This window comes from Papaver somniferum, chromosome 2, assembly GCF_003573695.1.
Source record: "Papaver somniferum cultivar HN1 chromosome 2, ASM357369v1, whole genome shotgun sequence".
Classification (NCBI taxonomy): domain Eukaryota; kingdom Viridiplantae; phylum Streptophyta; class Magnoliopsida; order Ranunculales; family Papaveraceae; genus Papaver; species Papaver somniferum.
Genome location: NC_039359.1, coordinates 50589607 through 50656053, shown reverse-complemented (window position 1 = coordinate 50656053; position 66447 = coordinate 50589607). Strand labels below are relative to the sequence as shown.

Sequence of the window (66447 nt, the reverse complement as noted above, 5' to 3'; positions counted from 1 at the left end):
TTTGTTCCAGCCAGGAATTCGTTTCCCCATAGAAAAGTAGAAAAGTCTTGATTTGGTTTTTCTTACGTTATTGACGAGAACGAGATTAACAGAAACACGGTGACCCTTTAATTATTCAATAAAAATAATGCCAAAGGGCTTATTTTCTATTTATTATTTTTTTGATAAGCAGACTTCTAACAACTACTAAGAAGAGCTACAGCCTACAAGACCATGTAGTAACGCGAAACTCATTTTGGAAAGTAAAAAATGATTAAATTTGGAAATTCACTAAATTTTTTACAATAGAATTTTTTTTTTCCTTAGAACTTGGATTAATGTTCCCAATCCAGATTTCTTCACCATCTTTTGCGAGTTTATTAGCAGCATTATTACCAAAACCGTACTTTTCTTACCGTTTCCTGTGGATGTGTTTTTCCATTTCTTATCCTTCTCGTTTTGGAATGAAAAACTTCAATTATAATTTTGCATTTGTTCTATATGCCACTTTGAATGGCCCAAATTCAATTCACAGGTGAAGTTCTTTTTCAGTTTGCTTCGGAAAAAGCTTTGTTTGTGTCTACATTGTCATAGTATAGAAATGATGCTTTGGTTTGCATCTTTTTGCTAGTTGTTGAGTCATAATCGAGCCTAAGAGCAACTGCAGTGGTGCGATCAAAACCAAAGATCAAAGATCAAAAAGAAGACCAAAATTTGGGTTTAGTCCGTGTTGTGACGCAACGGTACATGATTAAAATTTCGTCAGGCGGACTTTAAAAGTCCGCCCCATTTTTTTTTTGTAAAATTTCATCAGGCGGACTTTAAAAGTCCGCCCCATTTTTTGTAAATTTCATCAGGAGGACTTTAAAAGTCCGCCCCATTAAAATTTCATCAGGCGGACTTTAAAAGTCCGCCCCATTCTTTGTAAATTTTAACAGGCGGACTTAAAAGTCCGCCTCATTCTTTTTTTTTTTATTTAATTAAAATTTCATCGGGCGTAATTTAAATCTCCGCCCGTTAACAAGCGTACTTTAAATTTACGCCCAGCAACAAGCGTACTTTAAATTTACGCCCGACTATATTAGAATTTCGGATTTGGTCGCGACCATATTTGGTCTGGAATTTGATCTTTGGTTGGGATTTGATCTTTACTCCGTCCCACTGTGTTACGATCTCATCCCAAATTTTTGGTTATACTCGCCCACTGTGGATGCTCTAAAAGGATAGTACAACGCTACAGCAGTCTCCACCCATGACAGATATTTTTTCTTTCTTTTTGATACTAGTTCTCACTTACCATTACTAGTTTTGTAAAAATCAATCACATTTGAGGGTCATTGATATGCAACATGTCTTCTCGTACACCCTGCTTGCCATTCACGCAAAGACTTATTATTTTTGGATCAAAGGCCAAGAAAAATGATCAAACATGAATGTGACCTTAAAACGAGACAATAGATAATCCAATATCAAACGACTAAAACTTGTTTTTTAGGTACTAAGATTTCTATGCAAATCTGCAAGTATGATTTTCCGACCGATCCTTTGCAATGACCAATTAAGATGGGTACCTGCAAGTATTTTTTTTTTTTTTTCTTTTTCAATTTGAATGGCTAACAGCAGCACCATTCAGTAGCCAGATATTTTCAGCTAGCACCACATAGCAGGTACGCAATAGTTTTATCATTATAGTTTTTGTAATTTATTTTTAAACAATAATGATTTAAACCAAAACAGCGGAAGCTAGCTAGTTAGATTACCAAACTTTCTTCTGACGGTATAAACTACGTCGAGAGTTATCTCCACCATCAGGTATGTTGGGTCAATAATCAAAAACAAGAAAAAATCAAATAAGCAAAAGTTATTGATACTTAGCTCCTTTATAATGGAAGTGATCGATTTGATGAAACGGACGAGCTTCCCGTATCTCCGCAACAGCAACAAGGCAAAACTTTGGAGTGAGTCACATTAGCGCCCGGCTACACTCAAGAGTGATGCTATATCCCTTACAGGACGGATATCTTCAGGATAAAACACCCTACTACACCTACTACTAGCATATAGCTTGGCAACTCCGGAAAAAAAAAACCATAAAGGAAAATCTCGAACACTTGAGAAAACAATATAAAATATTTTTTCCCTTAGGGATCCCTCTAAATATAGAGCAACCCCTTTACCATAGATTTTACAAAAGTAGAGAATTTGTTTATATAATTAACAAATACAACTTAAGAAGAAAAACTCCCCGATGTGGGACTAAAAGGTTTATATAGTTTCTTAAACAATTAAAAATTGGAAACTCGATGATGTGGGACTAATAAGTTTCATTCACAAAAGAAAACAATAAATTATAATTTTTATTAAAATTTTAAAAAATTATTTTTTATTAATCGTTTTCCAACAAGGTATACCTAACTTCATGAGGGGTTACCCCTCTAGTGGTAAAAACTGATTTGTTTTTTATTTTTCTTTGGTAACTTCGTATTTCTGTAGGTTGTTTTTTTGGATTCCTAGCGTTTGCATGGTAATGATAGATTTAACGGGAAAAAAAACATAGTAATTTGCTTTTTGGATGCCTAGCGTATGCATGGAAATGATGGATTTAACGATTCATGCCACATACGTCGTTTGTCATGGAAACATGAACTATTCCGGATTACAATTTACCCAAAATAGCTGTGCAGATCATCATACGTACCTTGTGACAATAGTAATATTATTGCTCCTGAAATTTGTGGTTACAATGTTTTGCGGTCGGTCAACCTCATCACTTTACCACCAAACGTAACATCGAATAACAGTCTCTCACTAGAAGAGAAGATTTGGGACTAATTAAGTTTGATGAGCTTATCGTAGATGTCAATTTTTATGTCATAGATCGTAATTTGTTTGATAAAATGATCTGATCTCTTCTACAAAAATCCAAATGAATTAGTCATCTCTTACTTAGTACAAAACCAAACAGATCAGTTAAGAAGTACGAGCCAAGATCAGTTGGTTGGTCCCCAATAATATATGGTCGACCAGAACATTAAAACATGAGAACCTAAAGCTTTCAAGCAAAACCCATACATATCATGGGAAAAGTATCACCAACTTCTCATTTATCAAGATTTCTGGAGAGTATTCTATGACCAAGGTCGATACTAAGTGGCTCTCTCCAGGGCCGTTGTCGTTGCTAGACAAGCGAATTTGTTGCCGCTATGACCATTTTGTGAAATTGTTTTTGACCAAACTACTGGTTAAATTTCCGTATAAAAAAGTAAAAATATACTCGAAATAAAAAAATTCAAGCCTTCTTTGACGCCAGCAACTACTGTATTTCAAAGTATACATGATAAGCATCAGGGCTGGCAAAAATTGAGATCGACAGTTGTGGATGTTTATTGGACGGTACCAAGGTTGATCTCGTCACTGCTTACGCAATTTCTTTTATACTTATTATTTTCTTTTGTTGCTTAATCCATTGAGTAGCGTCTGCTAGTTTGGAGCTTTCTTCACCGTAGCACAGAGTTCCGCGTTATTCTCGGACGAAGACCTACCCGCGCAATACTATACCAAGTCTGGCTGATTCGCAGAAAATGTGAATCAAGTCTGTCAAACTATTTAACTTTTGTTTTTGATTGCTGCGGCTCTGATGGGATGTTTCGATTAGTACGTACAAATGCCAAAAAATGCAAACTAAGTGATTGGAAATTAATTAATTAAGTATTGATTTGTTTATACGAGGGAAATAACCGCCGCTGGTTATCCGTGTGCTCACTGCAGACCACATGATGCAACTTAACTAGTGACAGATAGAGATAACCACAACTGATTATCACCATTGATTATTTTGTGTAATACAATGAGAAGGCATCCCTTTAATTCTCCTTTTTTTTTTTTAGCTTAATATTTGTGCAGATCATCGTACGTATCTTGTGATAATAGTATTAATAAAATTTGTGATTGTAGTTGCAGGAAATCCTACAACTAACACCCAAATAAATCTATCAAATGAATCTGAGACATCGTAAGAAAAACTCTAAATCATTTCATTAGAAGGTAGAACAAGTACAAAATGGATGAAGGAATACCCTAACTTGAAGAACAAAATATATTTTGTTTCCTAAAATTCTTATCTCAGCTCTCAAAAAGAGCTTTCTCTTTACAATGGCTTATGGTCCCTTTTATAGGAGTTACATAGTGGAAGACAACTAATAAAGTCCTTATTTTCGGATCTGAGGAGGTTATAATCGCCCTACATTATATTTTCCGCACTCACATTTTAACTGCCGCGTTGATCTTCACGTTTTTGGTGTGACTTGGTGACGTCATCTCATTCGTCAGTAGAAATATAATGAGCGCGTCATATTTGCCTTATATCAAAATGTATATCTTCCCCTTACTAATAAGTGTGCCGTATTTTGCGCCCACGGTGATTACAATGATTTGGGGTCAACTTCATTACTCAGTACTCACTACACCAGACGTAACACTACCTAATAGTCTCTTACTAAAGGGAAGATTTGGGACTACGTTTGTTGAGCTTATCGTAGATAACTATAATTATTTCATAGATTGCATTTGATTGACAATAATATCCGATCTCTTCTATAAAAACCAAAATGTGTTGGTTCTCTACGACTTGGTACAAAACTAATCGAATCAGCTTCTTATACAGAAGAAGTAGGAGCTAAGATCGATTGGCTTTATGAACCTTAAAATTAAAATATGAAAACCTCAAGCTTCCAAGCAAAACCCATACATGTCAAGGGCAAACTATCAGTCTATCAACCAGCTTCTCATTTCTTATATAGTATTCTAGGACCAAGGTCGATTCTAAGCGCCTCTATCCAGGGAAGTTGCTTGATATAGGCGAATTAAGAAAGAGCCATTATTTACTATCGTGTTTATGTTATATCGGTCGATATGATCGTTTCCTGACATTGTTCTGATATTGTTTGCTAGAATATATTTTACTACACAACTACTGTTTTTCCATTTAAAAAACAAACACAAAAACAAAAAACAAAAACACGTCTTTTGACGTATACGGTGATAAGCACCAAGGACTGCAAAAATTGAGATGGACTGTTTTGGATGTTTGTTGGGCAGTAGCGAAAGTTGCTGTCGTCACTGCTTACGCGATTAAAAAAATTGACTTATTTTATTGCTCAATCCACATGACAAACGTCTGCTAGTCTGGACGGTTTAGTCTTCATCGTACATAAACAATTCCGCCTTATTCCCGCCTTCCCGGCCACCTACCTGCCGTACAGGTACTAGACCAAGTCTGGCAGTGAGTTGTTAATACTTTCTCTCTGATTGCGAATTGAGAAATTGAAAATATTATCTCCATAGTTGAAATTTTGTATCTTTAATAAAAATTAAAAAAAGTAATGTAATTTCTATTTTCAAACACGATGATCATCAAAACAGAGACTTCGGTCAACTAAAACTATTAATACTCTTTTCCTTTGCTCGTTTTAATACTCTATTAATCTTCTCGGACTTGAGTTTCGGGCCGGAAAATTGAGGAGTTCTCTTGTGAATTATGCTACTGATGTTTACTCATTCTGACAGTCAAAGACTGAAGTTTGATCAGCTGTATTGTAAATGACATTTTTTTATGTCATAGATTGTAATTTGATTGATAAAATGATCCGATCACTTCTACCAAATTCCAAACGTACTGGTCATTGTATCTTACTACTAGAAGTAAGGAACCAAACAAGCATAAGATGAAAGACAGTACTGTTAGTAACCTAAATTCTTTTGACTTACCGCAAAAACTGTACAACAAAGGATGCCGTAGCACTAAGCCACTAACTGATTAGTAATGGACGGGCAATAGTTCAATGGCATGAACCTGTGGAGTACCGAGGTAATAGCACCAGCCAAGATCTACTTGTCCTAAAAGACTAGCAATGGACATGGACATATAAATATCAGAACCTGGATCTTCCGAGCAAAATCCATGCATATCAAGAGGGAAAGTTATCATCAGCTTTTCCATTTTCTGACCATACCCATGTTTTTGGTTTTGGAGAACACAGTCTTTCGGGCGGATGATAAGTGTCTTTATTAGTTTTATGGGGAAATTAGGGGGAGACCCAAAAAAAAAATATTCTCATTCTCAGGCCCACAATTAATTTTGTATACCGTGACACCCATAATTATTTCTCTGACACCCAAAATTATCCAAAATTATTAAGAATTAATACATAACTCGTTATGCATACTAATTTTTCAGGCATAACTCGTTATGCAGCCTAATTTTTCAGGGGTATAATTGGCAACGCAACTTGGATATAACATATCTAAAAATCCGCGCCTTGGAATTTTACAAATTTTATATCGTTGGAAATATTTTTAAGAGATCTACGCAACGAGTACAAACAACAATATTAAATTATTTTTTTTCACGAAAAAATCGGAGGTGATCATCATTTTAGGCAAAAATTCGAAAACTGACTACATAACCATTATGCAGCCACCAAAAACGATGCATAACACATTCTGCAGACGCATAACGAATTATGCAACCATTTTCTCGACTGCATAACAAGTTATGCATCTGCATAACAAAGTTATGTATCCATTGTTTTGGTTGATTTTAGTGCGTACATAAAAAATTGATGCATAATGCATTATGCAAACATATTTTCGGATGCATAACTGGTTATGCATCTATTTTCTCGATGCATAAAAGATTTTGCAACAAATTTCTCGATGCATAATGCATTATGCATCCATATTTTCGGATGCATAACAGGTTATGCATCAATTTTCACGACTGCATAACATGTTATGCAGATATTATTGTAGGTGCATGACAAGTTGTGCAGTCTTTGTTTTTGTTGGTTTCAATAGTGATGAAAAAGTTGATGCATAACGTGTTATGCAACCGTTTTCTGGACTGCATAACAAGTTATGCAACAAATTTTGTAGATGCATAACAGGTTATGCATCCATTTTCATAGCTGCATAACAACTTAAAACAACACCCAACAGACTAAAAACCAAATCTGATCTTGACATGTTATGCAGTCATAACAAACTCTATCCGATGCTGAAACAAATTGGTACCCAAGTTAGCTCACCCTACTGGTTTCTAATTAATGCCACATCCGTTGCAAACAAACCTTGTACTCATCCCACAAACGCATAACAAACTAGCAAGGAAACGGTGCGGTCAAGCAGCTGCAGCTGGTTATGTTCTTGTTGTTTAGCCTTGACCAAATCTTCCACAACACTAACCAAATCTCCTAACGGATTATGCAACGCGGCTAAGTGCACCTTCTATCGGCTATTGCACATCACCAAAACCTTCACATCTCGAGCCTGTATTTAACCATGATCTGCAGACACTAAACAGACCAACACCAACAACGGACCCTAGTATTTGTCTCTCAATTTCTAGTAAACATCATCCAACACCAGAAAAAACATTCATTTGTGAACACACAATCTGTTTTCCTAACCCTGCGCAAGAGTATTTAACCTTCAAAAGCTCTTGAACTCGAGCAACATCTAGTTGGAAATGAAATTCTTCAAGTTCTTCAACCACGCAGTGTATTCCTTATGCTCTTTCTTAACCATGTAGTCATGTAAGAAATTGGCAATGCTTGGTTTAATCCCTCTGACTTCCAAATATGTGTGGAAAGCTTCCTGCAGTTCCGCATCCAAACTCCTTCAAAACAAAACGCAACGAAAGACCAACATCAATAGATAACTCCAAAAACCAATAGCAAGAAATATAATAACCAAAACTCAAAATGAATTCAACTTACGAGAACTCAGGTCCTTCGTAAGCAATATCCCCATCCGAAATATTTGGATTCTTGACAGCCAAATTGTTGATTGTAATTTCATCTGCCTCAACCATAACATCGAATTCCAAAGTTGGACCGGTTTTTTTCGTAACAGTTACAACCATATCAACAGGATGAGAACCAGCTTCTTCTTCCACCTCCTCACCACCTTGATTTGCTTCCTGGTCGTCTTGGTCTTCCTCATCACCCTTTTCATAATCATCAGAGAGATCATGCTTGAACACTGTGACTTTGATCTCCTCACCTTGATAGTTCCTAGTCAGTGTAATAGTTTCAGCTCCATCATTATCCACAATCTTGAATGGAAACTCACTTGCTGCCTCACCAACCTATTGAGAACACACATACAGACAATAATCTTGTTCAATTGATGAAGACAAGGGCAACCAAATTAATCTCTTACTATGAAATCACAATTAAAGTAACTAATTGCAAAATTAACACAAACCCATTACAGAAATTCATAAAACAAACTTTTTAAATTTAGAAAAAAAAAAAAAACTCAAAATCTCCAGCTTCCTCCTCAGCATCAACGATTTCAGAATCAACAACTCTGAGAAGAGTGTCATCGAAATCTGGTTTCTTCTTAGCTAGAGCAGAGAACTGACGATGAGTTGGAATTGAAGTTGTTCTAAATAAATTACTATTGCCGGTGACAGTTTTAATGGCGGTGCTGGTCTTCGATGGGGTAGTGAAGATGGCAGAGGTGTAGTTTCTACAAGGAGTTCTGGTTGCTAGCGGGATTACTGAAGATACGGCTTTATTCATCATTCTACTCAAAGTCGCCATTTTTGCCGAGGGTTTCTCAGAAATCTCGATGTTTTTAGGGTTTTAGAAGGAGGAGAAGTAGTTTTATTGAATTGGAAATCTCGGGGAAACATGATTTTTATATATTTTGGGTTTGAGAATAATTTTCTTCCAGATTTGGATGCGCGCCTGTCGTTTTGGGAGCGTGGGTTTCACAGTAGAAACATCAGGGAGAATGGATCTCCTTGTAGTTTTCACTTTTTATTATTATTATTTTCCCCTCTAAAAGTTCACAAGGAGATTTTCGTAGTAAACATTGGATATTCGAGACTGTGTTCTCCAAGTGCTGGAGAATAAAAAAGGATGGGTCGTTCCGCCATTGTGATCCTTTAGAAGTACTTTGCTAATAAATCAGCTACACCATTACCCTCTCCATAATATACGAGAGAATCTGAACCGAGTCGAACAAAGGAAACTCAAACAATTTTCCCAATGAACTAACAACCTCCAAGGAACTAGAGAAGAGTCGGAAAGAGCTAATATGACATTCAAACCAGACTCTAGTCAACCCTCTAGCTTGTGCTAACCTAAATGCATGTATTGCGCCCAAAGATTATGCAGAAACGGAAGTGTCTAAACCAATAGATTGAGCTAGGCAGTCTAACGTCCGACCATTTCCATCTCTAAACACTACTCCAGAACCCGCGAGCCACGGCAGTTGTCATCCAATATCATTAGCATTATGTTTAGAATTCCGTGTGCCTGACTCACCCGACGTTTTCGAGATTTCACCTCTTAGAGGTCTTACACACCACAAATTGGAAGCTTTTCTAACGTACATGCATGGATAGCCATATTATAATAATCGTCTAACCAAATATTAAGGTTCTCTACTTACAGTGTATCATATGTATATTTCATAAGCACAACTCACGTCAAGAAATATATTGGAATCTTTGGACAATTTAATGATGCGTTTGGATCTGGCGGCAAAATCAGCCGGCACCTACCAGAAAAGGCAGATCACAAAATTAAAAGAGAACAAAACTTATCTTCAAGCTTTATTTTATTTGGATTGCTTAGAGCGCAACTGCAAAATCGCCGAGTGAAGTTCAAAGGGAAACAAATCCCTTGGTCCAGGATTTATAACACCCATTCATCACCTCTAATGGCAACTGAAAGATGAAACTTAGCTTATATAAAGACAACTCTCTTTATTGATGTTTAGAAAATCTCTCAAAACTAAACACAAGCTCTAATCTTGCTCATATGATCAACCACAACTTTAGTGATCATATATATATATAGAACTATGAATTCCTTTTCCTAGTCCTATTACCTTATTACATGTCTTTCCTTTTCTTAGAACTAGATGACTTCTAATTCCCTTAGGATTACATCAATTTCCTAATCTTGTCCTAACCAGCTTGTTAATGACTTCTATGTTGAAGTTTAACCAACATTCTCCCCGTTAAGCTTCAACCTTACCCGTGACATATCTTGTACTCCAATCAATTGTCTCATTTCTTCAAACTTGATTCGAGCTAATGCCTTTGTCAATATATCTGCTTTCTGCTCAGTTTCAGGTATGTGTTCTACGTTAATGACCTCCTTCTCGATGCATTCTCGTATGAAATGATACCTTTTGTGAATGTGTTTCGTCTTCCCATGAAACACTGGATTTTTAGTGAGTGCAATTGCAGACTTATTATCAATCTTGATGAGAACTTTTTCAGGTTCTCTTCCTTTGATTGCACCCAACAATTCTTGAAGCCATATTGATTTTTTAGCTGCTTCTGTTGCAGCCATAAACTCAGCTTCACAGGATGAGAGGGCTACAGTGTCTTGCTTCTATGAACACCATGTAATAGGTGCTTCACCTAGATAAAATATATGACCAGTTGTACCTTTTCCATCATCTTGGTCAATATTATGACTGCTGTCACTATACCCAACAATTCCTTTTGATCCTCCTCGACCATACTTCAATCCACAGCTGATTGTTCCTCTTAGATATCTCAATATCTGCTTTATTACATCACCATGAGACTTGCGTGGACTCTGCATATAACGGCTTGCTACTCCCACAAAGAAAGCCAAATCTGGTCTTGTGTGTAATAAGTATCTAAGGCATCCAACATTTCTTCTATAACTTGTTGGATCAATCTATGCTTCTTCTTGTGCCTTTGAAACTTTAAGTCCAAACTCCATTTATCTTAGTTGGATTACAAGTTTCAAGTCCTGCTTCTTTTAGAATTCTCCTTGCATAAGCTTCTTGTTTAATCTGAATCCCATCTGCTCCTTGATGGACTTCTATGCCAAGGTAATAAGTGACTTTTCCGAGGTCTGACATCTCAAACTTTGATGACATTTCTCTCTTAAACTCATTGATCACCTTAAGGGAGTTTCCAGTAAAAAATAGATCATCTACATAGACTACAATCACAAGAAGCGCTCCCTTTTCTTCTCTTCTGTATACTGATGTTTCTTTAGAGCACTTAACAAATCTGATTTCTCTTAAGATTTGATATAACTTTGTATTCTAGGCTCGAGGAGCTTGTCTTAGACCATATAGAGCTTTTGATAACTTATAAACCTTATGCTCTTGTCCTTTTACTTCAAAACCTTCTGGTTGTTCAACATACGCATCTTCTCGCAATTCACCATGTAAGAATGTTGTCTTAACGTCTAAGTGGTGAATTTTCCATGAGTTTGATGCTGCTTCTGCTATTAAGAGACGAATTGTCTCTAGTCTAGCAACTGGTGCGAAAACTTCATCAAAGTCTATGCATGATTCTTGAACGTATTCCTTAGCTACAAGTCTTGCCTTATATTTGTTGACAGTACCATCAGCATTCCGTTTTATTTTGAAGATCCACTTAAGACCAATCACTTTTACCCACCTGTCTTATCAACTAGAAACCAAGTCTTGTTTCTGTTGATTGAAATAATTTCTTCTCTACATGCTTGTGTCCATTTAGTCGAGAACTTTGCTTCCTGAAAATTCCTTGGTTCATCATTAACATAAAGTAGCATAATCTCACATTCTTCTGCAACTTGAAGAACATAATCCTCCAGATATTGTGTCTTTTGTATCTGTCTTGTTGATTTTCGCAGTGGAATGGGTTGAGTTATTTCATCGATCTCTTCTTCTTCTTCTTCTACTTCTTCGTTATTCTCAGTGTTTTCATTATTCTCTTCTTCTTCTTGATTAACATCATTGTCTCCATTGGTATTGATGATTATGGGTCCTTCGCCTTCATCAATTACTTGACCACATCTCATGTGAAACATACCTGGATCCCTTCTCGATTCATTGGTTGTTTCTATCCAGTTCCATGTGTTGTCTCATCAAACACCACGTCGCGACTTACTACCACTCTGAATGTTGTTGCTTTTGGAAAGCCTTAACGCGTTTGTTTCCCAACTAAACATGATTCAAAGATCCTTGATTCATCGTTTATCTGTGGTAGCCCTCAAACCATCTTGTTCTGAGACATAGTTTTTAAGGTTCTGAAACTTATGTGTCCTAACCTTGCGTGCCACTTCCATGTCTGATCTTCCAGTCTCATATTCAGACACAATGGCCTTCAAATCATGATACTTATCTTGTAAAGTCTATTCTGTGAGCGTGAGACTCTAACTAAAAGTCTTCCACTTGGGTCATGAACTGTTAGATAATCTTGTCGCATTCTAACATCACATCCAACTTCTGTAGCTTGTCCTAAACTTAGAATGTTGCTTTGTAAGTTTGGGATGAAGTAGATGTTTGTGACAAGCTTCTGTTCTCCGGTCTTGCTCTGAAATAGAATTGATCCTTTCCCTTCAATTTCTACAGTAGATCCATCCCCAAACTTCACTTGTCCCTTGATTTTCTCATTAAATTCAAAAAAGTAGTGTCTCTTACCAGTCATGTGATTGCTGGCTCCATTATCTAAATACCAGATTCCTTCTTCTCCATCCTTTGATTCGTAGTTATTTGGTATTAGTTTCCCTTCGTTTAAGAATACAACTTCGTGCATGAAAAGAGCTGTATCTTCTTACCTTGTTTCATTCTTGTTTTCTTCTTCCATCTTTTGTATTCTTTCAGGGCATACAGAGGAGAAGTTTCCTGGTTTATCACATCTGTAACAAATAATGTTTGATCTATCCTTCTTTTCTTTCCCTTGGTTTTGATCATTCTGACTTGTTGTTCTATCTTGTGAGTTAAACCTTCCTCCCCTTCCTCGGCCTCTGTTTACTCTACCACCTCTTCCACGACCTCTTCCTCTTGTCGCAGAGTTTTGTTGGTAAGAGTTTGTGTACAAGAGTTTTCCTTGAGTTTATCCATTGTTTTCTTCATCAAGGATTCTCTCTTCATATGCTTTCAATCTTCCAATTATATCTTCATAGATAGTCTTCTTTAAATCCAAGACTTGTTCGAGAGAAGCTATGATATGAATATACTTGGATCTTGGAAAACTATTGAGAAACTTCTTTACCAGTTTATCTTTCATCAATGGATTGTCCAAGTGACGCAGCTTTTGAGGCTATCTCCGATAGCTTTCCTGCAAAGCTATCAATAGTATCAGTGTCTTTCATCTTCACTCTTTCAAATTCAGACATTAAGGTTTGCAGACAGGCTTCTTTAACTCGATCAGCTCTGAGATTACGTGCCTTTATTGCATCCCAAATTTTCTTTGAAGTTTCCTGTTCACCAACTTGTAGAACAAGACATTCTGGTATTACTTTGTAGAACAAGTTTCCTGTTCCAATGGCAACATTGTTTTTATCTGGGTCCAATGTACCAGGATCAATTGTTTCCCAAACTTTGTAGATTTTCATCAGTACCTTCATTCTCATGGCCCATACTGTGTAGTTTGTGGCGTTGAGGATTGGAACTTGTATTGATGGTGGCGTGAACTGTTTTGCACCCACAATGGTGGTTTCGTTTTCCATGGCTCAAAAACAAGCTCTGATACCAATTAATGGCAGCTGCAAGATGAAACTTAGCTTATATAAAGACAACTCTCTTTATTGATGTTTAGAAAATCTCTCAAAACTAAACACAAGCTCTAATCTTGCTCATATGATCAACCACAACTTTGGTGATCATCTATATATAGAACTATGAATTCCTTTTCCTAGTCTTATTACCTTATTACATGTCTTTCCTTTTCTTAGAACTAGATGACTTCTAATTCCCTTAGGATTACATCAATTTCTTAATCTTGTTCTAACCAGCTTGTTAATGATTTCTATGTTGAAGTTTAACCAACAACCTCAACTGTCGTCGGCTGCTCTTTTTTCATGGAAATTTTAATATATTAGTTTCAAAATTGAAATACTTCATATGCATAATTTCTAGCACCGGGAATCAGGACTTTACCTCAGTGTTATGGCTTTCCCCCCTGGTGTATCAAAGTTTTGTTGTTGTGGTTGGCTTAATCGGAGTTTGATATCTTCTTCAAGATTAAAGCCATTTGGAGAATTAGACATCTTATCTGTCTCACTTGCATCTCTCGCCTCATTGATCTGTGACCAAAAATTAATGCTTGGATGGGCTAGAACACAATAGGGTGGGTCAACCTAACTGAAGATATAAACTCTGAGCAATTAACTTCCTTAACAAGTCCATGTTTTCTCGACGTGTATGGTGTTCCTTATTGAATAGTTCCATATTTTCTTGGCGAAGAAGGTTTCCCTGCAGTATGATTAACAAACGTATTAGTTGTTTGGAGTTATATTGATTTAGCTATGAAATAGGCAAATAGTTTCCGTTTTTTTGGAGACCTTTTGGTTTAATTCGTGTATCTCATCTGTTAGAATTTGGTCCTGTCGAAATAAAAACGTTGTTAGGATATGTTCACCTGGAATATGTATTGGTTAGCACTAAAGGATGCATGGCATGAAGATTTAGTATGTTAGACCTTTTGCATACGGACACCACGCAAACTCATTTCCAATTGATTTTCCAAATTTTGTAGCTCCTTAGCGCTCAAACTGCACAGCTCTTGACCCATCATTTTCCTGCATATTTTTTCCGCATGATATATAAGGACTACTATGCAGTTTATAGACCATCCGGATGACACATTCACATTTATGTATTAACACTAAGCAGATGTATGAGTATGAACTTTTGCTAAGCAATTCTCACCTGGAAATTACATTAAATGAAAGGTATACGGTGAGCAAAGTTTTAACTTTTCATGTTTCAGGAATGTAACAACTTTATTGGTGGTTGCATATTTTTACAGAGATATCTACGGAGTTCAAATCGATATAGTTAGACTTTTCATTTCCTGTTAGTTGGCATTTTTTGTTCCGAGTCCATTCCCCCATACAGTAAAAATGTCATACCGATGGCCTTCTTGCAAGTTTTGAAATTGATGCTTAAAGGTTGCTGCTTCCCTTTTCCAAAACTGCAAGTAAAATAAGTAATATTATTTAGGCTGGGATTATATGTACATATATTTACACAAATGTTAGTTCTTTGGTTTAGGTGTTATAACAGTGAGAGCACTTATGAGCCAGCAGATTTTTTTCTTCCTGAGCTGGCCTAATTAATATATATCTTGGGTTTAAAGTTGTTTTAGGCATAGCATAGTAAGAAAATCAATATACTTTTGTGCATAATGATGCGTGTTGTACAACAGCCAAAGTTTCTAATTGGGTCAGTTTTACAGCTTCTCCAATGATAAATGTGGGTGTTTCATATATGTAACCACCCTATACAAGACATTCTCTTGAACTGTAACCTCTTTTAGGTGCCGTGCCAATGTATAGTTTATGTTGTTTGATGGTATATTGGAACCCTAAAAGGGCAAACACCATGAATCACAAAAACAGTGAAAAATCTACAAAAAGGTTACAAAGAGAAAGGAAATAGCAACTAAAAAATTGCAGCATGCTAGTCTTTAAAGGGAATAACAAAATGAAGGTCCTTGAAAGTTTACCTTTGCCTCAGTAGTTGCATTCAGCAATGAATTCTCCTCCTTTGATGTATCGTATCGCTCCAGCAAAGAGTTCATGCTATAATAACAAAACAGGTAATGGCATATTATTAATATTATACTCCCTCCGTCCTATATTTTAGATGAAGGGAAAGAATTTTTTTCAAATCCCAAATTACATGAAGGTTTTCATATTTTCCCCCTAAACCTTCCTGATTTGTCCATGTTTTGGAATCATATATAAACATAAAAAATAATTATAATTCAAGCTCAATTTCCCAAATGAAATTTTTAAATAATCCACTAGATTTCAAGTCCACACTAAAATCTAGGAATTAAAAACTAGAAATTTAAATATTTTAGAAGATATTAATAAGGGTAGATTTAAAAAGTATAAGTATCTTTCTTTTTCATAATATGTGTGAAAACACCTTCCTCTTCATTTAAAATAGGACGGAGGGAATACAAGGACCTATTCTAATAGCAATCAAATATCCTTTTATATAGAAAATAAATCAATTAAGAATATCACTCAAAAATCATATAAGAAAAACATTTTTGTGAGTGAGATTTCCACTATTAAGAAAAACGTTAATTGGCAGAACTCTCACATCCCTCGCCCTACAGGTAAAGTTGGAGGTGGGGGCTCTCACTGAGGCATGTTGTAGAATGGACCCGTACCTATCCAGAGAAAATGATAGAAAAAACAGAAATTCTTGACGAACAAAAACCAGCCCAAAAACACCTCACAAAAATTCATCCATCCTGTATGTTTTCCGAGGGTGCGGGTCCATTGAAACCCACAAAAAAAGAAAAAAAAAATTCATGAGAGGCGGTTTTTAACGTGTTTGGAATTCTCGGTTCACATAGAACCATTGTAGAAAAAAATTGATACAGAAGAAAGAGTGAGAAAGCAACATAATTTTATCAAGCAAGTAACGAACCGTAAGATCGATCTATGTTGATCCGATCGGAACGTGTTCAACCTTATATTAACAAATTAAGATGTGAAAAAGAAAAATTGGGTCAAGATACTAAGATAAGAAAGAACAAAAATTCTTAACGAACCGCATCAATAAACTAAGCCAAAACCGCCACTCACATACTTTTCGATTGGCCCCACGAAAAGTGACCCCTGCAGTCCTCCGGCTGGGCCCATCGGGACCCAGTGAAAAAATGTGAGAGCTTTTTAAGGCGTGGTTTTAGCGTGGTTTAATATCACGGTCGGTTTAGAACCACTCAAGAAAGAGAAAACAAATACAAGGATAGTGGATTTGTTGCATCTGGTTTTAGGGTCCCAATCAAGTCAATCTTGTTTATGTTGGGTGTCATGGTGGTGAAAGCAATGGTGGTCATGGCGGAGGGCCGAGGCGATTTCAGTTCCTAAGTGGCGGCCGATGTTTGTGAGTGCTAGCTAGGATTTCTACTTTTTAGGTGGAAAGATTATAATTAGGGTTTCCAAATACTTGGTTGGTTTTAATGGTTTTGGGCTTTCTTTGTATGGATGGGCCCACCGGGACCCACTGAAAAAAAATGTGAGAGCTTTTTAAGGTGTGGTTTTAGCGTGGTTTAATATCCCTGTCGGTTTAGAACCACTCAAGAAAGAGAAAACAAATACAAAGATTGTGGATTTGTTGCATCTGGTTTTAGGGTCCCAATCAAGTCAATCTTGTTTATGTTGGGTGTCATGGTGGTGAAAGCAATGGTGGTCACGGCGGAGGCGATTTCAGTTCCTAGGGGTCAAGTGGCGGCCGATGTTTGTGACTGCTAGCTAGGGTTTATACTTTTTTAGGTGGAAAGATTATAATTAGGGTTTCCAAATACTTGGTTGGTTTTAATGGTTTTGGGCTTTCTTTGTATGAGACTTTTCACATTAGTGTGTGATGAGTTTTTCTGGGATTACCAATATTTGGTGAGGATTCTTAAAATGTTAAGAGGGTTGCTAGCAGTAGCATATCAACGTGGGAATTACTGTTGGGTGTGCTGATGTACAATTATCTTTATATATATATATATATAAACTATTTTTACGGATCAAAAAAAAAAAGAAAACAAAACAAAAAGTAAGTGATCAAGTTACCTAATTAAATTTTTGATCACTTAGTAAGTAAATTTTAAGTTGTGCCAGTTCATTGCCATGCAATTCATGTTATCTGATTCAGATACATGAAGCAAACGTATAGGAAGCTAGATAACTGTTTCATGAACAAAATTAGCTTGATATTGAACTCGAATTGCATGCATCTGGTGCTGATTATTTTTTTGATGTTGATCTTAATGAGCTGTATATAGTCGAATAGGGATCTCAATAGACATAAGGCGATAAATTAAGAAGACATAGAAATTAAAAGAAAAAGAGATTTACCTGGTACTCGAGAACTCATAAAGCTTGTCGGTGCTAGAGAAGACGATAAGACCAACTTCAGCATCACAAAGAATTGAAAGCTCCTTGGCTTTCTTAATCAATCCGTTCCTTCGTTTTGAGAAAGTCACTTGCCTGCTTGTTATGTTATCGATCTTTCGAATCACAATCTTTCCTCTCCCCATCTTATTGTAGCTCCCAAGCAAAGTCAAGGGGGATCTAGAAATGGGAAATTAGGATCAAAAAACCAAAAATGGGGATCTAGAAATGGGAAATGAACAAATTTCTGAAGAGAACTAAAAGAAGAATATCTTGTTCGACAGATCTCGGGTTTTGTTTATCTAAGCAACAAAGAGCCAACAGCACTATTTTCTTGCTGGTTTCAGCAAAACCAGTAGTGGTTATTACTTATTTGTGTAAGTAATGTATAGAAATGATAAGCACTTATCAGAAAAATAAATGTAAATAGCAGTTTAATTAATTAATTAATTGTTCAAAGTTTAATGTTTCTAATTAAGTTTGTCTTTGGGGTCAGCTTACATATAATTGTAATATGCTAACTTTCGGGAGATAATCTAATTCCAGATCACATATATTGTTTTGCTAAGAGAATCACATTTGTCGCTAGTTGCTGACGGAATTGCGATAAAACAATTAGCTGATCATCTCTGTATAGGAGTACTTTAAAATATCGGTACATAGTATATTTCGTTAAACTGGACATCGATCAATTTGAAATCGGTAAGTAATGTCCAGGCCAGGCTATGTTGGGCGTAGTTCTATTTGAATTTTCCTTTTGGTTGTTTGGAAACGATGTCTGTTGATTCAAATCTTCTAAGAGATGTATTCCTATATAATCCAAATCTCGATGTCTTTTCAAACTACCGACACACAAGTACACTGAAAAAAATAACTTAATTCTTTTAATCTATCTAGCTAAATGAAACAACTTCTGTGGCAACTTGAGCTGCAAGATCTTCGAAAAAAAATCGAGTTGTACAATCTAAGTCAGAATCCATCATAACATTTTCAGCGGAAAGGAGATCAATTTACTTAGAACATGAAGCATACTTTTTTTTTTTGGATCAGTAAGAACATGAAGCGTACTTAAGTTGTAGTTATAATGTAGTTATATTTTCAGAATCTTTATCGGTTGTGGCCATGTGCACTGCCCTTTATGAGGATTTGAAGTAACCAATAAGAGTACTAACCAAATCAAAACTAGTACTAGGATCCACGGATCAAGTGCACAATAACTGAAAGAAAAATAGGGATTTGGAAAAGTGTCACAAACACCCTACGAAACGCAAGAGATGGAAGAGTACTGACTTCTTTAGAGAAAGATACGCACTTCTGGTTATCCATGTGAGCCTGCAGCCAAATCAACGCAGCTTAACATGTATTGAGACAGGTAGCTAGAGATAACCACCATATATTATCACCCTAGCTAGTCTTTTTTTTTGCTTTGAAAGATTCTTGTTCATGTGATGCGACTATTGTTGTGTTCTGTAGTTGCGCCGTACTTGTTGATGTTATTATATTCACTTACTTATTGGTTTCTGACATTTTAGTTTCTGTTGTATGTTCTACTTTTCCTTCTATAGGGTGGGTGAAGATGTAATTAAAAATCATTTGTTCTTGTTGGCTGTGTCCTAATGAGCATGTGCATGAGCACATTTGATTTCTGTAGTTATATCCTACCACCGTACCACCTTAGAACTGTCTTACGTGAGTGAAATATTACAAAGAGTAACGGTAATTGGGTATTCACTTGCTTTTGCATTCGTAATGGATTCTCTTGTAACTGTACTTATAAAATATTTGCGTTTTTCTGTTAAGGTACTCAAATTTAATTTTAATGCGAGTTGTAAAATTGATTTATGTTTGTTTTCATGAATGCATAGTTGTTAATTTACATACGCAATGTGCTGGAAATACATCTTTGCACGAAGTGAGACTGTTGATTAATATGGTCTATCTCGATGAGATCTAGCATGTATACATAATTTTCTAAGCTGGCTTAATATATATCCTAGGGTTCAAGTGGGAATATCATTCAAAGTTGTTTTCTCTTAATATGAACTTAAAATCCCGCTCATGCAGTATGCCTTGATATCTAATAGGTAAAGCTGGCGGAAAATAACAGGTTGAACCGTTGAAGGCTGTTGAAAGGGTGCCTTGGCTTCCGAAGCAAAACAGGCAATGTCGTATCAATGTATGTATGTCAATGTAAAATAAGCTATACAAATGGGGGATAATCGAGATCGAGAGACACCACACTGCTGTATGTGAAAATGGGCGGTCAGCGGTGAGTTTTTGAAAAAGAGAAAAGAAAATCCGTTTAGCGGAACAACGAAACAGAAAAAGAGAGAGCCTGAGGCAGGGTTGTTGTTGTCTGTCGGTCTGTCTTTCTTTAAAAAAACCGCAAAATGGAGGTGAACCCCACCAACAGCAGGTTTCCACTGACACGCGTGTGCTTTTTAAATTTTAATGGTTATTCACTCCTTTGTTTAGTGAGGAATTCATTTTTCGAGGGGCTTAATCTTGGTTTGGTTTTCTTAACGTTATTGACGAGATTGCAGAGTAATACCCGTGGGGAAGAAGATAGGAACCCACGGTACTGACCGAAAGATGTCATCCGAAATAACATAAAGTTGTACTTTTTAATCGGCCTTCTTCGTTAAGGGAATGCGAGTTTTTGTGGATGTCTTTCAGTCCTTCTCGTTTGCCATTTGATGTACTAAATGACCCAAACTGAGTTCATTATTGAAGTCTCTTTACTTTTTGGTTCGCAAAAAGCTTTTCTTTTGCTCACACTATCATAGTATATAAGCGATGCTTTTGGTTTGTATATTTTTGTAGTTGTTGTTGAGTCAAACTCGAGCCTAAAATGTGTAGTACACTGTTACTGTATACCAATTTCCACCCAAGGCAAAACGAAACTTCTTTCTATAATTAAATCAAAAGGCAACTTTTTACCAGTTCTCACTTATTACAACTAAGATCATTAGCTCTGTAAGTCGATATGAATGTGATCTCGTACGCCCTGCTTCAGGGGTGGAGTGCAAAATTCCACGCCAGCTAGCTTCTCAAGCCAGTTTTTAGATAAAATAAGCTCTCAACTCTCAGGCCTTGTTAAACACATCCCCTACCCATACCTACAGCTGCGGTTCTAGCTTCCCCACTGCCCTGCTTTGGTATGCACACATCTTTTTTTAATCGATAAAGCCAAAGAAACGGATCAAACAAATGTGAGGGTCATGAACCTAACCTTAAAATTGAGATTTGACTGCTTTGGGTGTTTGGTAGCTCCCGTCACTGCTTACGCAAAATTATGGGTGTCTAAACTTATATTTTATTGCTCAATCCACATGACAAACGTCTGCTAGCCTGGACATTTTAGTCTTCATCGTACATAAACAATTCCGCTTTATTCCCGGACACCTACCTGTCGTACTAGACCAACTCTAGCACCTAGTTCCACATAAAACGTGCTTTCAATATCTTTCGCTTTTGTAATACGAAAATGCTTTCAATTGGACGTTTTTAATCCTCGTGGGTTGGGATGTTTGGATTTACTGATGCTGTAGTTGCATCTTTTCTGATGGCTAGACTCGTATAAATCTAAAGGCTATTAACTATTCAAACATTCAACATTCAAGATAAACAAGATGTAAAGATCGAACATGAGAAATAAAGATTGACACAAGCATATAACGTGGTTCGGCCATGAAGATCTACGTCCATGAGAAATAAGATGTTTTCTTTATTGATTATAAGGTATTATCTTTGAAAGAACTACAAATGTCACTTAGACTTCTTATTCTCTCTTTCTCTAGATCTCTCTCAGGAATTCTCTGTAGAAAGACTATATAAAATGTTACATAAGTTGTTCATCTCCTTCTACATGGACTGGTATTTATAGGCAAATTAAACTCGTGAAGGCGTGGTCTTGCCGAGCTGGTGGACTTGTTGTGCATCGCCTTCACCGCTTTGGACTGGTTCTATACTATCCCTCGTGATGGCATGCTTGGTTCTCCCTCCGAGTCGTCTCGCCTTGCTCGTCATTGTGTATCCTTCTCTGGAGAACCTCGTGCTCTATCACCTCTAGGTCATAGTATAGATCACCTGAGCCTTCTACTGCGATGCAGATTCATCCACGTCTGTTCTTATCCTTCATTAAATGTAGTCCTTCTTTTTAGACTTGACCGTCTGAGCGGATTAGACCACTCCTCACACGCGTCATTCATGTGGCGTTGTAGCAGGCGTCTCGATTCAGACGAACTCACCTTTTTAGAGTAGGATTCGGTGTTCCTATCCCATTATCTTATTATGTATACATCCCTTAGGATGTTGAAACGTGGACATCGGTTATTTTCCCCTCACATTTTTCTCCTTTTCTTTGCAACTTTCCAAGGGAATGTTGGGAAGAAAACTTCGTATCCGTCCCTTCTTTGTCGCCATGTCCGAGATTTCCGCCACGTCTGCACTTTTAGTGCGCTTTTACCTGATGGACTTGAGGCGCCGGTTGGTTATCCATTGGTTTCTTATAAAATCTTTTGGGAGAAGAGAATGATGCCTTTATTATCTGTTTTCAGAGTTCAGAACTTTTTCATTCTTTCTCTCCTTTGTCTCTTATTGTTTGTACTTAACTTCTTGTCTCCTATAAAGAAGTTTATTATGTCCGGGAGAAACTCTCCATCTCGACATTCAAGACGGTATGGTCCCCTTTCTTTGTTTTTCCTTTTGTTTTTTCCGGTGGTTTACACCGTTATATTTGTTTGGATCAATGGTTCTTGCCATTGTTTTATTCTTTTTTGGGTTCTGTGATCATCATGATTACTTTAATCGATGATTTTATCCATTGTTCTTCACTGTGAAGTTTCTGATAATCACCGTTATTATTTCCATCTTTTTTATTGTTTACGCCGGTTTTTCACCAGTGTAAATTCTGATTTGTCTTTGATTTGTTTTTCTTAGTGCTGATAAGAGACCGATGAGGACTCCGAGCACTATTCGTTCCTCCGGTATGTCTGATGCCGATTTCTTAGCCTTAATGAAGACTAAACATCATCTTCAAAGGTTTCAAGTCAGTTTTTCCACTCCGGAGGGTCAGGCCGACGTTTTTCGAAGAAACTCTTGTTGGACAACTCATGTGGTCCAAACGAGATCATCGTATGAGCAGGCCAACTTGATGATGGGCTCCGCCTTCCTCTATACTGTCCATTGGATTCTTTCCAGTACGAGGTACTTACTATGGTCGATCCTCAGCGAGCCATATTTCAGCTTAATGGTAATTTCTATAGGATCATGCGAGAATGCTCTCGGCGAAGCCAAAGCAAATTTACTAAGCACGATTTGAACGAGTTCACCACCGATCTAAAGGATTTATATTCGTCTGCGTCCTTTGTGGAGAATTATTGGTGCCAACAGTCCAATACCTTTGAAGGCTTTGGAGTCGGGATTTCTAGATCTCGAAAACCTATCTGAGGTTCTGCACTTACATCCGATTTGGATCCTCCCAACCCCACCCAATATAAACTTCTCAAGACTCATGATCCTAAGTGGCACGTAGCTCCTCTTCGCATCGTGGGGCCTTATATTTTTGGTTGGCATGAACTTGGTAATGTCCTTCCCGGGATCCCTGAGATGCATGGTCATCTGCGGTCTTATAATCCATGAGAGCTTAGATGGGTTCCACATCGTAGGCGTCTTCACCATCTCTTCGAGTTACTGAGGATGCTAAGGTAGGAAATATTGTCATACTGTTTTGACGTATATATACCTTGCCCCTGTTTGATGCCTTAGCATTCGATATTATGTTTTATTTGGCAGAGAAGAAGGGTTGTTGATGGTTCTGGGCCATCTAATGCTCCTGCGGTTGTGGAAGAGCATGCCATGGAGGTAGATATTGGTGCATTATTTGGTGATAATGAGGTGGTAGACCTTGGTGATGCATTCTTTGATGATCTTGACTAAGCTTTGTTGAATGATCCTGTCGATCCCGATGGAGCAAATATTGTCGGATGTGAGCCTTCCCCAGGCGAGTAATCTTACTGACAAGGGTGTTGTTTGCGATATGAGTTCTCGGGTTGGTGGTGTTAATGTTAGTGGTATTCTTCCTATGGTTCCGAGTGTTGGTGCTCCTGGTATACCAAGTACTTTTGCTGGTGGGTTTCCTCCTGCTTCGACGGTTCCGTCTAGTTCGTCTTCCACTGTGTATTTGTTCAGTGGTGGATCCGAGGCGATGTGAACGTGTAGTGAGCTTATGTAGCCGTGAAGACCGTGTGCAGTTTATTTAGATAATTACATAATCAGTTATATACAAATGTAATACCTAGTCAAACAAGAGATAACGCATTGTATTATCTCCTAGGTTTAGTAAACTCGACAAACTCTATAAATAGGAGTTTAATGTAAATGTAAATCACTCAATCATCTTAAGAATTTAGCAGTAATTTAATTCACCCTACGGGGTTTCTCCGTGGACGTAGGCGTTAGTGCCGAACCACGTATATCGGTTTGTCTCTCAGTTTATCTTTTACTTTGTGTTATGATTTTGATATGTAGTTTAATTTATCGTAATCACTGATTTCCATAATAATATTCATCTTAGTTTTGATCTACATATCAAAATCTAAGATGGTATCAGAGCAGAAATTGCTCTCGATCCAATCGCTTCCGCAATCTATTTTCATTGTGTCTGATTTTTTTCATTCTTAGCTAATTTAAGTTTTTCTTCTATCGATTTTAGCTTTAAAGATCATCACCAATTCAACCTTAGTGGTTTGTCTTCATTTCCCGCAAGGAAATTTATCAATATTTTTTGTTATGTCTATTTTACCTTTAACAGCTCATAAAGGTTTAATCATCCGTTGAATTAGTGATCAAAAGAATATTCTCATGGAATTCCTTTGATCAAAGAGTACTATTTAGTTTTTGACTTTGCATCAAAGTACTATAATAACTATTTCACTTTATATCTTAAAATATCGGGTCATCACTGACTGTCATCTAATTTTGTTGCAACAGTTCGAATGTTCCTGGATATACCATTATTGGATCTCAAAATTATATCACTGCACCTTCATGTTCGTCAACGGTGCTCATCATCTCTGTTACTGAACAACAACAGCGTGACCAATTTTTCTTGTTTGGTTAAATGATCTTGTTGCTCCTGGTCTAAACGTATCAATCTGTCTTTAGACCTTACAAATATATCTCCTCCTAGAGAGGTCAATCTTTCAAAATATGCTTACGTTTTTCACGTTTGCATTCTCCCGTAATTAATTTATCATAGTTACTGGTTTTTTTTTTTTTTTTTTTTTTTTTTTTTTTTTTTTTTTTCCGGTAATCTTTGTGGTCGATTGATTTTGTCTCAAATCTCAATTTTTTCCCTGAGAATCTTCAATCAATTTTTGGTAATCAAGTTATTTTTCAAAAAAAAAAAAAAAATTCCGTTATTTTTGGATATATCAATATATCGATCCATTATTTCAGCGTTTTCCTATGACGTCGTCGGAATCGCTATATGTCGTCTTTTTGTTTTGTGGATATCAAACACCAGAGGTTTTCATTTTTATTCTTCTGGTCTTGGCATCCATCACTATAAACTCATATTCTCTAACCACTTGTCTGTACTCCTGATCACGCAATCCAGGAAGCAAAACTTGATGTTACTGATCATTTCTGATCAATGATTTTTTTAATCATTTTTCTTATATACCTAATGAAATGGTATTCATGTTCTCTGTTAACAGTTAAAGCAATCTTTCTATGCTTCTGCCATTATGGTTTGTTTTTTGTGTGCATTTTCAGTTTTGGAGCACATATTCCAAACTTCACTCGAAGTTGTTTTGTTTCACCAAAGTCAAAAACATTCGGAATACAAATCCAATTCTGAATATATTCTTTGATATCCAAATATATATATTCTTTTCTATCCGAAACCTTTTTATTCCCGAAATATATTTCCCAACACCCGGGAAGTTAATTCAATCCAAACATGTTATCGTTTGCTTTCCAAACCTGTTGAGGAAAATAATTTCAATATCTTTTACAGTTTCAGATTTGATCAATCAAATCCATTTCTTACGTTTATGTCATCTGCATTGTCTATGTCACGTCATCTGGACAATGCTAAATGGTGGAGTTAAAAGCTTCTGTTAAGATCAAAATTCATTCACCAGTGGGGTACTGTTGCATCTCAAGTAACTACTCCATAGATGTTCCAGTTATAGAGTGAGGAATCCATACGATGAAGACTATGTTTCGGTGTTACCATTCGAGCATTCCGGTGTTGCTGTTCAAGAGAGTTTCTAGGAATCACTCAATATTAGATCGTATGAAGTGCATTTTTGTTCAGTTCAAGTTGTACACTTCAATTCCCTCCGTGTCCAACTTGAGGGGGGGTGTTGGAATATTTAGTCAATCTACATGATATATCAAGGTGATAACGTGTAGTGAGCTTATGTAGCCGTGAAGACCGTGTGCAGTTTATTTAGATAATTACGTAATCAGTTATTTACAAATGTAATACCTAGTCAAACAAGAGATAACGCATTGTATTATCTCCTAGGTTTAGTAAACTCGACAAACTCTATTAATAGGAGTTTAATGTAAATGTAAATCACTCAATCATCTTAAGAATTGAGCAGTAATTTAATTCACCCTACGAGGTTTCTCCGTAGATGTAGGCGTTAGTGTCGAACCACGTATATCGGTTTGTCTCTCAGTTTATCTTTTACTTTGTGTTATGATTTTGATATGTAGTTTAATTTATCGTAATCACTGATTTCCATAATGATATTCATCTTAGTTTTGATCTACATATCAAAATCTAAGATAGACCTTGGTGATGCATTCTTTGATGATCTTGACTAAGCTTTGTTGAATGATCCTGTCGATCCCGATGGCGCAAATATTGTCGGATGTGAGCCTTCCCCAGGCGAGTAATCTTACTGACAAGGGTGTTGTTTGCGATATGAGTTCTCGGGTTGGTGGTGTTAATGTTAGTGGTATTCTTCCTATGGTTCCGAGTGTTGGTGCTCCTAGTATACCAAGTACTTTTGCTGGTGGGTTTCCTCCTGCTTCGACGGTTCCGTCTAGTTCGTCTTCCACTGTGTATTTGTTCAGTGGTGGATCCGAGGCGATGAAGATACTATGCTCGGATCAATATGCTCGGCTGAGCGAGGATGAGCAAGCTCGTATCTTAACTTCTTTTCCCAAGGCCGCTCAGCAGCATCTTGTGCATGCGGTATGTATTGAACGCCTAACCTTGGTTTATTAGGTTTGAGTTTCTAATTGCCCCAGTTTTGACTGGTTTTGTTAGTCTGATTCTCTAGAGAAACAATTTGATAACCGGCATGCTATCTGAGACTCGTGTTGCTAGGAAGCGAGCCAGGGCTGCTGAGCAAGAGGTCCAGAAACTTCGTTCCGTTGTTGAGATGGCTAAGCAGAGAGTATTTTCCTTTCGTCGGTATAAGAAAGAGTTGGAAGGTATTTATTTCCTCCTTCGTCTAGATTTTTCGTCTCCATGATAGGTTTTAGATTTCTGAATTAGTCCCTCTATTGGTATACACCGTCAAATAATTGGAGGAGAGGCTAGATAATATTGGTCGTAAGCATGGCATAAAACTTGCAAATCTAAAGCTCGATGTGAGTTTTCGTCAATGCAAGATTGATGCCTTGGAGAAAGATCAAGTTAAACTGCAGACCGATGTGGATGCTCACAGGGATCGCATTGCAGAACTTTGTGTGGTGTTGGATAAATCTAAGCGAGTAGTTGTTACTCGCTCGGATGAGATCAAGATGCTCCGAGCTCAAAAGGATTGGCTCATTGAGTGGCAGTCCGATCACATGCCCATGCTATCACATGCTAAGGATGATAGGGAAGCATTGAGACAACTTAAGCGAGAGTTTATCGCGCTTGAAATGGAACGTGATAGACATATGCTATCGTGACCGACCGGTGATACGGCCGTAACTCCTGCGGAAGTGCAAATTAGTGCCTTAGATACTGAGAAGATCCATTTAGAACAGAACTTAGTTGTTTTTTTAACTGAGCATGAAGGTTGCTAGTTAGCAATTATTTTTATGCACTCCTTTATTGATGTGCTTCTTACAAACTGGCTATCTCAATTTGTCTTGCAGAGGCTCGTAAGCACAATGCAGAGTTGGAGAAGGAGAGAGGGGCGCGTTTGAGCCTTGATGATGAGCTCAATGAATTGGTGAACCAACATGAGGATGAGCTAGCGGATGAACGTGCTGACAAGAATGAAAAGTTGAGCAATCTTCACGTGGAGTACAAGTCTATGATTACAAAGGCTTGTAGAGCCTCCGTCCTTTGTGTGCATCAACAAGTCGTTGTTGCTGCTAGCGTTGCGATCCCACCACCGCATGCTGAGTACGAGCCTGAGAAAGTTGCTCCTGATACTGCTGAGGGCGAGGATCAGATGGAAATTGATCAAGGTGTTCCTGGTGATAGACAGACTTGAATTTGTCTGCTCTTCTTGTTCGTGTAAGTGTTGTTTCCTTTTAAGGACTTCCGACTTTCTGCTTTTAGCATTTGGGCCTCGTGTTGTATCCGAGGTTGTATGTAGTAGACATCGTTTAGTATTTTCTCGTGTTCCTTGTGAGATAAAAATACTTGTTTATTTTTTGTAAAGTCCTCAAATGTGAGAGGCGTTATTTTTCTATTTATACTTTGATAGGTCCTCGTCTGTGGGAGGCGCTTTGACAGTTTCTGCTAACTTATCTAGCAGTACATATGGTGACTTCTTGCTTCTTTATATATGTCGTGTAATGGTCCCAAATTGTTGGTCTTAAGGGACTTTGGTGTATATTTTTGGTCCAACCATGGGTGACGAAGCCAAGGAGTGAGCAGTTCCTTAATTGGATAGGTCATCTCTTACGGTGTTGGATTTTGAATATAACAAATTTCCCTTCTCATGTAATGCCTTATTAGGATTTTTAATAGTTTCCAGTTTAGGTTACACTTGCCCCTTGGTTGAGTGACCATATATTTGAGTCACTTTCTTTTTAACCATGTTTTGAAGGGAGATATCTCGGTCAAGTGATTCTTGCCTCAGTCGAAGTTAAGTACCTTGATTCTAGACATCTCTTGTTATGGAAGGACATCATCCGATTTCATGATCGTGATGGATTTACCTTAGGTCTTGTGTCCGTCTTAGGTATCTTAGGTATTTTACCCGTATCATTCGTTGTAGAATGGAAGATGTGGCTAGCACCGTGCCATAGTCTTGATGGGCTTTTGTTATAATGCAAGCATGATGTGATTATTCTGTATGCAAATATAAAACAGGAAATAAAAAAATAAAGGAAAAGGATAAAGAAAAAAAAAGAAAAAATAAACAAAAATCAAGGAAATTGGAAGAATGTGCACAAAAGGGGGAGTTTTATTAATCTCAAAAGAGGGTTTATAAACCCTTAGTACATCTGAGGAAGGTTTCATGACCTTTTACAAGTAGGGATTAAGCCTCATTCTCGTAATTTAACCTTCTAAGCGCCAGCCTGCATGGGCATGATACTGCTCTGGGTACTTAATTCGTTATGGGCGCATTATTGTTTTTCCCTTGGATTTGGGCAGCCTGTGTGCTCCATCATCTGCCTTGGTGATGATCACGTGGACTTCTTGTCGAGTCGGGATAGGTTTCTCCGGCTCGTGGTGGCATAGAAGCGTCTTGTGCCAAGTTTCGTCGCCTGAGTCAAGTTGTCTCCACTGGGCATACTTGTCGTATCCTCGGGTATATTTCTCATGATAGTTATTATTTCTCTGAGATGCCAAATCTTGGTTCTCCTCGGGATCAGCTGGCTTCGAGGTTTCCGGATCCGAGGTGAGATTCTTTCCTCGTGTTTCGGCCTTGGCCGTTGGGATTAGCGTTTCGGCTATTGTGATCACTTCTGTATCAAAAGTAAGGGTGAGTGGGGTCATTTTTTCCCATATTATGCTGCATTGATGATTGCGTCTACTGGCTTCATGTTTTTCTAAGTTCATGCTGATCGTATCAGCGATTGTCTTGTTAGCGCCCTTTTGAATGTTACCTTCACCACTTGCTACGGAGGTGGTTGGGATATGATGATATGTATCGTTTCTTAAGAGACTTTTAGAGACATCGTGGTCTTGGTTGTGTCCGAGGGTTGCATTTTCATCCCATTTTGCAAAAATCCTGTACGACAATTTGCTGCCATGTGCTAGTTTGAAGGGGTCCGACAATGTCGGATCCTCTCTTGGTTAATGGCCAAGGGGCCTGGCTTCATTATTTACTCCAAGTCTTCATCTTCGTAGGGCCAAAGATGCTTTTGTTTCTTGGCTTTGCTAATCAAGGTATTATAACCCGAGTATTTATCCATTAGGGATAGCAGTTCACATGCAGGTGTTGCATCTGTGTGCCAGTTAATATTAAGGAGTGGAAGACTTTTTTTTGGACATGTCTTTACAAATTCGCAGGTGTCAATATTGACTCGTACACCTCCATTTTCCTTTGGTATTTTGGCCATGTCAGATACCCACATCGGATGCGGCATTTTTCGAGCGACTCGTAGTGCTTGTGCACGGTATGATCCTTCGTGGATCGCCTGATGGTGCGTCGATATCGTCTGGTGTGTCTTCTGCCTCCTAGGCTTGCACTCTGGAGCAATTCACAATTTGATCTTGGCACATCTCTGAATTGCTTCTGATCGTGTCCTTCATACGCCATGCTTGTGTTTTATTTTCTTTCTTTAAAGCAATGGGGGTATCAACCTTTGGGTGGAGGTTGGATTCACGCTCTCCTTCATCGGAAAGGGTCTGTGATTGCTATAATGACCATGTAGGCGACCCTGAGGTTATGGTGTTGCACGAGGCTGGAGCATCTTCCGAGCGCTTTGGCTCATTAGTTATTGCTATGTAGTCATGAATTTCAGCCAAGTTGTTGGCATTTCTGGCCCTCCTTGCCTGCGCCTTTGGAGAGTTCACTTTGTTTTCGCCGTTCTGAACGTCCATCTTGTAGCAATATTTTGCCTCACCAGAGTCTCCGACGATTTCTGCAACTCCGTTAGGTGTAGGGAACCTTAGCCTCTGATGGTAAGTCGAGGAAACTCCATTGATCCTGTGGACCCAGGATCGCCCGACGATAGCTGTGCAGGGTGAAATCACGTCCACTACACAGAAACTGGTTAAGGTGAGGATCTTTCCTACCTGAATTTCCAATATCACCTCACCCCTTGGGCGGGTCGATGAGACATTGAAGCCAAATATGTTATAGGTGGAGGATATTAGGCAGACGTCTCTAAGTCCCATCTGTTTGAATGTTTCATAGAATAACATTTCGACATAGCTTCCTCCATCGATTAGGATCTTAGGCAGTGCCCATGGCAATGCCTGAGGTCTTTCTCCCTCTCCTTTGTGTTCGGGAAGTGCGATGGCCATCGTGACCACTAGTGGGTCGTTGTGGTTCCCACCTCCGTCAGGTGCCTCTGAGGCTGAAAAGCTGATATGAAATTTCATTCACTCCTCAATAGGAGCTCTCTTGCTATACTGAAGACTTCATCACCGTCAAAGTTTCGTTTATGGATTTGTCCTGTAATATTTCCTTCAAAGGTGGGAGCAATGATAGCTGAGTGCGATATCATATTGCATCCTAAATACCAATGTTTTTAAAATCGTCCGCTTTACGATTCAGAGCGTCCGATTCGCGTCAAAAAAATAAATAAAAAACGATTCAAAACATGTGTGTAAAGCGTTTTTCTCTTGAAGCGCATGATATGTAATTTGAACAGTAGATTCGCTTCAATTTGCGATCTACGGTTTTGATTTCTTTCCATTTTTTATTAATAAAACTCAAATCTAAAGGCTTTAAAATGATCGACTGGTAACCCCAATACAGTTCACTCCTCTCGAACTCGTCCTCCATTCCAAAACTCAGTTTCTAGGGTTCCAAAAAAAATCCATTCTCTAGTAGCAAGATCGAAGAAATCCCCCAAAATAACCCATCAAAGATGCAAGTTAGTGGAGTTACTTCAGTGGTTTACAATAAAATCAGAGAATTGAATCTTTGGAAACTGAAATCGTGTAAGTCAGGTAATGGAAGTGGAATTATTACAAAATTTCAATTTATTTGTATTGCTTAGTTTAACGGTGATTGAAATCACAGCATGTATTTAGTGATCTAATGATCTGTTGTTTGAAATTGTGAAATCTTAGTTGTTCTGTAGTTTTTTCTTCAAAATTGGGTTCTTAACAAAGTGGTTTTCATGGGAATTGATTTTTGGAATGACAAACTAAGTAGGAAATACGTTTTTCAATTTCTTCCAAGCGAACAGAATCTGTTTTCCAATTTTGGTTGTGCTCTTTGGATTTTTTTCCTTTTAAATGCAGGTTCATCTCTGAGCCGTGCACCTTGACAATTTTAAATACTTGGATATTAATTATGATTCGTGTCTGTTGTAGGGCCAAGAAACCTTAGTACCATGAAGCTTGCGCAAGGTAAAGGGAACAATAATGGAAAAGAAGCAAGACTTGTGGAGGAAAATGAGGTAGAAGAAGTTGAAGAGGATGAAATAGAGGAAGAGACTAATGTAGAAGAAATGAGTGAAACTGTAATATACAAGCAAAAAGTGACAATGAATGGCTTTCTGATGATGGTTTTGATATGGGAGATCACTAACTTTATCATGACATGAGATGAGAACATATTTTGCTGGGTAGTTATCTACATATAAGTAGATAAACTGATATAGGCTTATAGTTATCGGCAGATATATTTTGCATATATTTTGGTTAAGGCTTCATATTTTGCATATATTTTGGCACAAGAAGCATACTTTTTGGGATTTGGGGGGATAATTAGACACTTTAACCATATTTTGTATAGTGAAACACGGATTCTGTATCACTTTGAGTCTGTGACACTTGAACATTGATGAATGAAAACGTATATTTATGGATGTTATTTGTTCTTATGCGTGTATTTATATGTGTAATTTTTTTCTCAATTCATATAAAAAATGGACTATGAAACTACGATTCACGATTCAATATACGATTCGATTCATGAAAATGAAAAAACGATTCGCGTTGCAATTCACGATTTAAAAACCTTGCTAAATATTGTGCCTCACGAGGAATCTCCACACGATGTATGGGTACCCCAGTGGCAGGTTAGATCGCTGGTTAGGCGATGTACTTCTGGAGTTTGCCTTCGTCGATTAGATCCTGTACCATCTTTTTCAAGTCTCTGCACGAGTCTGTCGTGTGACTATGGAATTGATGGAACTCGCAGAAGTCAGTTCTATTTTTGGCCCTCTCGGGCTGCTGACCTTTGTTCCATGGGAAAGTGATTTTGTATTGTCCGTCGATCTTCTTGAGGATCTCGGATATGGGGGTGTTTAGTTTCGTGTAGACTGGGTCTACAAATTTTCTTTTCTTTTGTTGGGATTGGTCTCGGCCTTTCCATCCTCCACTCCGATGTTTATCGAACTGGGTAGACCCATTGTTGGGTTGCCCTGCTCCTTGGGCTGGCACCTGGGGGTTCTGTGGTTTTACCATATTTTCTCCCTACCGGTTCCTTTTACCAGTTTATCATGGGTACCGTCTTGAAGTTCTTCAAGAGACACATAGTCCTCCTGGATCTCTCTCAACTTTCCCAGACTCTTTGGCATGGTTTCATACATACGGACGAATATAGGGTCTGTCTTTCTCAAACTATTTTTGAATCCTAAGATCGCGTAGGCCTCTGGACTTTTCCGATTTCGGTGCATAGTTTTCTCCAACGTGTTACCAGAGAGCGGAGTGACTCATTTGGTCCTCGGGCCAACTGGAACAGTGCGTCAACTTCTGGCTTGACTCTGCTATTGTGAATATATGTTTCTAAGAACAGCTCGGATAGGTGAGCGAATGATTTAACTGATCCTTTTGGTAAATTATTGAACCACATCAGGGCCTCATCTCTCAGACTATCTGGGAAAAACTTACACAACACCACATTGTATCGATCCCACTGGGTTAGTGTCATGCGATAAGTTCTAAGATGTTCAATTGCGTCCCCGATTCCACTGAATGGGGTTGTGAGCTTCGGGAGGGAACATTTCCGTGGAAATGGTTGTGTTAATAGGTTCTCGGAAAAAAGGGATTGTCCTTCCTCCTGCATTACCTCTGCCAACTTCTTGCTTTCTTTCTTTCCTGTGGATTCTCTACACATAGCCTCTAAGTGGCAGAGTCGGGCCTGTAACTGATCGTCTATGTGCCTTATTTCCGCCTTCTTCTTCCTTCCCTATGCTCTCTCGGGTGGGAAAGATATTTCTCTATGGCGATGCGTGGATCGCCGTGAGTCCTCATACGATTGTTCGGTGTACGAAACAATATTAGAACGAGTTGACTTCGAGGTCTATCCTCCTTTGGGATTAGCGGTGGTGGGATTCTCGACTACGCATTTGGCATGGTCATTTCTATTACTTTCTCGCCTATGCTTGGGATCAACATCGGATGACCCCTCGGATAGACTATCTTCCTCGTCTAGGACGCCTCTTCTTTCCTTAGGAAAGCGATCCGCTGTTTCCTTGATAGAGGTGTCAGGGATATTGACTCGCTCGTCATCTTCAAAGTGCTCAAAAGGATTCTCCTGCTCAGGGGTCTCCTCTATGGTAGCGAGTGGCACCTTCTTCATCGCTTTGCATTTTAGCCTGCGGTTTCTCCGTTCTAACCTCCTGTTACGTCTTTCTAGTTTCTTCATTCTCTCATCGTGCGCCTCCTGCGCTTTGAGGATAGATGCGATGGTCACAGTGGTATTACCATGGTTAGAAGGTTCGTCCTTATTTGTTTCATAATTCATCGTTTTCCTTGGCAAATCATTCAACCCTCCTAGTTGAGTTAGATGGATATCATCTTGTCTGACGAAGGGGTTCCCCTCTTCGTAGGAACTGGAGTTATCGGTTAACCCCTCCTGATATGGATTAATTATCGGGTTGTCCCTCTCCAGTGAGTGCACCGTTGTGCACCTTCTCTCCTAGCTCCATATCGTCTAGGCCTTCGTGGTGGGTTCTACCAGTTTAGTTTTGGCTCGTACGAGTAAATCGTCTCGTCACCATCGCTTTACCTGCGATATATGAAATAATGCTTAATTTGTCTATTCTTCCAGAAAAGTGGGACCCTAAGTTTGCAGGTCACGTGCAATTACTAAGTCAGAGTTTAGGCTGGTCAACTTTTGCACAGGAAGACTTTTTAGTACATTTTGGAGACATGTGAAAATGTCAAAACATTACCTACTTGCATGAGGTGTTAATGATGGAGAATAGGTTTTTTATTTGTCTCTCTTTTTGAGAAAAATACCTCTTCCCATACGTTATACCTTTATTGGGAAAAAAACCAAATCATGACGATTGAGCATATCTTCTCATTCTAGGAAATATTTCTCATCATCTTTAGACTTTTCATTTTGGACAAACTTTGAGTTTGATGATCGATTATGTACTCATTAATCCTTCCCCTTGACTTAGAGTTAGGTTTCTAAGAAGAAGATCTTGGTTATTGTGATATTGATGATGAACATCATAAAAAATCTGTTTTTTCAACTTTCATAGGGTGATATTTCTCTTATGAAGTTTACTGACTAGTATTTCTACCCAACTCTTTCATGGAGGAGGTCGTTTGATCACCGAAGTGTTTGAAACTCCATTTTTACTCCGATCTACAACTCTCCTGGGCATCTTGAGGAAGACATAGAAAACTTAAAAAAACAAAAATCTTGAAGAAAATCTATGAAAAAGATGTAGATCTGTTAATTTTGAGGGTCTTCAAGGCTCCAGAGATCGCATGGATCGTTATTGAGCCCGATCTTTACTCATAATTTCTAATAGAAGTCTACACAGTGGTATAAAATCCACTTCTCTTATGAAGATTATGAAAATGATATAGGGAGGTAGAATAGATCTTCATACCTCCATGTATCTAGCACCAAAATGTAGTTGCATCTTTTCTGATGTCTACACCCATGTAAATCTAAAGGCTATAAACTACTCAAACATTCAAGATTCAAGATAAACAAGATGTAAAGAACATGAGAAGTAAAGATTGACACAAGAATATAACGTGGTTCGGCCATGAAGACCTACGTCCACGGGAAAGAACATGTTTTCTTTATTGATTATAAGGTCTTACCCATGAAAGAACTGCAAATGTCACTTAGACTTCTTATTCTCTCTTTCTCTAGATCTCTCTCAGGAATTCTCTGTAGAAAGACCATCTAAAATGTTACATAAGTTTTCCATCTCCTTCTACATGGACTGGTATTTATAGGCAAATTAAACTCGTGAAGGCATGGTCTTACCGAGATGGTGGAGTTGTCGTGCATCGCCTTCACCGCTTCGGACTGGTTCTATACTATCCCTCATGATGGCTTTCTTGGTTCTCCCTCCGAGTCGGTCTCTTCTTGCTCGTCATCGTGTAACCCTTCTCTGGAGAACCTCGTACTCTATCACCTCTAGGTCATAGTATAGATTGCCTGAGCCTTTTACTGCACGTCTGTTCTTATCCTTCATTAAATGCAGTCCTTCTTTTTTAGACTTGAACGTATGAGCGGATTAGACCACTCCTCACACGCGTCATTCATGTGGCGTTGTAGCAGGCGTCTCGATTCAGACGAACTCACCTTTTTAGAGTAGGATTCGGTGTTCCTATCCCATTATCTTATCATGTATTCATCTCTTAGAATGTTGACACGTGGCCATCGGGTATTTTTCCCTCACAGATGCCTTAATTTATGAAGACTGGAGAAGGTTGTTCCGTTTTAGTGCAAGATGATATAAGAAGGTCAGACTCCCAAAGTTATGGCTTGTTCAGTTCAAGAGATTTGCAATGTCAGTGTAGTGAAAAAAAACAAAAAGAACAATCACTGCTAAATAGGTGAACTCCATTTTATGTTTGCTTCCACGTGTTGTTCCACATACTGTTACACAGTATGGAAAACTGTTGATCTTGTACTCCCACCGAGAATAATCGACAGTTATCAATGTACTTATATTCTGAGAGACTTTGCTGCCGATTGAGATTTCCATATCTTTAACAATTATTAAAAAAAGTGATGCGATATCTTGTATTTTCAAATACAAATTCTATATCGGTGATCATCATAAAATAGGAGTAAAATGGGTCATACGCCCATAAACCTTTAAAACCTGGGAGTGATGGACTTGGGAAAATCTTTCCCTCGATGAAATGGACGGAAAGAGATTTCAAAAAATAACTGACTATACTACCCTTGTTTGTTTATATCCCTCAAAACCAGTTTCACCCCATCATCTCGAACATATCAAACACTTACGGAAACATCTTCCACCGTCTCTAGCATTGACATCATCAGAAACTCCTCTTCTTCTAGATCAAAATTTATTCACCGCCACTACCAAAAACAATCAACTGCATGTTCCATCCACATTAACCACCACCACCACACCAAAAACCCTCGTCAGTTTCATATGTATTAATCAACACCACCACGACTCTATCATAAGTTTCTATCACCAACACTACCAAAAATTCTAGTCAACTCTTCTCTTAATCACCTCGGCGATGATTATTATTTCTATCTACTAATTTTAAGTCTTCGTTGATTTTTTTTCCATTTTTTATGATTTTGAAATTGGTTTCATCTGCTTCTTAATTTTTCCCTAATCTTACCACATGATCAATTTTAGGGAAATTTTACACATTACCCATTTAAAATTGGACAAGACCGGAATCATCCATCTAGGTTCAATTAAATCTGGTCAAATTTGTAAGTCATATGTGCAATTCATCTGGGTTTGCTTAAAATTGATAGGAAAAAACTAGATTTATCTAGGTTTAGTTACACAATTAATATGTTGTATGGTTTGTGTTTACTTACTACTTTTATTTAGTTGATTTTTGTTTGTTTTCGAGTTTATGTTTTGTTATGATTAATATGGTTCAAGTTATATCAGATTTCTCATAGACTTTAATATATGTGCCCCTTGATAGTAAACCAATTGCTTTGATATAATCTGAACTAACAACTAGTTGGTTTTTTGATTCTAAAAGTTTGGGTAAATTGGTAAGACACGGTGGCGCCTTCAACTAAAGATACTACTTTCTGATTATTTAATGTTTTAGTTGTTGTTGATTATTTTGTCAAGTTGATATCGGTGAACCAGTGTTAGTATAAAAAAAGGATGAAACCAGGTTTAATCTGCAGTTTCATCAGGTTTAAACTCGGATGAAACTAGTTTCATCCAGGTTTAATATGTGATGTAAATTTAATTTTGATAGGATGTAACTAGTTTCATCCAATTTTAATATATAGTGTACAGGGTTTCATCCCGGTTTACATGAGGACGAAACCAGTTTCATCCAGGTTTATACTAGGATGAACTGGTTTCATCAAGGTTTAATATCTGATAAACGATCATTATAAATGAACTACTATCTAAAATTGTTGTAGGAAGTAAAAGCGAGAAGAATAATGAAGAACAAAGAGTAGGAGTGACATGAAGTGAATTTGGAACGTAGCATATGCATGATTTTTAAGTGGTTGGCTAAAGGATGAAAACGATAAAAACGAGTTGATATGGTAAGTTCATATAAAATCATCAATGATGAAACAAGGTAGTTGCAGGAAGAAAAATGACTATTAAGACTATGTCATTTCATTAAGTTACTTAGGACTATACCGCTACAAGAGTTATTGATGTAGTTTGCCTAAGTTTATTGTTTGTAAACCTTTATGTTTTCAAACATTTACAAATTTTAAATTGTAAATTTTGATTCATCTATGTGTACGTGTATCTTAATTACAAGTCAATTGATACAAAAACTTAACTTAAAATTAGTCATAAGATTATTTGCAGGTAAATTTATATGATCTTTGTCAAAATATATGCAATATGTAGATGAAACTGGTTTCATCCTGAAGAAACATTTCTTTGTCAGATGAAACTGGTTTCGTCCAGATGAAAATATGTTTTTGTCAGAATATACGAGATGAAATTTAAAAAAAATAAAAAAAAAATTTAATTAAACAATTTAGAATGATGAAAATGAAAAGATCTTGATGTAACATTCATCTAAGCAACTTCCCTTTACAAGGTAATGGTCAGTTTGTATATTTACACATAAACCTTAAATGAAGATTATTACATAGTAGCGATCGGTACTTTTAAAACTTAGAATATGTCTTCTTGAAGACATGCTCTACAAAAATGACGTCATTTGCATCATCCATCTTGATCTTCATGTTATATTTTTATTAGAATCCAGTACCCCTTTGATACGTTGCTTCTGCTTTGGCTCCATACACTAACCCCTGCAACCCACAACCCGCCAGTCCAAAATCACAAAACTAAACAAAAAAATTCTCCTTCTGAAGCGGATACAATCACTTAAGAAACTATTTGAAAAAATATTAGATGTCATGATATTTCTCTACAGTTACTCATCTGAAGTCCAAGCCTCTACTTTATACATTTACATAACTATGTATCAAATTTTATCCCTTATATGTTCCATCACAAAGCTCCACCCCCACCAACCACCAATAACCACTAACACAATCCGTCACCCCCATCATCTTCACCACCCATCACTGACCACCAACATCTGCCACCCACACCACCACAACACGATTATAATGACTTAAATAGGATGTAACTGGTTTCATCCATGATGTAAACACTAGAACAAAACCAATAGTTCACATATAACAATCAATCGACCAATTCAAATTAAATACAACGGTAAGTTCACAAAATACAATAATGATTCAAAGTTACTCAGTTGAATAAACAAAACCAACATAAACATAATGAAAACAGGGATACTAAAACTAAAATTCAAACGATTTAAACAAAAAATCAGGTTACATACAACACACGATTATTACTGAACCTAAACAAGATTCTTAGAAAAAATAAACTAAAATTAATAAATTATTGAAGTTCTTTAAGAATAGAAATCAAATTAGTACTAACCCTAGAAATATCGGGTCAAAAGACAAAAATTAAGAAAGATACACATCATCAAACACCTAACGAAACTTCAAAGTATACTAAATCAAAGACTAAAATCTCATCACAGTTTGATGTGCATCAAACTTACAATCAAACGAAAGCAAAATCAAAATTGGATTTATGAAATCAATTATGAAACTTAATTAATTGAAATTGAAAAATTACCTATTTCAAGATATGAGAAGATTGTGAAAGTAAAAAAAGGTTAACCGTCAATTTCGCGGCATTTTTAGCATCAAAATTGAACTCCCTGATTTGAAAAGGGAATTTTGATATCGATATCTAATGTTTCTTCCGATAGATATAAGAAGAAATTTAAAATATCAATTTAAGGATAACTTAGTCAAAAAGGATTAGTATTTTTAAATTGGTTTGGGAACAGTGCCCAAATAGGATATTAGAACAATATCTTTTAGATTTTAGGATATTAGAACATTATCAAATGTTCCTCGTATTTTACACCCAGAAATATTTTCTTTTTTTTAAGGTTATTCAACCAATTTTCTGATAAAATAGAGACTTCTATCAACTAAACATATCAACTAGTAATATGAGAACCTGAAGCTTCCAACAAAACACATGCTCCATGTTCTCAAGGGCAAGCTATATCACCAGATTCTCATTTTTTATCTCATTTCTTAACCATACCTATGTTTTTGGTTTAGAGAAGGAAATCATTTAGTCGGACTGTCGGTGTCATCCAATATCATTAGCATAGTGTTTTAGGCTTATGCAACTATTTGAGATTTCCCGGGAAAGTGCAACTATTGTTTACATGTTACAATCTTTCTGTCTATCTTCCCCGACTTTTTCATATTTCACCTCGTAAAGTGTTACCTTAAACATACCTCGCTTAATTAGAAGTGAAGGTCTATATACGCCATAATATTGTAAGTTTTTCCAAGGTACATGGATAATCATTTTGTAATTATTTTCTAACCAAATATTAAGGTTCTCTACTTACAATATATCATTTGTATACTTCATAAAAATACTTCACGTAAAGGACAAACATAATGGAATCATTAAACAACTTAATGACGGGATTTAAAAGATCTGGCCGCAAGATCGGTTAACTCCCACCAATTGGAAGATTGTGAAATTAAAAGAGAATAAAACTTATCTTAAGATTTACTTTATTCTGATTACTTAGAGGTTGATTGCAGAGTCACTGAGTGAAGTTCATCGGGAAACAAATGCTTTGGCCGAGGATTTGTTACTCCCTTTTTTCAATGCAACTGTTGTCTATTGCTCCTTGTTCATGGGAATTTTAGCAGATCATTAGTTTTAAAACTGAAATAACTTGCATGCGAAATTTCAAATATCAAGAGAATCAGAACTTTATAACCTCAGTGTTGAGTTTTTTTTCTTTCTTTAAGTGCTTCTGGTGCATTATAGCTTTTTTGTTGTGGTAGGCTTAATTGGAGTTTTATAAATTAATCTTCTTCAAGATTAAAGCCATTTGGAGAACGTCATATCTTATATATCTCGTTAGCATCTCTCATTCCATTGATCTGTGACCAAAAGTTAATGTTTGAATGAGCTAGAACACAACAGGGCATGTCGAGTCCATGTTTTCTTGACGTGTATAAAGTCTGAGAAAGTATCTTGTTCAACAAGTCCATGTTTTCTTGAAGTGTATGGTGTTCCTTCTTGAATAGTTTTATGTTTTCTCAGCTAAGGAGGTTTCTATGCAGTATAATTAACAACGTGTTAACTTGTTGGAACTATATTCATTTAGATATGGAATGGGAAAGTAGTGATTGTTTCTTAGAGACATTTTGGTTTAATTCGTGTATCTCGTTTGTTAGACTTTGGTCCTGTCAGAATAAAAACCTTATTGGGATTTGTTCACCTAAAATATATAACGTATTGGTTCGTACTAAAGAAAGCATGGCATGAAGATCTAGTATGTTCGACCTTTTTCATAGGGACACCGCGTAAACTTATTTCCAATTGATTGTCCTAATTAACTCTTTAGCACTCAAACTGGATAGCTCTTGACCCATCAATTTCCTGCATACTTTTTTGCATTATATTGTATAATTTTATAAAGACTATGCGTTTTTTGTGTTTTTAACATAACTTAAATGTTTTTATGTTTTGCTAATCTAAAGGATTTACTTGTGGTCGTTGCGGTTAAAACAAATCCATTCGTGGTCTAGTAGGTTTAATGAGAAAAGGCTACACCTTGTTTTGTCAGTTGTTTGAGGGAAATTATAGTGAACCAATTACAGATATGATCAATCATCTTATTGGTTCCTCTTAAGAACATGCCGTAATCTTACCTTTGGTTTGGCCTTGGCCCATAGTACTACTCCAAAATGTTATTGAAAATAACATACTAAAGGTATTCTTGCAAGTTCTGAACTTGATGCCTCAAGGTCACTGCCTCCCTTTTCTAGAACTGCAAATAAAATAAGTAGTTTATTTTAGGATGAGATTTGATGTACATAAAGTCGTCAGTCAGCATTAGTACCAAATTTTTTATCGATCAATTTTATTTTATTTGTTTTTTATTTATAAAATCTCCTCGTGAGGTTTATTCAGGAAAAAAAAAGAGTTATAATAGTTAGCACTTATTAGCCAGCATATGAAATGACCAATTACTATTTTCAAGATAAAATGGAGAACGAATAGCGTAATTAGTGCGGTCAGTATGGCGAATAAATATTTATCTACTTTTAAATCTGTTAGGTGCATCCCTGAGAATGTTGCTTAATGGTAACTTTGTCTTAGTTCACAATCGTTTGAATCTTTGACTCAATTTATAAATGAACACAAAAATCCTACATATGTAGAATTCCTTGATTTCTAACAGGAAAGGTGTTGTTGAAAGTGTACCTTGTCTTGAGTATATGCATTCATCAATGGATTGTGGTCCTCCTTTGATGTATCGTATCGCTCGAGTAAAGAGTTCATCCTATATTAGTGAAACAGGTAATTGAATATGATTAATATTTTTCATTAGAGAATGACAAGGGCCTAGTATAACAACAGCCAAACATGGGTATAAAAAACATAGTTAATTAATTATTTTTGTTAGTATTGAAAACTAGCCTTTATGTATTAACTTTATGAAATATCCTAACCAAAAAATAAATAAAGGAAAAACAATAAATTAAATACCCGATTAAATTTTATGTGATGAATGCATAAATTAAAAATATTTAGCTAATTATTAAAAGAAAATTTAGGTTAGTTAAGATAATAGGGTTCTAATAAACTTTTATTAGTTGGTCACAGCCACATTTTATACATCCACAAGATTAAATTTCTTTAAGAACTCACTTCTTAATGAAATAGAGAGTGCATTTTCACTGTGGGGAATGTTAATCAGTATAAATCCCTCACGGCTCCCCCTATGGATTGAAGGCGGAGACTCATTCAGGCATGTTATTGGACGAGCCCATACCTTGATAGAGGAAAAATTGATGGAGAAAAATACCATCTTAATGGGATCAAGGAAAGAGTAGAAAAAACAACATAATCTAATCAAAGTGACGAACCGTATGATCGATGTATATTTCTATTCCGATCGAAGCGTGTTCAATCTTATATGAACGAATTAATTAAGATGTGAAGAAGAGAAATTCGGTCAAATTAGTAAGGTAAAAAAAAGGTAAAAAAAAAAAGATCAAATGGAGGGATATTAAGTAAAATTTAGATGCTTCAAAAAAAAAGTAAAATTTAGTATCTAAAAGCGATCAAATGCCCTAATTAACTTGTGTTAGTTCATAGCCATGTAATGCATGATATATACTTCAGATATATGAAACAAACAATAAGATGGTATATTTTGTTACTTTCAATGAACTGCGTATAGTTAAATAGTGATCTCGGGACTATAAGACTTGGCATGAAACTCTAGCCAAATTGGTGCACACAATTCCTGTAGAATTCTATGAAACACGAAATAAAAAGGATCTTAGAATATTATGATGAATAAAATTACAAGCAACAACAATAAAGCAGAAAGATAAATCAACTCACAAAACACAATATTTATAGTGGTTCAACAATACATACCACAAGAAAGATATATCAACAATAAATACTACGTGAAAGATGGATCAACTCACAAGACACAACAATATTTATTGTTGAACCACTATAAATCTTGTGTCTTGTGAGTTGATTTATTTTTCTCATTTATTATCATAGCTTGTGCGTGGTTTACTAATTATTCTCCGTAATATTCCAAGATCCTGTTTATTCGCATTTGTTAGAATTCTATAAGAGTTTTGTACACTAGTTCGGCTAGAATTTCCTAATAACTAGTATCAGAGCTCAAGTTAGAGGTAAGGTTGCTAAGGTGATACCAGTATGACAATCGGTATCATAGCCTTGAGGTTCGACACATTTGGAGTGGGAGTTATCGGTGATAATAACGAAAGCACGGTACCTAGGGTTAAAAAAATTTAATGGAAAAAAATTTACGTGTCAGAAGTCTTAGATGGAAGACTATCTATACGAGAAAGACCTTGATGTTCCATCGGGTGGATTCGCGAAAAAGGGAGCACTCATATATGATGAATGGGAAATTCTTGATCGCAAGTGTGTAGACGTGATATGTAGATGTCTAACGGAGGAAGTCTACGATAATGTACAAGAAGAAACTAGTATGAAGGATCTATGGATAAAATAGAGAATTTGTATCAAAATTCATCAGCCTCGGGGAAGAATATTTTGTGTGAACAACTATTCAATCTGAAGATACAGGAAGGCGAAGCGATTTCAGCACATCTTGGGAAGTTTAAATCGATTATTTCTCATCTTTCAAAAGTCAATATTACTTTTGATGATGAAATTCAAGCTCTACGGTTTTTGTCTTCATTAGCAAATAGTTGGGAGACAACAAGAACAACTATAGAAAATTCTGCAACGAGTGAGGAGTTGAAGCAACAGAGGTTGACCGCAGAAGAAGAAAGAAGAATAGAACAAGGTTATGGTTCTAGTTCTTCAAGTTCATCTTTAATGCAACAAGAAGATATAGGCAGGAGTTCAAATAGGAACAACAACAAATCTAGATGTAAGTCTAGGGAAGATCTCAATCTCGACCTATATGTGTTGTTGAGTGTTAGACGTGTAAGAAAGTAGGACACTATAAGCGTGATTGTCCAGAAAACAAAGGTGCTAATAACAATGGTGTAAACAAATATAATCAAGAAGAGGTCAACATAGTTGCACCTGCAGAACCAATGAAGGTCCTTGTTAATAACCAAAAGGTGATTACGAAAGGTTTTATACTACTCTTTGAGGATAAACGGGATGAGTCTTGGACTATAGACTCGGGAGATTCTTTCCATGCAATGGGTGATAAGAGTATTATGATCTCTTACAAGGAAAGATATTATAGCCAAGTATTCTTGGATGACGGTGAAGCATGCAACATCATCGATTTGGGTGATGTGATTTTGAAAGTCAACGATTCGACATGGAAGTTGAAGGACGTTAGAAATGTTTCAAATTTGAAGAAAAACTTGGTATATGTGGGCCAGGTTTGTGATGATGAGTGTGAAGTTATGTTTACGAAACAAAGTTTGAAAGTGAAGAAATGGTTTATGGTGTTAGCTCGAGGAGTTAGAGTTGATACTCTATATCGGACTTCAGACACATCTAATTTAGCATTTTCTTGTAGTGGTGAGGACACTAACTTATGGCATAGAATATTGGGGCACCTGAGTAAGAAGAACATGAAAATTCTGTATTCTGGAGGATATCTACCGAAGGTGAAGTCTGTTGATATGAGTTTTTATGAAGACCGTGTTCTTCGAAAGCAAAAACGGGTCAGTTTCAGCAAAGGTGGCATGAGACTTGAAAAGTTAAAAACTTGATTTGCTTCATGCCGATATATGAGGACCATTTGATGTTGCATCTCATAATTTTTTCCATTATTATGTCACCTTTATTTATGATCATTCAAGGAAGGTGTGGCTTTAGTTCATGGGGAATAAGTTTGAGGTGTATGAAGTGTTTCAAAACTGGAAAGATTTGGTTGAAACGGGTCTGAAATTTAAGTGTTTAAGGTCAGAAAACGATGGTGAGTATGATAAAACAAAATTCTTAAAGTTATGTGCTACAAATGAAATTTGTTTGGAGAGGACGGTTCCAAGGACACCACAGGAGAATGTAGTAGTTGAACGTATTAACTGGACGTTGAACACACATGCGAGGTGCATGAGGTTGCAGTCTCGTTTGTCCGAGGACTTCTGTGCATATGTAACAGAGGTGGCTGCTTATTTAATCAATATGACACCTAGTAGTCCATTAGATATGAAGTTACTGGAGGAATTTTGGACTTGGAAAAAGTTAAATCTTTCATATTTGAAAGTTTGTGGTTGTGTTGGTTATGTTAGTCTTAGTCCCGGGTAGAGGTCTAAAATAGGTGCTCAACCAAAAAAAGTAATATATCCATAATATATGGAGGTGACACTTTTGGCTATAACTTTGGGACTATGAAGGTCAAAAAGTTATCAGAAGTAGTAGGGATATTACTTTCAACGATAATGAGTTATACAAGGATAGGAATACAACAGAAGTTGAAGATGTCGGGTCAAACAACGTCGATAAGAAGTTATATATTGACATTAATGATGTTTCTGGAAGAAGTGTGGTAAAATAAATGCATGGTAGTTTTGATGCTATTGAAAATGTTGAATCACTATAAATATTGGGTCTTGTGAGTTGATTTATCTCTCGTTTATTTTCGTTGCTTGTGCTTGGTTTACTTATTATTCATCATAATATTCCAAGATCCTGTTTATTCCTCGTTTGATAGAATTTTATAAGAATTTTATACCCTAGTTTGGCTAAAATTTCCTGACAAGAACCACTACAACAACACAAAGAACTGAAAGCTCTTTGGATTTGTTTATCAATCCGCTCCGTCGTTTGCAAAAAGTCACTTGCCGACTTGTTATGTTCTCGATCTTTCGGATCACTATCTTTCCTCTTCGTATATTATTGTATCTAGTATCTCTTGAGCAAAGTCAAGGGAGAGAATTTTTTTTAATTAATATTGTAGTTGAGAGAAATCTCACAACTACACCCTTAGTAAAATCTATAGAACAATCTAAGAAATCATCATAAGAATCTCAAAAACTTTTATTAAAATCTTAGAACAAGTACAAAGATACGAGAAAACCCTAACTTGGAAAGGAAATAATCTTTCTCTCTCCTAAATATCTTGTCTAAGCTCTCTAAAAAGATCTCTCTCTCTTCTACAAAGGCGCTCGTCTCCTTATATAGGAGTTTACATAGTCGAGGACAGCTAATAAATCCTTTATTTCGGATCTGACGTGCGTCACTATCGCACAGCGATTTACCATTGTTGCACGGTTTCTTTACTGCCGCACAAATCTTCACACTTTACTCGTGATTAGGTGACAGCATCCGGTTCGTCATCTTAAATATGTTGTATGTGATCGTATTCGCTTATCACTTAAGGAGTTACTTCGCATACTAAACGAGTGTGCGGTATTTTGTACCCACATTTTCCCTATTCTCGTATCGTTCTTTTGGTAAAGAGAGTGGTATGAGAAATTCTGATTTATTTTTCCGCACCCGTTCATCTTTTAATATTCCTATCATTTAACCTTTTTCCGAGTTCTCGGCATGGTAGTCCACACGTGTTTTCTTCACTATTCATAATCAGACACGTCTTTAATAACCGCCTCTTTTTATCCACTTATTAATGTTCTTATTGGGAGAAGTCTCTCGGGAGTTGGGATGAAAATCCTTTATTTACTGCTACACATTTCCTTTTTTTTTTTACCTTCTCTCACCATTTTTTCTCTGCAACTTTCTTTTTCTCTGCAACTTCTGTCGATCGTTCTTTGCCATCATCCTTCCTTTGCATTCTTCTCTAGTTGTATTTCTCTTCTCAAGCTCTATTCTTTATCATCATCTTGATCATCCTGATCTTGATTAACCCGATCATCTCGCTTAAATTCTCACCTTCCATTTCCATTCTAAAAATGGTTCTAAAACCCAGCTGGAAGAACACCAAAGAATTCAACAGGTTAAAGGATGAGTTTCAGGGTAGAGGTTTCACATTATTAGTCCCTCATGGATCTAAACCCACTTCTATGATTGGACTTGAGTGGTTTTTTCCTGATGACCAATGGGATAGTGATAGGATCATTGTTTCCCTTGGTCAACTCTCTGCGGGTCTTCCATTCCATTATACAATCCTCAAATTCCTCTATTCTACGAACTGCTTTTTCATGAAAAATATAGACGGGGCGTGTTTCAACTGAGCGGCGATTGCATAAGAATAATGGTCGAATATTCTCGTCGTGCGGCAGGGATGGGATCTTCTTATCCGGTTGATGTAATACATCCAAACTTCGGACATAAGGAAATTGACCCTGCGGAGTACACGGTTGAGAATTTATTTCTTCACTATGATGTTGTCATTATGAAGAATGAATTATTTCGGTGGGGCATTCGCTTGTAAAGAAAAGATGGCATCGCAGAAGAGGATCATGCGTGATGTTGATTTTCATGACTCTTCCAATAACATCGCTCGTAAATCAAAACATTCTCGTTGGGTGGAGTATCCCATTGTTGTTTAAGGATCTTATATTACAGGTAAATATGTTGATGGGTCTGACCTCCCTCTCCCTGAGAGATTTGCTGCTTACAGACCTTGGGAATTTGTATGGCCCGAAGAAAGAATGTGGTATGTTTCTTTTTTCGACTTTATTTCTTCTATGTGCTTTTCTTCTTTTGTTCTTCGTTTCCCTTATTATATCTTTTGGTTTTACGTGGAAAAGCGAAGAAAAAAGGCAAATAAAAATTTGCCTCAAGCATCACATTCGCGTCATAATGAAGTAAGAAATACTCCTTGTCTAGTTTTAACAATATTGTTTCCTCTGTTTCTTATCTATCATTATGTGTGTAGGTGAGAGCTAGAGATGTTAAGTGAAAAAGTAAAAATACCACTTCCAAGAATCCTCCCAAGAAGCGAAAGGCGTCGTTTCCCTCTCCCTCAGACTCCTCTTATGGTGATGACTAAACGCATTTTCCTGACGACTCCTCGCTCACATCTTCTATGGGGCAGTTGTCCAGTATCTTCTCTGATTCTATGTCCGCTATTGGTAATGATGCGTTAACTCGCACATGCGAGACGATTGCAAATATTTGTGACGCTCCCTCCTTGAGCCATGAGTCCCTTCGAGGAGTTTCTTATGCATTGAGCCCAAGCTTTCAATTTGCGTTTGGGTCTTTGGTTGGTTTCCTTCTTGCGCGTCGATCTTTATTATGAGTATGCATCTTTTACTTACTTTTTCACTTTCTCTTCATTAATACAGTACGCCCGTATGTCTCATGCTATCACCTATGACTTTCAAAGAAAGATTCGTTCTCTTGATGCCCAAAATCTTAAACTTGAAGCTGAGGTCTCTACCTATAAAAATGATGTCACTGGGCTTCGGAAAAGAAATGATCAATTAGTTGGTGCGTCGTTCTTTATTGCTTATGCTTTTTGTTTATGTGTCTTTTTCGCCTCCTTTTAATTGTCTGTTCTTGCAGAGATTTACAATTTAACTGATGAGGCAATTCACTAACCCGTTGATGATGAGATTCTTCTAGAGCATCTTAACTCCTCCTTAAATAACCTTGTTGATGTTGACATAGAAACTCTTAACCCGGTGGAACTGAAGTCTAAATATGAAATTCTTAAAGTTGAATATAGGAGCATGTTATCCACCTGTAATAGCTTTAGGCGTCTTTATCGTGATGCTAAAGGGTTGATTAAAGCTTTGGAAGCGAAAAATAACGCTCTTGTAACTGAGAAGGAAAACATCTCTCCTAAGGGTGCGAAAGCTTTGAAGGAATTCCATGAAGTTACTCTTCAAGTTCAAGTGGAAAGAGATTTAGCTATAAGCGAAAAGAACGCGATAATGGAGAGTTAATATGATTCTCTCTCGTCTTCTTATAGAGAATGACGTTGAGTTTGATTGGGATGCTAGGGTTATCGATAATTCTAGGAATGATTTAGCTACAAATGTTAGCTTAGAGTCTGACCATGCTGAATTGGTTAAATCCATTATTTCTGGGAGAGAAGGTCGTCTATAATTCTATATTTTCTTCATTTTTGCATTACTTTCTTAATTTTATTTGCATGCGGCTTTAATTTTTTTTATTTCTTTTTGTACCTACTGAGAAGAAGCATCTTGAGGAGATTGAAAATTTGAAGAAGGATCTTTCAAATAGAAATGATAAATGCCGCAGGCTTAAGAAAAAGCTGGTGATTACTGTGTGCAATTTATCTAAGGATGCGGTCCGTATTCGGGATGCGGCCATTAAGGAGATCTGCACTGATAACAATATCCTCATACTAGATTATAATTTCGCTGAAGTCTAAGATAATGAAGATGGCTCTGAAAGCGAAGCGGAGTATGAATAATATGAAGAGACTGAAGATGAAGATAATGGTGACTCTGGATCTGAAGAAAGATGTGAAGATGATATGGGCGGGAAATAGCCGCATTTTCTGAATTCTGTTTTGCTTTCTCTTTCTCCGCTTGTAAAGTCCTACTCTTTGTATCATGTTCTATTTTTTCCTCCTTTGTACACTGGTTTCTTTGTGACTTTTGGGATTTGAGTGTACATTCTTTTTCTTCAATGTTTAATCTTTTTTCTGCTTCTATTCTCGTATACTTCAATTCTGCAATATGTCATTAATCAAATGAAAATTTTTCTTCCATAGATAATAGCATATAACAGAATAACTCATGCGTCAATAATAGTATGTAATGTATAACATGTGTGTAAGTCTATTATATGGGGGCGAATAACATTCCTTTTATGCTTGCATTCCCATTCTTGCCTCTGTTAGTTGCCACAAGATGATTGATTTGGGCATATGTTGTATTATATCTCTAATACGTTTATGTATCATATCTGGATTACCTTTATCTTTTCCTCATTAATGTTTTCTGCCTCAGCTATCTCTTGTGCGATTATGTTCGCGTCTGTGCATTCTTTTGTCTCTTATCTGTATTTTATATGTGTGCGTTAATCTTTGAACTTCTTTCTTTCCTGCGAAAAAATATTGATCTTAATTTTGTTTTTCTCATGAGGTCTTATTGTGCCTCCCTAATTAGAGGTCTTATTTTGCCTTAATATATCATTTGTTCTTGTGCGGAGAAATCGCAGAAAGTCTTTACACTTTCTTGTAATGAGCCATTGATCTCGCCTTATCATTTCTTGTATTATTGCCTATGCAGGATATATTGACGCGCAAATACGGCAGGACTATGCTCCCCTTTGAGTCACAGCCGCATGATATTTACGTATTTTGACACAATTCAGCTCCCTAATGGAGAGTGTCGTCCTTATATCCCCCCTGACTACCCCTTCAAGAAAGCTTACCCCTACCGGGTTAGGGTGGGCTCTTCCCATCCAGTGATGCAACAATCAGTTGTTTTCGCGGCGTCTTATCCCTCTGCCAATATGGCTTATGGTTACAAGACTGCACACTAAGTGGGATTTCTGAAGGACCGAGTGCATCATAGTCAGGACTTGTCAAGAGCGTCCAGGTACGCTCCAGACGCCCCAGGCACTCTTGACTCAACCGTGTACCTCGGCGCCCTGATCGAGTTTCTGCACTCCTTAGTGTAGAGAGCTTCTTACCTTAGTCTTTCGATTAAGGTGATAGACACATTTTTATGTATGATATAATCTCAATTGTATATATTGTTAGTGCTCGATTTTGTATTTATTTTGGCTTTTTATGTCTTTGTAGGTGTTTTTGGAAAAATAAGATTTTGCGGCGAAATTGGCTCGAAAAGTGTTTTTTGCGTTCATGGGAGGACATTTGCTATTCGTACCCTCACTTTGGATAAGGGGTAACATAATTACTAAGGGGCATCCCATTTCCAGACATCTTCTAATCGCACCCGTACTCTGGATAAGGGGCAACCATCTTCAACATTCAAAAATCAGGTTTTGGCGGGAAAAAAAGTGTAGTTAAAGAGCAGTTTTGGCAATCGTGATTTGGAGGGGTTTGAGGTCGATTAAACCTCTGATTTTCATAGGATAGACTCCTTATGGGTCTAGAAATATGATATGGGTGTTTAAATCGATTAGATTGGGCTCAAACGACGGATTTTTCTCACAACAAGAAAATATGGAAAGTCACGTGTGTGACCTGTTTTAGGGAATTTTAGAGTGATTAAAATGCTGTAAACCTTCCCAAAGATTTGTATCTATCTAAGGAAGAGTTTAGAATAAAAAGGAAAGCTCAGAAACGCGTATAAATCCTAAAACAAGAAATTGTCGCAACTTGGACGTGAAGAGAATGAAAGAGATTTTGGAAGATTTGGGAGAGATTTAATCGGTATTTTTGATATAAATAGATGTTTTGGGTCATATAGAAGAGTTTTCGATAGTTTGGGAACCTAAGGAGAGCCAGAGAAGAAGAAATCAGAGCTTTACCAAACTCTGTTTCTGCTGCTGCTGCTGTTGAAGAAGAAGAACAGCTGAAGAACATTGACCCTCGGTATACAGTCGCAGAAAACTGTCGATGTTTAACAGCTGAAGAATATTAAGTTGTTCCGGGCAGTCTTATTTCTTGGCAGCCTTAAAATCAGCAACAGTTTTTCTGTAACAGTTCCATTGTAACAGTTGTTTTGCAACACCAGTACATTGTTGCAAACAGTCTGTGTTACTACTTTTCACTCTTTAAATCATCTTTTGAGAAACAAACACATATTTTGAGATCATGATTAATATGAGGAGCTAAACCCCAACATCGGGATGACGGAGGAAGCCATATTTCATACGTGTGGCAATTATATTTAATTCTTTTTATGACTTTTTGCATTAATTTAATCGTTTTATGATTTTTCTTAATTAGTTGTGAAGTCGTATGATGATGTATGATTGGTCTAAGTGCTTTTGATGCATCATGCTATGATTTATAGTTAATCTTTTTAAAATCTACCTTGGCAAAGAATTAGAGTCAATAAACAAGAGCTATAATTGTCTAAGAATTGATTTTTGAACCACATGGTATGAGGTTTGGTGGAATCCTAAGTCTCAATAATCTCTCGACATTGTGACAAACCTTGTGTATATATTTTCTTTATTTTTATTGTTTTCTATTATTAAGTCTGAAATTGAGTCTACACAAGTTCGAGTTGAACGAACTTTATTTACCACTTAAAAAACTACATCAATTTTTGGCGCCGCCAACGCGGATTTGTATTTAGATTTGTTTTAGGTTTTTTTTATTTTTTTTTATTTTTTTTTGTTCTTTTTTACGCGTTTTGGTATTTTTCGATTCTTTTCGGATTTGGAGCGAAGCTACAAGGAAAGAAAAGTACTATAAAAGGAAAGCATCGCCAAAGAAGGAAAGAAAAGAGGATTCTGAAAGGAGTGAAGAGGAAGATTTTGTGTATAGTTATTTTGTTTTATTTTTAGAAATTGTAAATAGGGTTTTATTTTTCTAATTTTTCTTTTCCTTTTTGGACATTTTTATTTTTGGACTTGGAAATTTTTATTTTTAAACCCTAAGGAAGGGTTAAAATTAAATATATATTGTTTGCAGGGAAGGACGACAGTTACGATACTATCTCGGCTCCTCGGGTTCGTACACTGACATAGGAGTCGGTGGCCTGGGTCGACTTCAACGGTTCATCGCCCGTCTGGTACGAGAGGTAAGACTCTATCCACCCACGAATCCCCTGTCAGTGGGTTTTATTTTGTGTGACAACTCACACCCCTGCAGTAGAATTTCGAAATGGTATTACAATAGCCAATACAATGAATATCCGACTGAGTTTCAAAATGGACGTTACTACTTTGACCGTAGTGTGAATAATAGTTGGGAACATCAGCCTTTTGAAGATTATGGTCCATACCATGGTGAGCCCAATTACTATCCACATACGCACCGGTCATATGAGCAAAATTCTTATATTTCTCCTTTAGAAGAGTCTCTCAGGAAGTTAGAAGAGTCGACACGTAGGATAGCTGAGATGAATAACTTAGTTTATGACGAAAGAAAACTTTCTTTAGAGGAATCCCTCAAGCTGATAGCTGAGACGAACGAAAGAATTGCTCGAAATAATCTTAATTTTCAATACAGTGTCTCCAATAATACCCTTGAAAATGAGGATAGTTATTTGCATACACAGGATGACGAGGATAAAATTGGTTACACTACTTGTTTAGATGCGGTTCAACCATTTTCATGTTATTATAATGATTATGATGAGGATAGTGTTGATGAAGAATTTGAAATAAATAGGCATAGTGATCAGGAATTTGCTACTCCAACTGGGCTTAATAATAATATTATTTCTAGTTCAAATCCAAATAATTTTAATAATTATTCACCTATTCAAAAGGACGAGGATTTGACTAGAGATACCCCCATTTTAGACGATGTAGTATTTCCTTTTGATTACAAAGCTAATAATGGTTTAGAGGAACGAGTATATTTGAGTCTAGCGATTTAGAAACAATAGACTTAGAAAAAGAAAATTAACTCGTTGAGATGAGTGAGGATGTACCCGACTTAGAAGAATCAATTGACCATTTTCATGAATTAGATGACCTTGAAATTAGGGAAGTTGTGACTAGTCTTTCTAGAGACACTGAAAACTCTAAGTTTGGGGGTGATTATCATTCTCCATGTGATTTAACTCTTAAAAAGGTCCCTCACTTGGGACTTGCCATATGTGCCTCAACCATTTTACAAGATTATCTTCATACACGTTTTCCTGAACCTAGTGATGTCCACAAGAAATTTCAGTTATTAGAAACCCATCCTCTGCTTGAAGTGTTTTACCCAGGCTATGATACCCAGATTGACTTTGTTTTCCCACCAAATATTTTTCTTCCAAATGTGGGAATGTTTGATTTTCAAATGTGTCGAATATTAAGTTTTGAGACTAAACCTAAGTACTTTAGGAGATTATGGTCGACTTACTTGTTTAAGGAAGATCACCACTCTCATTGTGGTCAGCTGTGTAAGTCAAATCTGATTGACTTAGAGGATCCTCAATTATTCAGGTTATTATTATGTGCTTCTAAGTTTTTATTTGAGTTTTTCCAGACTCTAGAACCTGAACATTTGGATCTAACCTATGAGGAAATGCAACCCATGAAAATATTTTATTTGGACCTAGTTATAAAACCTGAACCTGAACCACAACTAGATGTAGTTGTCTTAAACAGGAAACTAGACAAGGGTGTGTTGTATTTGTTCATTTTCTTGGCATGTTGCAGATTCCTTTTACTTGTGATAGCTCTATTTGGTTTTTGATGACCCACATATATTTCGGCTATTACTTTATGATTTTATAAGGTGACTAATCCTTTCTTAGTCTGGCTGAAGACATTAAACTTAGCACTTCTTTGGAGGTAACCCATTCTCATGCAACACGGTAATATCTTTCCTTATCTCTTTTGCTTCAAATGGTAACAATTTCTCCTTGTTCATGCTTTTAATTTGATCTTGAGAACATTGAGGACAATGTTAGATTTAAGTTTGGGGGTATAGGAGAAACTTTTTAGTTGCAAAATTAAACTCCAGAGCCTAGAAATTTATGCTTATTAAGGATGCCACTAACTAATCTAAGTGGATGGAAGCATTTTGGTTGTAGGAGTTGAGGAACCAATCTGACTAGATGGCAACATCTAAAGAGTCTATTCATAAAAGCACAGAGCTCAGGTGTTAGAAATAACATGATTGTTTCACCATATCTCGTTGAGTTCTTTTCACTTCTGTTTTTGTTTTGTTTTTAAACTATGTTTCTCTAAGTGATTAGGTGGGGCTCACGATTCAAGTTGTTACCAATGCAAGGGTGAATTAGAGTGATTGAGATACAAAAAAAAAAAAAAAAAAAAAGAGAGACCAGCCCATCCGACAAACTGGAATAAATTCAATAAAGTCGACCACTGGAACCCTTGTATATGCCAGTTGTGTTGACCTAGAGTTAGGATTATCAATCACTGGTTCCCTTGTATATGCCAGTGTGTTGATATTAGTCAGACTAGTATCTCAGTCCATTAAGATAGGTTCATTTTTCCGGAGGCTTTCAGACAGATATGAGAAACACCGTTCACCTAGTAAACATCAAAACCATCTATGTTTTTTATATCCATCTTCTTGATCTATCCATGTGATTAGTTTTGACTCCGGATATTGATGTCCATAGTGATACTATCTGAGTAAAGCTCTGTCACTTCATACGAATTTTAGTATGCTTGAGTGCGAACTCGTGTACATCAATTGGAATTTCGCATCAGGGTACTTCCCCCTGTAGTCAATAAGTATGCCAACCAAGGAGATTCTTTAGTGCCTTCCAAGGTTCTGTGTAGATAGCTAGGGTCTGGAGTATAAAGGTTTTGTGGGTATACCTATGGTAAGCCCTCCGGAGACAACACTCCGCCACTAGGGACACCTAGGGGTTTAAAGGCTTATTTCATACGCTAAATGCAATCGACGATGCCTGCGACAGTGACTTAGGATTTTATTTCTATTTTATTTTTGCTCGAGGACTAGCAAATAATAGGTTTGGGGGTATTTGATAGACACATTTCTGTGTCTGATATAATCTCAATTGTATATATTGTTAGTGCTCGATTTTGTATTTATTTTGGCTTTTTATGTCTTTGTAGGTGTTTTTGGAAAAATAAGATTTTGCGGCGAAATTGGCTCGAAAAGTGTTTTTTGCGTTCATGGGAGGACATTTGCTATTCGTACCCTCACTTTGGATAAGGGGTAACCTAATTACTAAGGGGCATCCCATTTCCAGGCATCTTCTAATCGCACCCGTACTCTGGATAAGGGGAAACCATCTTCAACATTCAAAAATCAGGTTTTGGCGGGAAAAAAAGTGTAGTTAAAGAGCAGTTTTGGCAATCGTGATTTGGAGGGGTTTGAGGTCGATTAAACCTCTGATTTTCATAGGATAGACTCCTTGTGGGTCTAGGAATCTGATATGGGTGTTTAAATCGATTAGATTGGGCTCAAACGACGGATTTTTCTCACAACAAGAAAATATGGAAAGTCACGTGTGTGACCTGTTTTAGGGAATTTTAGAGTGATTAAAACGCTGTAAACCTTCCCAAAGATTTGTATCTAAGGAAGAGTTTAGAATAAAAAGGAAAGCTCAGAAACGCGTAGAAATCCTAAAACAAGAAATTGTCGCAACTTGTCCGTGAAGAGAAGGAAAGAGATTTGGAAGATTTGGGAGAGATTTGATCGGTATTTTTGATATAAATAGATGTCTTGGGTCATATAGAAGAGGTGTCGAGAGTTTGGGAACCTAAGCAGAGCCAGAGAAGAAGAAATCAGAGCTTTACCAAACTCTGTTTGTGCTGCTGCTGCTGTTGAAGAAGAAGAACAGCTGAAGAACATTGATTTTCGGTAGACAGTCGCAGAAAACTGTCGTTGTTTAACAGCTGAAGAACATTAAGCTGTTCGGGGCAGTCTTATTTCAGGGCAGTCTTAAAATCAGTTACAAAGCAACAGTTTTTCTGTAACAGTTCCATTGTAACAGCTGTTTTGCAACACCAATACACTGTTGCAAACAGTCTGTGTTATTACTTTTCACTCTTTTAATCATCTTTTGAGCAACAAACACATATTTTGAGATCATGATTAATATGAGGAGCTAAACCCCAACACTGGGATGGCGAAGAAAGCCATATTTCATACGTGCGGTAATTATATTTAATTCTTTTTATGACTTTTTGCATTAATTTAATCGTTTTATGATTTTTCTTAATTAGTTGTGAAGTCGTATGATGATGTATGCTTGGTCTAAGTGCTTTTGATGCATCATGCTAGTGATTTACAGTTAACCTTTTTAAAATCTACCCTGGCAAAGAATTAGAGTCAATAAACAAGAGCTATAATTGTCTAAGAATTGATTTTTAAACCACATGGTATGAGGTTTGGTGGAATCCTGAGTCTCAGTAATCTCTCGACATTGTGACAAACCTTGTGTATATATTTTCTTTATTTTTATTGTTTTCTGTTATTAAGTCTGAAATTGAGTCTACACAAGTCCGAGTTGAACGAACTTTATTTACCACTTAAAAAACTACATCATAAGACGCTCTACTTGATGGGCTTTTATTTCACCCCAAATATCCATGACTCGGGATCCAGGGTCGGGGGAGCTTTCACCTGAGCCATGCTAATTTCTCAGGGTTTTCCCCAATTGTGACGCGCGTTAGGTCTTATTTTTGCCTCTTGCTATTATGCGAACTAGGGTGCACGCCATAATTTGATGCCTTTTCTCTGTTGTTAGAGGTTTTACTTCTGATGCCTTTTATTAAGGTCTTATTTTTGCCTTTTTCTCATATGTAATATATGTGATGAAGAAGAATTTTTCATTTTCATTCATATGCTTGATTAGTACAACTCTGATGTCTTCTTTCTTCACTTATTCGCTTACATTGTAATTTCTTCTTAAAATATTCTACATCTGGGATGACTTGCTTTCCTCTTTAGCCTTTTGTGCTTCATTAAGTTCGCATATACTTTCGAATATATTTGTTCTCACATTTTATATTTCTTCTGCCATGTTATTATTGCCGCATGGACCATACTTCTTCAAATATACTTGATTCCAAATTTCTCCAACTTGTGTTTCTTCATTATTTTCCACCAATTCATACAGTCCATTACCAATATCTTTCTTAATGATGAATCGTCCAACCCATGTTTCTTTTGACTTTCCTTTTCCATTCTTATGGAATGGTGGTTCTTGTCTCAACACTATCTCTCTTATCTGGAATTTATCTTGTCTGACGCACTTGTTATATGTACTTTCTTGTGCGAGAGTTGTCTCCTTAGTAGAAGTCTTGTTGATTTATCTACTCTTTTCCACAACATCAACCATTAGTCTCTCACCGCGCTTGCTTTCTTGAATGTCTTTCTTCCAGTTTCTTCGCTTACTCGCGCGTTCTTCACATTTGTCAACATCTATATCATGACAAGTTTTTCCTTCGTTTGGATCTCTTCATATTATTCCAACACCTTGAGGCAAGAGGAATTTGATGCACTGATGGAAAGTTGAGGAGACTCCTAGGTAGGCCTGTCAATATATGTCCGATATCCGGAATCCGTTTCCGATTATTCGAAATCCTATAGGATTTTATCCGTTTTATCGGATATCGGATATCGGATAAAAATATTTATCGGATATTTCTTCCTTAACCTATCGATATCGGATTGGGCTATATCCGTTTGGTTAATATCCGATATCCGATAGAATTAGGAGTATAATTGTAATTTTGTCAATTCTATCGATTATCAGTCAATTCAGTCGAGAACCGAGTCATTTCCTTTTCTTTTTTTCCTCCTCTTCTCTTCTCAGTTCTCGATCACTCTCGATCAATCACTCACTCAGTTGCTTTGCTTATCAATCACTCACCCGCTCAATTAGGTACTGATTATCTTCTATTTCCATGTTCGATTTCTATGTTCGATTCTTATGAAATTAGGGTTTCATAATTATGAGTTTCCAAATTAGGGTTTCATAATTATGAGTTTTCAAACTCAATGAAGGCAAGAACTCTTGGAGTGATTCAATCTCACCTTGCAACGTATCCATTTTATTTATCTACGGGTATTTTGTATGTGTTCAGTTCTTATTGAAGGTGAGATTTTGCATACTCACTTTTGAGGTATGTGTCTTTGCTCTACTTTTGTAAATGTAACATTGGGCTATTTTCTCTCCACCGAAAGCTATCTATCTCCGCTTAAGCCAGCATCAAAGAAAAATCTGCAGAAGAAATTGGGGTTTCATCAATTTCAAATACGGAATCAAATTTTGTAAGTATATAATGCTCCTTAATGAAATACGCTTGATCTTCCTTTAGTTTCATATTATTCATTAATTTCTTCCTTTTAGGTGTTCTTCAATTGTTTGTTAGTAAAAATAACGATGGCTTTCAGGTGATGGAGACGTTCCTCTTTATTTGGGTCAATGTTAACACCAAGGGGAATAAATTTTAGCTATCTGCAACCCACTTACGGCTCAAGTGTGTCCACAATATAATTGTTCTTGGCTAATATCTACAAATTTTGTTTAGGCCTTTGCATTCATTTCAAATCCGAGAATAATCATTAACCTCATCTCAACTCAATTGGTTTTTCAGGTGCTGGGTTTCTTTTTCGTCACGTGTCTTCTATGGTTAGTGTGAAGGAAAATTTGTTTAGGTACTGATATATTTCAACTAATAAGGCCTGAAATGGAATCAGATTCATTTGGCCTCTAAACTCATAATTATGAAGGCCGAGATAACGTATGATACTTTTATGGTTAATCGAACTCAGGTACTGATCTCTTGTTGTTAATGTTTATTGCAGACTCCCAAGAAAGGTGTTAAAACTCCAGTAGCAGCAAAGAAGAAGAATGTAAGTTGTAATCTCCAAGTGTTGTTAGTATTTTGATTAGAAAAATGATGTGAAGTTTAGCCAGATGTTGTATTCTCATGTCTCTTAAAAGCTTATCATGTATTATTAGTATTTTTCTATGTTTTGTGGTGCATAACTTCACAAATTTTTAAGTTCCCTGCCGAACAAAGTCCCCTGTATCTCTAGGAACCTGCACTAACTTTGCACAGAATAGTTGGTATTGAGAGATGCATTGCTTCTCATCTTCATGTTGAAAACCAACACTAACACCTGTATATGGACTAAAACCACCAACTCCAAGACCAAGTTTGTTCTTTCGATGATCAGTAGCCATTTGACAGTGCAGAATATATCCATCAAACCTCTTAATTGGTTCTTCTACATCCCTTCTTGCTCCTCCTACAGTTTTATATGAGAGTTAGTGAGACGCATCATTTTTTTCAACTGAGGTGTTTAGCTCATAGAGTTTAAATTAAACTGCATTCACCTGATGCCGTTATACTTGGACTAACCAAATTGATTCGCATCTGGTATTTCCGCTGACCGGTGATCCACCTTACACGAGCAACAAATTTATATATCCTTGAGAATAAATGTGTGTTATAATCTTATCAGTTAACTTTTGAATAATTAATTTTAAATTTTTATGATGAGTATCTTATTCTTATATGAATGTCGACTTCAATGACTTGTTATAATGCAGATGTGGAAAATTTGGAAACCGAAGACAAATGAAGACAAGAGAGTCAGAGGATGGAGATGAGTGACAGAGACACACAGTACTTATCATACTTTGTGTTTCCAGTTTTTACTTTCTTTAGCATTTGCTTGTGTTTCTTTTCATGTATGTGTGTGAATAAGAGACTTACTTAGAGACATAACTACTTAAGTGTAACGTTTTAAGACTGTTTATGCGTTTGAAGACAATTCAGATGGTATGTTTGAGAATTTCGCCTCAGATTAAAGATTACAGATTACACTGTAAGTCTGTAACTTGAATTTCATCTCTGATTACAGGTTCTTTTCATTTTTTGTCACTACAGGATATTATCGGATAAATATCCGATATCCGATAGCTTAACCTATCGGATATCGATATCTGATTTTGATATCCTATAGGATATTCTCGGATATCGAATATCCGATAATGCTTAACCTGTCGGATATTGGATATCCAAATATCCGACGGATATTCTTCCATTGACAGCCCTACTCCTAGGATACTATGTAACCATGGTCTTCGTATCAATGCATTATATGGAGACTCTACATCCACTACGCAGAATATTATTTCTGTTATTCTGCTTTTAAGCGTGACCCGCATAGTTATCTCTCCTTTTGGTTTATTTGCAGATCCATTAAAACCATAAATCTGGTAAGTTGATGGGATAAGTTCATCATCTCTTCCGCCCATAGTCTTGTAAGTGTGATAAAATAATATATCGACTGAACTGCCAAGATCTATCAGTATCCTATTTATAGCCCACGTGTCTGCGTCATCCTCTTCTTCCTCATCTCTCTTTGCTTTTGGGTTGATTTCCGGTTTGACCACTAATGGGCTCTCATGCAGTGCTCCACCTCCTGGTACTTCTTCTCCGTTAAATGAAATTGGTTGCCTCTGCCAGTCCTTCAAGGTGGTATCTTTGCGAGGTTGAATATCTCTTTTCCATCATTGTCTCTTGCGTAAACTCTACTTAAGACATTATCGTGGAAGTCTTCTATGCTTCTTGATGAATGTATTATGGAGTTACACTATAAATTCTTTGCTTTCGCTCCCACTTCAATCAAGTATGTTTTCTTTTCATCTCCCATTCCTGACGCCTGCCCTCCTGGTGGTGGTGGTGGTAAATTCTGTTGTTGATACGCTAGGAAATGATTTAACTTCCCCTGGTCTATCATTCTTAGTATGATTTTCTGTATATTTCTGCAGTTACTGGTAGTATGACCATGAAAACGATGATAAGCACAAAATTCTCTGCTTCTTCTTCCTGATGATGGTTCCTGACCCATATTTGGTGGCTCTGGTATGTCTTCCATTAAGATTACTGCCTCTCAGATTTTTTTATATTGCAGTATTAAGCGCGGCATCTTGATCACCTCCCATACTGTTTTATTTCCTCCTGGGCCTTTATTATGGTATCTCTTTTGTCCTTCACAACCTTCCGCTTGGTTATTAAGTCTTTGAACTTTGTTATTGCCTGCATTGTTATTGTATTGCCTCTCTCTACCTTCTCTTTCGTACATCTCTTGATCTATGCTGCCCATGGCTACTAGCTTTTGGTTATACTCCATCATCATCTTTTCTTGACTCCCTTGAGATGTGCTTGCAACTGTGTTTGTTATCTGTGGGAGTAGACTTGCGTTCCCTTGTTTTGTATTTGTATTCGCAACAGGATAAGATTCCAATTCTCTCTTCTTTTCCTCAAAAGCGATGTACTCTTCATGGTACTCGCGCAGATCTGTCATGGAGATGGTATCTTTGATCCTGAATATCTGCGTATACAACAGGTCCGTTGGAAAGATTGCATTAATAAAATCTAGTATAAGATTTTCCCCCTCTACTTTTCCAGCCATTTCATTACACATAGTTCTCCAACGCGTGGTTAAGTTTCGCAATCTCTCATTGGTTCTTCTTTGCAGGCTAAACACCTTCTCTATTCCTGGACGTAGCACATTGTTAATGATGTATGCTCCCAAGAATATAGTTTGTAAATGATTGAATGATCTGATTGTTCCCATGGGTAGGCCTTCAAACCACTTCAAAGCTTCTCATGTTAGACTTGCAGGAAAATATTTGCATAAAACTGCGTCATTATCTTTCCAGTGCAATAAAGATCTGTTGTAAGCTTTTATGTTGTGCACTGCACATGTGGTTCCATCGAAGATATTGGTGAACACTGGTAGAACGCATTTAGTTGGTATCCCTACTACTTGGTTGTTCCTTGCGAATGGTGTTTTTCCTGCTTCTTCTATAGCTTCATCCAATTGTCGTCTACCTCCATCTCTTCGCGTTGTCATCATCGCTCTTACTTCTGCTAATTCTCTTAAGATTTGTTCATTCATGATTTGATCTGTATCTTGTTTTGTGGGCCTTTTTAACCTTGCTTGTCTTACTCGGTTGTCATGCCTGTTTTGACGCATTGCTTCTTGTACTTCGCGCTCTTCAACTTCTTGTCTTCTTCTCCTTCGCCTTTCTCTTTCATTTCTTGCATTGTTCTGTGCGTCATTATATATTTCAGATTCATCTGCGCGGTCACGTTGATTTCTGAACATTTCTTTTCCTTGTAATATCATTCTTCCCTGCTCTTCATCAGTTTCATCATTATGGTCATGATGCGTGCGGTAACGTTCACCTTGTTGTTCATGTCGATTATCTCTATGATCTTCTTGCATGCGGTAGTTTTTGCCTTGTTGTACATATCGATCATCATTTTTTTGTTGCTCCATGTAGTTACCATCACGCCGTTATTGTATACTATCATCTACCTGATTATTTTCAACCATGTTGTTTTCTAAAAGTTGATCTTGTCTGGCATATCTGCGGTTATATCTGCTACGTACGCATTGTACTTCGTGACCTTTGCTCTTGTAATATGATATTTTCTTCTCTTAACTCATTGTTCTGACGCGTCAGATTCGCACTACTTCTTCTTCTCTCCTTTTTTCTGAGACTAATATTTTTCGGAAATCTTCTATTGTCATATTCTCTTCATTATCTGTTATTGGTCCTGCATCTCCAGTTCTTTGCTCATCTTCTTCTGTTGAATCTGTATTTGCAGTATGAACACTTACTCTATCGTAGTCGATGGTGTTATTCTGCACTGGTTCGCGTTGAATCTGAGTATGGACTTGATTTCCTCGATTGTTTCTTTCTCCCATCCTTGATGATTCAACAACTTCACTTCTTCTTCTTCCATCAATTCTTCTGCTCCTTCTAGTTTCTACCGCTTGTTCTGCTGTAGATCCTTGTCTCACCATTTGTTTTTCTAGGAATGATATTTTCTCTTGACGAAGGAAAAAGTACTTTCTAAGGAATCAAAATCTTCACTAAGAAAATTGTTTTTCTGAGATAAAATCTTTGGTTGAAACTTTTAGATCTAAATTTCTAACGATGAAAGACTATGAATAATTTTAAATTGTTTTTAAAGAAATTCACCAACATGGTATATCATTCCGAGCTGATTTATAGCGCCAAAATGTAGTTGCGAGAAATCTCACAACTACACCCTTAGGAAAATCTATAGAACAATCTAAGAAATCATCATAAGAATCTCAAGACCTTTTATTAAAATCTTAGAACAAGCACAAAGATATGAGAAAACCCTAACTTGGGAAGGAAATAATATTTCTCTCTCCTAAATATCTTGTCTAAGCTCTCTAAAAAGATCTTTCCCTTCTACAATGCGCTCGGCTCCTCATATAGGAGTTTACATACTGGAGGACAGCTAATAAAGCCTCTTATTTCGGATCTGACGTACGTCACTGTCGCATAGGGATTTATCATTACCCCACGGTTTCTTTACTTCCGCATACACTTTATTCTTGATTAGGTGACATCATCCGGTTCGTCATCTTAAATATGTTGTATGCGATCGTATTCGCTTATCATTTAAGGAGTTACTTCGCATACTAAACGAGTGTGCGGTATTTTGTACCCACAATTATAGAGATTGATTAATAGAGATAAGTGGATTTAAGTAGATATATAGATAGGGTTTAGAAAGGAAGTGTGGATCAAAAACAAAAAATGCAGATCTACAAATAGGTGAACAAACTTCTACCGTATTTAACAGAAGAATATCTTGCCAATACAAGTAGTCCTTAGAGGTGACTTTCGTTTGACAGATTAAGGTTTTTGTTCATCTTAACATCAAATAAGTTAATCCCCTTATTTAAAAGCGCCAAAAGTATTTTATATTTTCCTGGTTTCATCAAAACCAGGAGTGGTTATTACTTATCATCTCAATTTTGGAATAAGTAATGCTTAGAAAGTGACAAGCAGTTATCGAACTTTTTATTGTAATCCAATGTTTAATATATGCTAATTAAGTATGTCCTAGGGCCATAATAGTGTCATGAGATTACATAGATTGAATATCCAATGTTTTACTACGAAAATCACATTAGTCGCTACTCGCTAGCTAGTTGCTTATCAAATCGAGGAAACGATAAAGAATGAATTCGACAAAACGAAATCAATGTTAAATATAATTGGTTGATCATCTCTATATAGAGAGTACTTTTAAATTGTTTAAAATGGTCCAGGCCGGGCTATGTCGACATAATTCATGGATGCTGATTTCTTTTTTCTCCTTTTTTTTTTTTTGTTTCTTTGGGAAACGATGTCTGTTAAATCAAATCTCAATGTCTTTTCAAACCATTCACAGAAAAGAACTGAAGTACATTAAAACTTCTGTAGCAACTTGAGCTGCATTGCTGCAAGATCTTCAAAAAACAGTCAAGCAGTACAAACTAATTCAGGATCCGTCATGCCATATTTAGCGCAAAGGGGAGCAATTTACTTGGATAATGAAGTACCCTCTTGGCCTCTTTCATCAGATTATTTTCCAACACGAACTTATACAAAAACTAGGCATTTATTAGAATAAGTTGCAGAAGAAAGTGAAAAGTACAGCACCTTGGGCTTTGGAGTAATGAAGTTTAACATTCATACAGAAGTAAATGGCAAGGCATAATTATGTATTCCACTTAGTTTCAGCTTTTTTTATTGGTTGAGGCCATGGGCTGCCCTTTTGAGGATTTGAAGTAACCAATATGACTAACCATATTAAAAACTAGTACTAGGATCCAAGGCTCAAGGTACATTCAAACAAAAAGTAATAGAAAACCAGCAGGTTTTCAACAAACTCCAAATGAAATTCAAGTACTAGGTAAGTAATTGATTTGTTTATAGGAAGATATTCACTACTGGAGTGGATATCCATGTGCTAACTGCAGCCAAATCGATGCATCCTAACATGTATAGGGACAGATCACCGATCAAAAAGAAAAAAAACATGTACAGGGACAGATAGATATAACCACCACTGATTATCACCATAGATTATTGTAATACAATAAGTAGGCATTTGCTTAATTTAAACTATCTGTCTTTTCTACCTAGTTTGGTTTTTGCTTCCAGAGATTCTCGTGTGTTCTATGGTTGCTCCGTACTGGTTGATCATCATAAATTTT

General features: G+C 36.8%; 3 protein-coding genes and 1 long non-coding RNA gene across 4 annotated transcripts; 2 read left to right on the top strand and 2 right to left on the bottom strand.

Annotated features, from left to right (window-relative positions):
- Window positions 1-7494: 7494 nt before the first annotated feature.
- Window positions 7495-8585, bottom strand: LOC113350981 (uncharacterized protein At2g39795, mitochondrial-like). Its single transcript, XM_026595072.1, has 4 exons — window positions 8299-8585; window positions 8200-8221; window positions 7755-8125; window positions 7495-7654 (listed from the first exon to the last, which is right to left on the bottom strand). The coding sequence occupies exons 1-4, from the start codon at window positions 8583-8585 to the stop codon at window positions 7495-7497; spliced, it is 840 nt and encodes a 279-aa protein (XP_026450857.1).
- Window positions 8586-14446: 5861 nt separating this feature from the next.
- LOC113353240 (MADS-box transcription factor 57-like) lies at window positions 14447-18025 on the bottom strand. The gene is made up of 4 exons (XM_026596910.1): window positions 17844-18025; window positions 15482-15557; window positions 14886-14947; window positions 14447-14552 (listed from the first exon to the last, which is right to left on the bottom strand). The coding sequence occupies exons 1-4, from the start codon at window positions 18023-18025 to the stop codon at window positions 14447-14449; spliced, it is 426 nt and encodes a 141-aa protein (XP_026452695.1).
- A 13718-nt stretch (window positions 18026-31743) lies between these two features.
- On the top strand, window positions 31744-32798 carry LOC113353238. The gene is made up of 2 exons (XM_026596909.1): window positions 31744-31920; window positions 32290-32798. Exons 1-2 carry the CDS (start codon window positions 31839-31841, stop codon window positions 32520-32522), a joined length of 315 nt encoding a protein of 104 aa, XP_026452694.1. The 5' UTR covers window positions 31744-31838; the 3' UTR covers window positions 32523-32798.
- Window positions 32799-60012: 27214 nt separating this feature from the next.
- Window positions 60013-60363, top strand: LOC113353237. The gene is made up of 2 exons (XR_003361170.1): window positions 60013-60054; window positions 60205-60363. It is a non-coding gene; the product is annotated as an uncharacterized LOC113353237 (long non-coding RNA).
- The last annotated feature ends 6084 nt before the right edge of the window (window positions 60364-66447 follow it).

Bases quoted from the DNA above. Each gene is read 5' to 3' on its own strand.
- LOC113353238 (XM_026596909.1), top strand. From the start codon at position 31,839: ATGCAAGTTAGTGGAGTTACTTCAGTGGTTTACAATAAAATCAGAGAA. The intron at 31,921-32,289 runs GTAATGGAAGTG...TGTCTGTTGTAG, and splicing joins ACTGAAATCGTGTAAGTCAG to GGCCAAGAAACCTTAGTACC.
- LOC113353240 (XM_026596910.1), bottom strand. From the start codon at position 18,025: ATGGGGAGAGGAAAGATTGTGATTCGAAAGATCGATAACATAACAAGC. The intron at 14,948-15,481 runs GTAAACTTTCAA...TTTTACTTGCAG, and splicing joins ATGCAACTACTGAGGCAAAG to TTTTGGAAAAGGGAAGCAGC. The intron at 14,553-14,885 runs GTATGACATTTT...AAAAATATGCAG, and splicing joins AACTTGCAAGAAGGCCATCG to GAAAATGATGGGTCAAGAGC.
- LOC113350981 (XM_026595072.1), bottom strand. From the start codon at position 8,585: ATGGCGACTTTGAGTAGAATGATGAATAAAGCCGTATCTTCAGTAATC. The intron at 8,126-8,199 runs GTAAGAGATTAA...TGTTCTCAATAG, and splicing joins ACTTTAATTGTGATTTCATA to GTTGGTGAGGCAGCAAGTGA. The intron at 7,655-7,754 runs GTAAGTTGAATT...TTTGTTTTGAAG, and splicing joins TACGAAGGACCTGAGTTCTC to GAGTTTGGATGCGGAACTGC.